At 37.5% G+C, this 72,089-nt stretch overlaps 1 protein-coding gene across 1 annotated transcript; it reads right to left on the bottom strand.

The window, feature by feature from the left end:
- Window positions 1–12,204: 12,204 nt before the first annotated feature.
- rspo1 (R-spondin 1) lies at window positions 12,205–29,933 on the bottom strand. Its single transcript, XM_081388247.1, has 5 exons — window positions 29,361–29,933; window positions 23,975–24,166; window positions 20,989–21,129; window positions 19,467–19,676; window positions 12,205–14,245 (listed from the first exon to the last, which is right to left on the bottom strand). Exons 1-5 carry the CDS (start codon window positions 29,455–29,457, stop codon window positions 14,100–14,102), a joined length of 786 nt encoding a protein of 261 aa, XP_081244373.1. The 5' UTR covers window positions 29,458–29,933; the 3' UTR covers window positions 12,205–14,099.
- Window positions 29,934–72,089: the final 42,156 nt, after the last annotated feature.

Genomic DNA, 72,089 nt, shown 5'->3' with positions numbered 1-72,089 from the left:
TGCGTGTCTTAAAGGGTTAGTTCACCCAAAAATAAAAATTCTGTCAGTAATTACTCACCCTCATGTTGTTCCAACCGCGTAAGACCTTCGTTCATCTTCGGAACACAAATTAAGATATTTTTGATGAAATCTGAGCTATGTCTCACTCCTCCATAGGCTGCTATGTGACCGAAACTTGCTGGCCCAGAAAAGTCATTAAAGAGATCGTTAATATAGTCCAAGTGACTCCAGTGGCTCAATCTTAAGTATATCAAGCGACGAGAATTTTTTTTGTGCGCACAAACAAACAAAAATAACGACTTTATTCCACTTTTCATTTCCTTCTCTCTGGGCCTCTAGTTGGTTCGCGTAGTCTTTTTGCGCAGCGCGTCTGTGTTACACGTCACCACGTAGGCTCACTATTGGCCGACGCCGGTCATGTGTGTGATGCGTGATGACGTGCAACACAGACGCACAGCGCAAAAACACTACGAGGCCCAGAGAGAAGGAAATGAAAAGTGGAATAAAGTCGTTATTTTTGTTTGTTTTTGCGCACAAAAAGTATTCTCGTCGCTTGATATACTTAAGATTGAGCCACTGGAGTCACTTGGACTATATTAACGATCTCTTTAATACTTTTCTGGGCCAGCAAGTTTCGGTCACATAGCAGCCTATGGAGGAGTGAGACATAGCTCTGATTTCATCAAAAATATCTTAATTTGTGTTCCGAAGATGAACGAAGGTCTTACGCGGTTGGAACAACACGAGGGTGAGTAATTACTGACAGAATTTTCATTTTTGGGTGAACTAACCCTTTAACCACTGGTCACGGTTAAATCTAAATGAATAAATAAAATGATTATAGCCTACCCTCAAAATAATTATCGGAATTTTTAATTGTTAGCATGACTGTTGCTCCAAATTTCTTTGCCCTAAATTGTATAGTTGTTCCAATGAATTATGTGAGAACCTACAGTAAAATAGGCTAAATAGCCTACATTTGGAAAATACCTTGGAAAACAATCGATGGTTCCATGGCGGTTTGAATTTAATTTTAGTGTAGCCTACATCTGAATTTGGTTCCCGTAAAGTTCACATAAATAATCACATTGACATGTTCTAATAGGTTTGACTGAAACTGTCCAAGTAATTTTAAATATATGTTTTGTAGCCTATTATTTCTGAATAGCCTATGTCTATTTATTTAGAATATTAAAAAACTAGCACTCTTCTTCTTTTTGTGTTTTGCTTGAAAAGTGTGCTTGTGCTGTCTTTCTTTTAAGTAAATGCTGGAGCCACTGTATTATAGGCTACACACATTCTAAATGTTAATCTTTTTGCTATCTGTAAGGCATTATATTTATTATGTATTGTTTAGAATGTAGATTCAATCTCATAACCTTAGAAAATTATATAGCCAACAAAATTACTCAAGTAATTATATAACAAACCATATTAAATGAGAACGTCTTGTACACAAAGACCCTCAGATGAGGAGTGCTGGAGCACAACAACCACTAAGTGGCAGCACTTTCCTGTTACTGTCAAAACTCAAGACACTTTTACATTCATATACTACAAAAGATACTCTTGGGCCTTTTTAAATGAAATCGCAAGGTAAACTAGCCATTGTTAGAATACTTTTTTTTTTTTTACTTTTTTTACAAAGCAATGAAAAAGTTAGGATGCAAAAGATCAGATTCTTTGGTAACCTAAATGATGTAATGTGTAAATGATAATCTATTACAGTTAACATGAAATTTTTTTAAGGAATATTGCAGTAGGCTATTTATTTTAAATGATTTATCCGTGTACATTATTGTTTTTTTTTTTATTCTTGTGCCCTCATAATCTTTCATCAAAATAAATTCCCCTCACTTCTAGGGACATCTCTTCTCTTTGATGACGTGTTCACTGGCGCGAGGGCGGGAAAACCTGTCACTAACATGAAATCACAGCAATAGCAAACCTGTCAGGGATCAGCCAGGCTCCACCACCACACAGTCACAGAGATCGCTGTCACCTGAGTACTAATCACCCACACATGCACATCATCTGATCATCAGCACAGTCAACACAAAAGCACTCACCTCGTCACATTGTCTGGTCTTGTTTGAATAAGGACTCACTTTCCTGTTGCTCTTACCTTCCTACGATTGATGTTTAGTGTGATCGTCTACCGTCCTGTTTCTCCTAAGTCTTCCCGGTTTCTGTCATCACTCAGCTACACACCTCTCTCCGTTCCACTGTGTGTACTCCAGCGATCTCTCACCACAGCATCCACGACCTCCTTCATCATCTGCAAAAGAACCACAGACTGTCAGTATATCTCACCATCATTATTCAAAGATATTCTCCATTATCATCACCCATTGGTGCTCACCACTACTTGTTTCAGTAAACCTGTTTCTTACAGTATCATTTTGTCTTGAGTCTCTGTTCCAAAACAGAAGACCAGACCAACACAGTTTGAGAATGAGTTCCCCGGATCCTTTCCAGGGGGTTGTGGTTGTGGATGCCCTCACTTTCCTCTACCACTTCCTTATCACCCATCACCACTTCTCCTTCACCACCAGTGGCCTCTAGTCCCGTGGCCAATCCAGCGCCCTACTCTGGCTTGGCGGAGGATTGCGACGGATTTCTGGTACAGTGTTCGTTGGCCCTGGAGATGCAGTCGCCTCGTTTCCCCACCGAACGAGCGAAGGTAGCCTTCATCATTTCCCTGCTGACGGGGCGAGCACTCCACTGGGCCCAAACCATCTGGAATCAGAATATGACCATTACGCAAACACTGAGCAATTTCATCTCTCACTTCCGCGAGGTCTTTGGGATTCCTGATGGTGATTCCTCTGTGGGTGAGCAGTTATATCATCTCAATCAAGATAAAGATTCCGTTTCTGATTATACCCTCAAGTTCCGGACCCTCACGGTGGCTAGTAGGTGGAACAAGCGCTCACTCCTCACCACCTATGAGCAGGGATTAAATCCTAAAGACTGCATCTCGCTGCATACGCGCTGCCATGGGTCTCGAACGATTCATTCATCTCGCCATCCGAACCAATCGTCATATGCATCCCTGCTTGGAAGACCTACAGGGCCAGCCTTCACCTTCTCCACCTTGCCAGCCAGAGTTTACCAGCTCTCCAGAACCAGTCCCCATGCAACTGGAGAACACTCCTCTTTCTTATACTGAGCGCCAGAGGAGGCTGACCCATGGAGGATGGATGAGGAGAATGTCTGTACTGTGGCGATGGTGGCCACATCATTTCTGCCTGTCCCATCCGTCCACCATGACCAATGTGGAGTGTCATCCATTCCTCATCAGTAAATATGAAACCGCTTTCTACTGAAGTCATCCTTACTGCCTCACATGTCTCTTTTCCAGTACACGCCCTCCTCGACTCTGGGTCAGCCGGGAACTTCACCTCTGATTCCCTCTGCCGCCAGCTCAACCTCCAGAAGAGGTCCAACAAGGTCCATTATCAAGTCCACTCGATTATTGGCAAACATCTCAACAAGAGCAATGTGCATTTCACCGTGGGACCTATCCAGTTGCAAGTGGGACAGTTACACACTGAATCCATCTCCTTCCTGGTTCTGGAGAATTCCACCACTGGTATAATTCTAGGGTGCCCATGGCTAGTGAAACACAACCTGGATCTCTCCTGGACCACCGGAGAAGTCCTGAAGTGGGACGATAGCTTTTTTCCACATCTGCCTCAACCTGTAATTCCTCTACCAGTCCATTCATCCTCCATCGAGAGCCCTGTGGAACAACAGTCCATCGAGATTCCAGCCTGCTACGCCCCCTTCTGTGACCTTTTTTGCCCCAAACAGGCATCGTCATTGGCATCACACTGGCCATGGGACTGCGCCATCGATCCCCTTTCCGGATGAGCCAGTGCCCCACCCAGTGCTCTCCAACAGGGTTACATCCGCCCTTCCACTTCCCCTGCTGCTTCGGGTTTTTTCTTCATGGCAAAGAAGGGCGGGGGCTTGCAGCCCTGCATAGACAATCGAGCACTCAACAACATCACTGTAAAGTTCCGGTACTCACTTCCTCTCATCCCATCAGCCCTGGAACAACTTTGTGGAGCAGCCGTGTTCACTAAGTTGGACCTCCACAGCGCGTATAACCTCGACCGGATATGTGAGGGGGACGAATGGAAGACGGCCTTTGTGACCGCCACTGGACACTACGAGTACCTGGTCATGCCGCATGGTCTGGTAAATGCCCCCTCCGTATTCCAAGACTTTATGCATAGGTGCTCCGGGAATTCCTTCATCATACCGTGATTGTCTACATCAGGGTTTCTCAAACTCGGTCCTGGAGGGCCACTGTCTTGCACAGTTTAGCTCCAACCCTGATCAAACACACCTAGCTGTGAGTTTCTAGTGATTCTGAAGACATTGATTAGCTTGCTCATGTGTGTTTGATCAGGGTTAGAGCTAAACTGTGCAGGACAGTGGCCCTCCAGGACCGAGTTTAAGAAACCCTTGTCTACATCGATGATATCCTGATCTATTCCCGGAGCCTGGCCAAACATCGCCATCACGTTGCGGAAGTCCTCCAATGCCTCAGAGAACATCACCTCTTCCTCAAGGCTGAGAAATGCTCCTTCCATCAACCAACCGTCCAGTTTTTTGGCAATAACATCAGTGAACACGGCATCCAGATGGACGAAGGGAAGGTGAATGCGGTACGGAACTGGCCCACACCTACCACCATCAAAGAGCTCCAGTGTTTCCTCTGATTTTCTAATTTCTATCGCCGGTTCATCCATTACTACAGTTCCATCACCTCCCCGTTGACCAACCTCCTTCAGAAAAAGCCCAAGTCTCTGTCCTGGACACCAGATGCCAACCAGGCTTTCCAGAGCCTTAAAGACTCGTTCACAAGTGTACTGCTCCTAATCCACCCAGACCCCAATAAGCCGTTTATCGTCAAGGTCGATGCCTCCACTACAGGGGTAGGAGTGGTGCTATCGCAGCAGCAGGGGAATCCAGCACGTCTCCATCCATGCACCTTCTTCTCTAAGAAACTATCCCCGGCGGAGATTAATTACAGCATTTGTAACCGAGAACTACTGGCCATCAAGCTCGCCTTGGAGGAGTGGAGACACTGGCTGGAGGGTGCTAAGGAGAGATTGACAGTTCTCACCGATCACAAAAATCTTCAATATCTCCAAGATGCTAAACGCCTCAACCCCAGACAGACAAGATGGGCTTTGTTTTTCACCCGCTTCCATTTCACCATCTCCTATCGTCCCGGTACAAAGAATCTCAAGGCTGATGCTCTATCCCATCTCCATAACTCTGAAGAGAAAACCGAAGACCAGGAGCCCATCTTGCCTCAAAAGATCATCCTGATCTGGCTTTCCACACGGGACATCAAGCTGCGCCTGCCCTACAAGAAGCTGAGTCCCAGATTCGTTGGCCCCTTCACCATCACCCGACAGATCAACCCAGTCACCTACCAGCTGCAGTTACCTTCACATTACAGGATTCCCTCCACCTTTCATGTCACTCCTCAAGCCCTATCACTCACCTGTTTCTGTTCCCTCCACAGAGTCTGGCCCGACAGAGGAACCCCCCCTTCCATTAATACTGGAGGATGGAACAGTCTACACCAGGGGTTTTCAAAGTCTAAGACGGTGGGATTATGATGATTATGACAATGGGGTTAAAAAAACACACACACATAGCAATGTCAGACTCTTAACTTCTCACTTTTATCATTGTTTGTGTTAACATGAAAAGTGCTGAAAAGTGCAGTTAGGCCTCGTTTACACTCTCAGTGAAATGTGACCCAATTGTTTGCTCATATGTGACACAGATCGGATGTGTCCGTGTAAACAGGAAAAAAACGCGTGCATTCATATATTTTGAGATTGGTTTAAGGCCTCATTCATATGTGGAAATAAATCAGATATGTGCCAATGCGACTGTCATGTAAACAGGCAGATTGGATTTTCTGAGGCATTAGGCAACGTCTCCACGGTTTAATGACAAGAGAAACCCCATTAAACGCGTGAATCGGGCATCTGCAAAGGGACAGATGGCCCGACGAAACGCAGTGTCATCGTAGGAGAGGAATGTGAAAACACATTGACACAACATATCAAAGGTTGGCTTGCTCATCCTAAAATTTCGGACCCACTGCTCCTCGTTAAAGCCAATATTTAAACACAATATGCTCCAACCAGTCCTGAGATCTCCCTCGCACACACAGTAACTGAAGCGTATGCGCAGGCTGCAATGATGGCACTTTTCGTCCTCCACCTCAAAATCATGGCGATGTTTGGGTGTGGTACTATCAGGGATAAGCCAGGCTTCACCACCACACAATCACAGAGATCGTTGTCACCTGAGTACTAATCACCCGCATGTCATCTGATCATCAGCAGAATCAGCACAAAAGCACTCCCCTCACATAGTCACATTGTCTGGTCTTGTTTAAGGACTCAATTCCCTGTTACTCTTACCTTCCTACGATTGCTGTTTAGTGTGATTATCTACCGTCCTGTTTCTCCAAAGTCTCCATCGTCTTCCTGGTTCCTGTCATCACTTAGCTACTTGCTATCTCTCACCACAGCATCCACAACCTCCATCATCTGCAAATGAACCACAGACTGTCAGTATATCCCCTCTACTTGTTTCAATAAACCTGTTTCTTACCAGTATCAATCTGTCTTGAGTCTCTGTTCCAAAACAAAACCACAATGATCCAATCAATTCCGATTGGACAAAATCAAGTCCCGCCTTACTTTTTTTTTTTCTCTTGATTGAGAAGCCATTTCACTCAGATATAGGCCTACGTCACAATAGGGAAGAAAAGAATATTCTTAAGTTTCTCATTATAAGTTTCAATTTTATGCCGACTTCAATGAAAAAACAAATGTACCTTGGCCATTATTTGTGCCCGTGTCATTTCAATGTAATAGAAGCAGAGTATAATAATTTTACAACCAAAAAAGCTGACCATGCAGCCTAGGCTGTATCAGACTAAAAAAAAACTTGATTTAGAAAACCTGACAAGAACAATTCTTCAACTAATACGAGCAAATAAGAAAGTGCCTAAACTGTGAATCAAACGCTGCTCTCCGATGGGTGAAAGCAGATGTTTGTGGAGTTCCCAGGCAAGTCAAGCACAGTTCTTGGCTCCAGCGGTCTCATCCTGACACGCACAGGAGTTTTATACCCTGTCTGCACCTGCTGAGGAGGGCTGTTTCTGGTAGCATGGATGCCCGTCATCTCACAAGCTCGCATGAATCGCCAGCCAGTGATTGTAAAAAAAAAGGTTCCGTAGTTGTTTTCATGCTTCCCTTTGAAATAATGCTGTGCAGTTATGTTTAGCCTGCATGTTTGCATCTCTTAAAAACCTCTGGAGTTCCAGTGGGTGAGAGATACCTCCTGCACTGGCATGACGCCTCACTAGTAGACACCACACACACGGTGCCAGCGAATAAATCCCACCACCCACACACTCCATCACGCTCTGCTCCAGAGGCACCCCTTTAGAAACATCCCTTTTTGGCCCCCATTTTCCCTCGCCTCAGATCTCGATCCATACGAGAGAGGCTGTTGTGTTTCAGAGCAGGAGAGATGAAAACCGTGGAGCAGTTTTCTCTCTGGGGAAGCCCTGAGTTCATGTGAGGAGAGCTGGATTCGGTTATGATTTGAAAGAAAGACAGAAATTGGGTAATTGGTAATAACAGTGGGAAAGGCTTATATGCAAAGAGTATATGACATGCAAGAGACTTGTGGCCTCATTTGCCCTGGTGAAGTCCATGACCTGAGAAGGAGGACGGGGGACATTTTGAGTTCTGTGACTAAGCAAAAATGCTCGGCCCTCATGAGGTGAAATATTCAGATGAGGGCATATTTGTGATGTTTTTCAAATATTTAATTTTTTCATTCTACTTTCACTCTATATAGAACCTTAAAGGAGAACTCCGTAAATAAAAAAATTTACATTTTTTTGTAAATTTGGAGTGCTGTCAATACAGAGAACAACGACAAAAATCGATGTTGCCTACACCGTGTTATCCTCTTTTTAAAATTTGCACCCTATTGACTTCAATGGGGCATATTTTAAACCTGCTTTTAGCCTCTTAAAATCCTTGATGTGTCATTACAAGTGCCCAGCCAATGTGAGTGATTCCTTTAGAGTTAACACGGGTGAATCTGACTGCAGTAGATGTGAAAGATATGAATAAAAATGAAGTTAATTCGGCCAGCGCTCATACCTGTATTTACATCCTGTTTTCGGTTGAAGTCCAAAGTAGTCGATTGTCGAGTTCACGCGCGTGATCATAGGTAACTAAACATATGCGCGTGAACTCGACAATCGACTACTTTGGACTTCAACCGAAAACAGGATGTAAATACAGGTATGAGCGCTGGCCGAATTAACTTCATTTTTATTCATATCTTTCTCATCTACTGCAGTCAGATTCACCCGTGTTAACTCTAAAGGAATCACTCACATGACCTGTGCACTTGTAATGACACATCAAGGATGTTAAGAAGGTGAAAGCAGGTTTAAAATATGCCCCATTGAAGTCAACAGGGTGCAAATTTTAAAAAGAGGATAACACGGTGTAGGCAACACCGATTTTTGTCGTTGTTCTCTGTATTGACAGCACTCCAAATTTACAAAAAAATGAGCTCAGTGTTAAAATTGACCGGAGTTCTCCTTTAAAGGGTTCTGTCAGGCACTTCATAATTGGATCCTTTCAGGGGTTCCAATCATCTGATCATTTTATGGATTTAGTTTTAATTAATTAATTATTTTAGTTTTCATTCAGTTTTAATTCTAATTAAATTGTATTAATTAAACAGCTTGTAAACATACTTTATCACTATAAAAAAAAAGGTAAATAACCTGTTACACATGAAAGTATTATGCAATCATCTAAGATATTTTAAGAACTCTTTAAAACTGAGACAAGAAGCCAATTGAACCTTTTTCCTAAGAGTATACAGGTTTGTCAATATTTGAAGCCCCTAAAAGTTGAGGAAAAATAATAAAAATAAAAAAATTATATAAAAATTATATTTTATTTATTTGTGTTCTGCCAAAAGACGTAAAACTTTTGTGATAGAAATAATTTGAGGAAGGAGGGAAAACAATATGTATCGCAGGCCTGGCGATATGAAAGGGTGAAAAGATTTGATTTGTGCCCCCTCAGTTTCAATTATAACCCCCCCCCCCCCCCCCCCCCCACAACTCCATAAATTTTAACTGAGGGTGAACACCCCTAATCTCAGCCTCAGACGTCATTGGCTGAACATCTGATGCATATGGCACACAAAATTGGAAACTTCAGAATTTTCGAAGTCGTCATCTGATTGGCTGAATTCTACAGGATGTCCGGGAGACTTGTGTCAGATGGCCTCGGCTGTCCTTGGCCAATGAAAGCTGCTATGGGGTCCAGACCTTCTGTTGTCAGTCTACAGGAGAAGTGGGATCCCCGGACTGCTACAATTTAGTATCTTAAAACCCACCAGCCACCACTGAGTTGCAATAGTCTTTTCTTCCCTGTGATGTATATCAGAGTGTAACAGCTTCTTGAAGAGGAAACAAGTAATAAAATCTCAGTGAGTGTTTTAGCGCAATTTTCTCACGTCATGGGATCACAACACTAAGAGATAGTAAATCTTTTCCTGGATTTTTTTTTGTGCGTTCTTGAGATTAGACCTTCCTTAACATAATGGCGAAAACCCGAAGTCTCTAGGTGGTCTGGTTGAGGAGTAGATAGAAGTGCAAGATTGGTGCGCACAGACAGAACAGAAATCATGAGTTAACAATCGCAATTTTGTCCGGTGGAAAATTGCGCTAAAAAATGCAAAACAGGACATGATTTTGTTCATCAGAAATTGATTGGAAAATTAGATTGTTGTCATGTGCGTTTGCTGTGATCTCATGTGAATTACAGGTTGCCCCTCCCTCACGTCAGTAAACACGTCATCAGAGCAGAGATGCGCAGATCTGTGTATGACATCAAAGTACCGCGAGAGCGATTAGAGAGCAGACAGTTTTCGAATCGCTCTCACGGTACTTTGATGTCATACACCGGTCGGTCTGCGCACCACATCAAGTCGAACACACTTGTTGCTGCAAGTGGGAGGGGAAGTTATTTTGATTAAAGATTATGAGGGTACATGATGAATTAAAAACGAGGTGCACAGAAAAATCATTTATAGTAATTGCTGCAATATTCCACAAAAAAAAAAAAAAAAAGAATTGTCTATTTTGATTTTATGGTGACTTTAATCATAGTATTAAACATGGATATGGGCAGAGAGGGGAACCGAAGGTTAGGCCGCGGGAGGGGTATGCTACGAGAGATGAAACGAGGGAGAGGGATGAGAGAGGGTGAACGAGAGGGAGAGCTCCGACCCATGGAGCCGGCGCAAGAATTTATGGTCAGGAAGGGGGATGAAAGTGTAATTTACGGTCCACTCTTTACCGTTCTTCTGCCCTCCCCTCTGTAATGAGAAACGGCTGTTGCAGTTGGAGGGTGCGATCCTGTTTAAGCTCCTCCCCCTGGCGATGACACATCATTAGTTTTTATTTCTGTCGCAAGTTTTACTGCCCATGCCTGGGCACTAACTACCGCCACACATTCTGAACCACAATTGCTATGCTGTTCTAACACGAATCACGCACGTACAAACACAAACACCTTCCTGCCCAAATGGGGATTACCATATAGCCTACTGATCGAGGACTTATTTTCCCTTTCAATATTTAAACAATCACTTCATGTTTGTTGACCATTTAGAATCTGAATTAGTGATACCAGATTCGCTAATGAATAGCTTTTGATCCAGTTGGCCAAACAGGTTTGCAAAAAGGTCTTAAATTGATTCAGTTTGAATCATTGTACCGCAGGTAAAGACAATTCGTGTCCATACCTATAGGCTAATATTTAAAAAGTAATGATAATAAAATAAAATATTTAAAAGTCTCTAAAAATAGCATTTTTGTGAGATGGGTGCTAGTCACACTTTTTACTTCAGTGAATATATCTAGGTTCATCTTTGTATTAACACCTTAAATGCATGGCCACTAAAATATGTTTTCAATATTACGAGCTAGGAAAAAAGAAAAAAATCCAGTTGATTGAACCCACCTTTTACATTATGTGTTGACACACAGCCTAATAGAGGTTTTCAGCTAAATGTAACCATTAAAACAATTATTAAATGGAAAATAATTCATAAAACAGCAAAAAAGGTAATGTACAAAAATCTCAAAACTTAGTTTACACTCTCAGAAAAAAAGGTACAAAAGCTGTCACTGTGGCGGTATACCTTTTCAAAAGGTACACATTTGTACCTAAAGAGTGCATTTTAGTCCCTCAAAGGTACATATTGGTACCAAAAGTGTACATAATAGTACCTAAATGGTACATATTAGAGCCCTTTTGAAGGGTACTGTCCCAGTGACAGCTTTTGTACCTTTTTTTCTGAGAGTGTAGGCTGATTCATTTTGTAATACTTTGTGTAAGTTCATAACATAAAAAAACACATGACAACTTGCTCCCAACTTGACATTAATTAAAAAAATATATATTGTCTTGGAAACAGTTACACTTTATTTTAAGGCGTCCTTGTTACAGTGTAATTATACATTTAAGTACTGAGTAATAATAATTAACAACATGTACTATATGGTTAGGATTAAGATTAGTATTTAGTTCATGGTTAGTTGCTTGTAATTATGCATAATTTACAGTTATTATTATAGCAAGTAAATGTAATGTGTAACAAGGACACTGTAAAATAGTGTAACCACACAAACTAACCTTTCAGTTAAATAATATTGATATTATAATGTGGAGAAGGATATTCACACACACACACACACACACACACAAAACTGTAATTTAAGAGGGTTTTGAATAGGTGATTGAAACCCTAATATCTAGTAAAATCACTGTTACACTTTATTTTAGTTGCATGTAATTATGCATAATTTACTGTTATTTCTATGGTAAGTATGTGACATATGTAACAAGGACAAAATAAAGTGTTACCAAAATCACTGATAGAGAAAACATTTGTGTGACAATTGCATTGTTAAGAGAAATCACCCTTATAATTTCCCCATGTGACAACTAGCCCCGACACCCCCTACACATATACATAAATATACATAAGACAGAAGAAATTTCTTCATACAAATAACTGCATCCAAACATTTTTTTAAGAGTTTATTTGCCTTGTAGATTTTTACAGAAATAGATATATAATAACAATATGTATATTGCATCAAGATAAACAGAAGCTGACATTTTCAGTGTTATAATTCTCATTAGGGGTGTATATTGTAAATACCCACTGCATTTCCCAAAAGCATAATAAGCCTATGGTAGAAACCATTAGCACCACAGGTCTCAACAATCTACTTATGCTTACAATGTTTTTGGGAAAATGCAGCCCAGGTCAAGATGCTGTGGAAAGCAAACAGACTAAGTGAGACTGGATGCTACATTTAAAATAACTGTATGATGTACAGCATTCCTTCCTCTGATACTGATACTAAATGTTGCAAAGCATTATGAATGATGTGATATATTGAACCTGTTGCAAATATGATAACTGAGCAATGAAAAACCTATAAAGCATATAATCAATGCTGCTTAAACATTGTGCTGGTTTAGTTCCAAACTGGCTTGGTCACAAGAAATGTACTGTTGACCTCTCTCTTCTCCTCGCTTTACAACATAAAGGTGCACACAAGAACACAGATTCAAAAACACAATCTGACACACGCACACAATCACTTTCATCTTTCATACACATACTTAAACACTGTACATTCCTCATATGTGACCCTGGACCACAAAACATGGGTCACATGGGTCAATTTTAATGACATTGAGATTTATACATCACCTGAAAGCTGAATAAATAAGCTTTCCATTGATGTATGGTTTGTGAGGATAAAACAATATTTGGCCGAGATACTACTGTTTGAAAATCTGGAATCTGAGGCTGCAAAAAAATCGAAACATTGAGAATATTGTCCATTTATGTTCGCGATTGTGCTGCATTCACTCACAAAAATAAATGTTTAATATATTTACGGTAGGAAATTTACAAAATATCTTCATGGACCATGATCTTTACTTAATATCCTAATGATTTTTGGCATAAAAGAAAAATCAATCATTTTGACCCATACAATGTATTTTTGGCCATTGCCACAAATATACCCGTGCTACTTGTGACTGGTTTTGTGATCCAGGGTCACATATTATCGCTGCCTTCTTCTGTGCAGAAAATATTGTATTTATTTTTCCCCTAAACTAAAGACTTTTTATTTTACATAGACCACTAAAACAAGTAAAACCGCTCTACCGGTTGTAAGTTATAAGTGCGTTTCTTCATGTTTGGATAGTTTCATCATCATTTAAGTTCTTCTTTCACCACATTCTCTCTGTAAACCACAATATCAGTTCCAGTGCCTTCTTTTGTTATAAACAACAGAAAGAAAAAAAAAAAAACAAAAAAAAAACAAAGCACTTAAAAAAAATACTTTTCACTCTGAGACAGACTCGCAGACAGACTCAAGACTATTTGCTACCTGTCACAAACATATGGAGATCCAACTCTGGATAAAAAGAATGTGATTACAGCTGGATTAGGTGAATCACAAGAGATTCTAATGTATTTTAGATGTACTTTTTGGACGGCGGGCCTCATTTGCAGTGTCTTCTATAGTTCAGAAACCTTTCTGATAGGTCTAAAGAGAAACATATGGAACATTTTGCCAACCACAAACAATGTTGTTTCCTGTGGGAAGGCTTACAAAAAGACGACCCTGCACACGCACAGTCTTTCTGGGTGCTTCCAAATAGCATGAGACTAATCAACCCAGCTCCTTTGTTCCCTCAAGCTTTACTCAGTTTACACAGTTCATTATTTAGTACAGCAATCCTCCAGTTCTCATTGAGCATGTTTTACGTGTAGCAGCGTTATTCCTTTTTTTTTTTCTTTTTTTTTTTGCATAATTTTGATGTCACAATCAAATACTGTTTGTCTTCAGCCAACAAAGGTGGGCCAGGCCTTCTCCTTTCTCAGGCTCACCTGACACTATGATAAGGTTAGGTCACCATGCTCGTTGTAATGCTGGGGACAGTGGTGGACCGGTTCGGGGTCTTTTTTTTCTTTTTGCCACTTTCCTTGGAGTCTCGTCCACGGTTCTTGCCATTTTTCTCTCCACGGTTCTGTGGGTTCTTCTTAGTTTCCCCTAAATAAAAGAAAGTTGCGATCAGTGTTGGGGAAAGTTACTTTTAAAAGTAATGTCACAATACAATATTGTGTTACTTCCTAAAAAAGTAACTAATTGGAAAGTAATGCACTGCGTTACTTTTGCGTTACTTTTTCTCACCTGGGCTAGATTTAGGTTTTTTTTTAGTTTTTTTGATTTCAGAATAAACCTCACTAAATCTTTTTCAATTTATACTTAAAGAAAAAAATATCCAAGACATACAATTAAGATAATACTTATGAAATTTTGCATTTTAAGCTAATTAAAAATGAAATTCAAACACAATTTTTTTTAATTAATATTATTGCCAATTTACATTTATGTTTTTTATATATTGTTGAGAAGTGGTTAGCTTTAGGGAGATAAAAAGTATATAAAATATATAGTAAAATGTATACATTATATATATAATATATGAATACAAATTATTCTTATAAAAAAAAACATTTCTAAAGCTGTGCATATGGAAGCGTATATCCAAATGTGTATAGTACTGTCCTAAAACCGTACTGAAAAACAGGCTGGTTTGTTTCCCATCAGCCTCACTTGCACTACTATAAGAGGGGAGTCAGGGCCTCCGGACTGACTGATATTTGTTATGAAGTTAGTGTTGTGAGTCTCAGTGTTCCCTGGAAACCAAAGTCAACACTCATTTGGTGCTGGAGAGCATTCACTCTGCACTTGATAACATGAGCCACACACACAGCCACTCTGCGGCTCCTGAAATTGGCTCTCTGCTCATCTCAATGCCCTGATGTTCTTCCACAAACTGTTGCATTTGCTTCTATATAAAATGCATGATTAAAAATAGAACGGAAAGAGCGCAAACAAACATTTTTTTAATTAAACCTTTGGATGTTAATAAAAGTTATATAAAAAGCAGTTTCACTTTTACAGATTTTTGACTTGAAATGGCATCATCGTAAACACACAAAAAACAACTTTCTTTGGCAAACATTTAAGAGTTTAATGGACTTAGCAAGCAATAATTAGAATTCCCTCAATTTATTTAACAAACCTGCCAAATGTCTATAAAGGACAAACAGCAGTTATTTCAGCTATATATGTCAGAGATGTAATGTTAATATAATGTTCTTAATATCACAAGAGAAAGAGTGCTGTTGTACTGTTATTCGGCTGCAGGTAATCACAAGCACTATTCAGAGCAGCTCTATTCGTACATGACACAATATGGCCATGTACTTCATTTGTTTTGCTCTACTAGCGAAGATAGCTCCAAATGAAGCCACAGGAGAGCCGGTGCACGTCTCGGAGAAACACACTGTAGTGGTGTTTCATTTCTGAATGAATGTTTTTAAGCAAATCGTTGGATTGAATGACTCAATTAAGACACTCACTTGTTTGTCATTTGTTCCTGAACAAATTAGTAGTGTGTTTTGAACAAATCAGTTGAATGAATGATTCAATGACTCACTCACTCACTCATAAAGACAGTGGCTGCATCTGGAATTGCATACTTCCCTAATATATAGTAGGTGAAAAACAGAATGTAAACAGAGAATTGTCTGAATTCACAGTCATTCATAAAACAATATGTGGTACCATGGTACCACATTCAACACACATTCAGACTACATAGAATGTACTTTTTAGCAGTCAAAGTAATTAATTATCCGAAAGAAGTACCTATGCGATTTCGGACGCAGCCAGTCACTTGTTTGGTTCCTAAATTAAAGGAATAGTTCACTTAAAAATGACATTTTTTGAAAAATGAAATTTGAAAATTTCTTTCTTCTGCTGGGAAATCGACTAGTGTTAATCTGCATCACTATTTGTACTTGTTGTGAATACGCAGGCCACAAGAAGTAATTAGGTGGGTTTTTTTTTTTTATATATCACTTTTACTCAGGACATGCTAGCTGGCAACAAAGGATTCCATTCATTATGCTAAGCTAAGCTAGCGCCGACCCTGTCAAACTAAAACAATGCATGCACAATGCAGACAAAAATGCATTTGCCCACCTATCTAAATGTAGGAAAGAAAGTGAATAAGCCCTATTTCAAAAAACAGTGGAGTGTTCCTTTAAGACATAACTGACAATGTTTATGAGGATACCATTTTGACATATTTTTGTTTGAATATGTCTGTTCAAGAGCAAGAAGACATGAAAGAGAGCTCCATTCGGTATTCGCGTGCTGTCTGAGATGTGGATTTCTGGGCATGCGAGAAACTATTTGAGTTCCCTTTCCAGTCTTCTTGCACTTTCGTGACAAAGCCAAACTGGCCTGTTATCTGTCCTGAGCGTTGTTCACGTTTATTCACATTCTCACAATATTGCAACATTGTTAGAATTCTTAAAATATTAACGGCCAACTGGCGATTGACGCCGTTTCATATACTCGCCAACGCCAATTTTTACTCGCATTTGGCACTTGGTGAGTGTTAATTTTTGGCCTTGGTTGTATGTATTGTATAAAAACAATTAATCATTTTATAGTTTTATCAGTGACAAGATTCCGGAAGATTTCCAAAAACAAAACAAAAGATTAAATTAAATTGTTTAGTATCCACTGCTTTGAGAAGAGCAGTCTTGTTCATGTGAGGAATTCAAAGGCATTAAGTTCACAAAATGTGAAAAAAAGCTCAACTCAAGTGTCAGTTAATCACGATTTAAAAACCGAGGTGAAATGAAAAAAAAAACATGGAAGGAAATGGAGCCTTTGGATCCACATGGAGGAGACTTGTTAGCTTTGATAAAGCGGTAAGAGCGCTTGGGGAGGATCCATTCATTTATGACAGCAATAATTACAGCGCTGCTCAATCCAACCTAAACACCATCGCCTGACAAAGGCAATCACGCATTTAGTGTATTCGGTTTTCGTGCAAAGACATTTATTAAGCTACAGGAAGGGGAAGAGAAAGGGGGGAGCTTGGCATAATCAACACAAAGCGTGAGATCTGCAGACCAGTAAATCACCGGTGTTATACAAGCACTGCCCCCTGTGATTTTTACAGCAGCCCTGTCAGCCAATTCCTGCAGATGTATTCACAGCCTTGCTAATTTAGCACGAGGTGAACATTTACGCACTTAGAAAAAAAGAGGGCGTTTGGGTCATGCAACCCCATAACCTGTGCTTTCTTTGACACCTGAGTTGCATTAATTCTTTTCGGCTGGGTGGTGCCGCTTTGCTTTTGTGGCGAAAACATGTTTTGACTCCAGCCGGCAGAACACTTCTCTTACTGATCATATCTTAACATAGTTAGGACAAGCATGATATTATGAGATTGAACTACAAACAAATGACTTTACATGTGTCCAGACCTATTAGTTCACCATAGCTCTCTCTCTCTCTCCGCGAAAGCTTTTACGACAAGTGGACTCTCTAAGTTTAGAAATTTGGCAGGGGATATAGCACTTTTATGGGGCAGTTTATAATATTTCACTGTTAATTATTCTTATGGACCCCGGGTGAAAATTCTTTCCACAATACGGGCGTCATGCAGAGTAAATTTGCCTCTCATTTCTCAAATGGCGCTGTCACACCTAGTCCAGCAAAGCATGGAGCCCACTTCTCCCGACAGAAGAACAACGAGCACTTGATCTTGTGAGGCTGTTCGCATGAATAATTTCCAGGAACACACCGTTTCTCAACAATTTGATGAAAACTAAGAGCTCTAAAAGGTATATTTATGGTGTTTATTTTAAGAACCACTCAATGGGTGGCATTACAATTAGCTTCGCATTTAGACTGAGTCATGAGTCATGCATTTTCCTAAACTGATAAGAATCGCTTGAATATGGTATCTAGGTATGCTTGCACCTTAATGTTAACAACATGTGATTATATTTAAGAGACCTCAGTTTTTGAGAGATATCTACTGGTAGACAAAAGAGAAAGCAAAAACAGCCTACGAGTGAAAGCAGTCGCAATCACGTCAACACTTTTTATTAGCGTGGCTTGATTTTTTTGTATTGTCGGTGACATGTTGCAAGATCTTCTGTAAGCTAGTCTATTGCCAATTTTAGCATTCATTAAAAAAATGTATCATATGTTCTTGAATGCATGCTAGATTCGAATTAAGGGAGCAGAAGATTACCTGATTGTACAAATTGTATTGACTAGCCTACTTTTATTGTACTTTTATGTGCTTTTTAAGCTTGACGGTTGCAATAACCATCTTCCTATCCTTGTTTTTCACAGATGAAAATGTAATTATTCGGGTTTAAAGCAGAACAAGGGTTCTTTATTTTGGGCAATCGATTCCTTTAAAAAAAAACACATTCTTTTGCAGACCGTATACTGAAAATAAAACAAAGTTAATTCATCTTAACTTGAATAATGAAAAGTTAAACTTTTTTTAATCATCTGAAAATAATTACGCTAAAAAATGCAGAAAGGTAATGTTTTTTTCAATGCAAGTTAGCAATTGTTGGTAATAATTTTGAATAGTTTTTGAAAGAAGTCTCATGCTCACTGAGGCTCAATTTATTCAATGAAAATACAGTAAAAACAGTAATATTGTCAAATACTATTACAATTTAAAATAACTATTTTCAATATTCTATAATTTATTGATGACAAAGCTGAAATTTCAGCAGCCATTACTCCAGTCTTCAGTGTCGCATGATATTGCAGAAATAATTTTAATATGCTGATTTGTCACTCAAGAGAAATTTACGGTAGTGTAACAGCTGATATAGTCGAAAGCTTTTTTGTACACTTATACCATAAACTGCCTTTTTCCTAAATGTAAACTCCTATAGGCTGAAATCTATCCAGGCGAGTGCAACTGCAGAAAGAAACAACATGTACATCCAACAGGTCCGCTACAGGTCCACTAACGTTCCTTTTCCGCTCGAGAGCCAAAGAAGCATTTTAACCTCACTTTCCAGTAAGTTAAAGCAACTAACAAAAGGCTGCCTTCAGATCCGCAGCCAGCAACGAAAAGATTACAAACCAGCTGGGCTTCTGTTTATTTACTGGGAACACTCAAGGATTTATTTACACCGTATTATGTCAAAAACCGTAAATAAATGAAATCAAATTAGTTTCAGGAGACTGTTTACATGTTTTTCCGAGTGGCCAAAAAAGATAAATGATCGATAAATCAACAAATCTGTAATTTGCAAACATGCGTATTGAAGTTGGATAGCAGATTTCACGCATTCCTTTTGGCGCAAGTATTTCCTATCCACCCTCTTTCCAACATTTTTCTGTTAATCTTTCTCTGATTTACCTTTGCAAGGGATCTTTTTCTGCACGGTACAACTCTGGGTCTGTGTCTCTGGGACGCAGCCCGAGGGTGGCGCGGCCCCTGTGGAAGTGGCAGGACTTGGAATCTGTACGGGCTCTCTGGTACGGGTCTGGTTACCCTTTTTAAAGCCACATGTTTTGTTCTTCTTCATGCAAGGGCCCCATGGACTCCACTCGCTTAGATCACACTGGACTGCAACAGAGAACAAAAAAAATGTTTTTTAGAATGAATCTAGTATGTACCAATTAGACACATTTAATATTTTCAGACATTAGAGAAAAGACTAAATTGTTTGGGGTTTGAACATTTTGTTCCTCTGGGTGGGGTTACTCCAGACAAAAGTTGAAGAAACTGCATTAGGAAAACCCAAAGAATCCACAGTGGACTCAGACTGCTAAAACCCAGCATCACTCACTATTTCCAATTACTTTTTTCTAAAGAGTAGAGCATGTGTTATGATTGTATGAGGTAGGCTCCATTTTTATTCAACGTAATGACAAGCTGTCAAGCTCCAGACTTTCAATTGGACTGAGCTGTTTTCAAACACAAGGTCTTTTCTGAGCATCCAATTTTTTGGTCTAATGTGTATGGGGGCAGGAAGGTCAAAGGAAACTCATCCATGCCAAAAACAATCCACATTACAATACACATTACAAAGTGGTGGACTGACTCATTGACGCAGGTGAGGCATCTTAAGCTTTGGCGCAATGTCACACTGGAAGTCGAGTCTCTGCTTTTAAAGGCCAAGCAGCCTGGAGGGGCCAGCACCACCATTGAGAGTTATGCTATCAGTGCTGTGTTTGCTTGCTTCTGACAGAAACATTTTCAAAAGAAATCAATAAACCCTTATCATCCAACAGGCCTTTTGCCAACGTTCCTCTCAACAGCGATTGAGAAACCACAGAAAAAGAGAATTTGAAGAAATACAAAAAACATAAGGTATCCAAGAACTTTCCAGTTTCATCATTCCAGCAGCATAAATGATTTGCAGCGACAGAAGTACAGTACCATGTGCCCATAAAAACTGATGACATGCACAAAACAAAAAGCTTAAATACACAGGCTGCATATCAAATAAAAAGCTTAAACATATGGATTTTTGTACATTACTGTTATTATGAAATATTATATTAATTAAATATCATTGTGTGTATCTTTACACAGTAACATTTTAAATACTAAATGTTTCTTAAAAACTGCATTAACCACAAAACTTGGCGTGTGAACTGTAATTGTAAATGACACAGTGATCTAGGTTTAGTTTTCAAAGTTTTTACGTTTGAAAGTTGTATTTTCATTTAACACTCACAATTAGTTTTTCATGTTTGACAAAGTTCATCAAGCATAGCAGGTGTTAAAATGCTGTTCATTAGCACTTGAAGACATACTTTTTCTGGTAAAATGTATCAAATCTAAGTTATATATCAGGCACTCATTTATCATAGAAAGAATTGTATAAAAAAGACACGTAAGCAAAACATAAGAAACAATGCTGCTCACTCACCTACACACTCCATGGTGCCATTGACGGCGAATCCTTCAGGACAGCTAGAGAAACACCTCCCTCTGTGTGAGTACAGGCCCTCCTTACATTTTGTGCAAAAGTTGCGGCTAAAACATGCCTCACAGTTTTCTATTTTACATTCTAAAATGAAGAAAGACATAAAAAGTTAAATAATCATTTTATCAAGATCAATGGACCACCATCTGGTTGTTGTGGCTCTTACAGTTTCTTATCCAAAAAGTAGTCCATTCAAGAATGTTAAGACTCTTAAATGGCTTCATCACACCTCTGTCTCATTACAAGCCTGCCGTCTTTGATCAAACATACAAACTGCCTCAAATTGGAGGGAAATTGTGGATTTTGGCAGAATGAAAACCATGAAACAGAATCTATTTCCCCACTCATAATCCCATTACTATTATCCTCATTATCTCATTATGATAAATAGGGGATCCAGTTCTTAAATATCATTCTCAATCTTTTCCTTTGATGCTGTAAAAACTGCTCTAAAACTCATGTTGAGAATGATTTCAAAGTCCTTCAATGGTAGCAGAAGTCCAACTGGTAAACGCTCCTCATTTTAGGAAAGTTCCCTAAGTAATACAAAATGTAAAATCCTAAAACCGATTATTTTCTGCTTTAAATCGGATTATAAATCCCTTTTTCCCCCCAACAGTCTTCTGACTGACACAGACTTTCTGAATTTTGAATCAAGAAGGACTGCTAATAATTTTGCAAAACAGATTTAATCGTTAAACTACCGTGACATATGCGAAAATGTGCAAATTTAAGGTTCTTAAATTTCCGTTCGAATACCTGGGACTTTCTCAGAGCAGCAGCACACGGATATCTCGGATATCTCGGAGTCCCGGCCAAAAGCAGAAGAGGGCCCAACAACATACTTGAGCCGTGTTTTTTGTTATTACCTCTGCTCTCAATTACTACTTAAAATGCCTGACAACTAAATTAGTAATGTTTGGAGCAAATTCTTTTCCACTCAAGCATTTACAAATGCACCCTTAATGCAAGACAAATGTTGTTAACAAGACATCATGGGGATTTGGAGACAAATCAAATGCACACAGCTGATTGAATAATTGCAGCGGGGAAGCCACTCAGAGGCCTGCATGAAGGAGGGGTTCGCATGCACAGCCGTCTTTCAAAACACGACAAAAACACTCCAAGTGAGAAATAAACAAATACGTCGAGGGGAAATGTTGACAATAAGAGGTCTGGTGACGTTCTGAGCGATTTGGAGTCGACACCTGTGGATACAACACATTTCCGTCTCAATGTGTTGGTCATAAAAATACTTAGGCTAACTAGCGGACAGCTGCATGTGGTATTTCAAAGCAAGTGTAAAGTATACAGTCAAGAAATGATGAATTAAAGGCTCCAGAGGGTTGTGAAATAAAAACAGTGCTCTGCTAATTTCTCACTTCCCTTGATGCTAACATTTAAATTTAAGGTTATCTAGAATGAAAGTTTAAATCAGAACCATCTGAGAGGTATTAGGCGGAGTGATGCAAGAGTGTATCTTGGTAACAAAAGTATTTTCTTCCTATAACAAAATATAATGACTCCAAGCTGTGGTTCACACTAATTGGCTATCAAAACACGCTTGAAGAGGGAGCAAGACATTCAATTTACAACTGGAAAATCTTTGGTAGGTTGAAGTTAGAAAGGGCTCAAATAAAGCTATTAATTTCCTCCCACAACAGGAGTAAAGAGGTACCACCAATCAATTTACGAGAGGTATTTCCTTGTTTATCTCCCCTGCTTTGCCTTTATCACAGTAAAAATGCTCACGCACATGATGGGAACAGGCCGCCGAGTCTCCGGCTGAAACCTAGAGAGCGCACTGTTGAAACAAAGAGGCTGTTTAAAGGTAAGCCCTCGTTCTGCTTTTTGCGTAGGGTTTGCGTAGAAAGAATGAAAAAAATATGGCCAGAGTTGAACTCTCATGACCTCTGCATTTACAGCCTACAATAATAACACAGACTTCCTAGGAGAAACAGACAAACAGCAGCGTATTATCCATGTTTTGCTTTGTATTTCATCCCCCAACCCTTTTTTTTACCCGCAGAGTAAGAGAAAACAGATCGCTGCCTCAACATTTGGCATTCACAGGTCAGATGCGCAAGTTTAATGTCATTGGTGGATTACAGTACTAATGAATGTGGTGAACAATGTGATTGTTTTATAATTGCATCATTTGTGCCATCTTCTTTCCAATAATGTTAAACACTGCATAACTGACGTTAAAGCTCATGCAAACAGGAAAGAAAGGTCATTTTATGACGCTGTGTTGATCACACAATTCATCTTCATTTTTCAAGAGGGGAGAGGGGGTAAGATGTGTCAGTGGACAAGCTGAGTTACTCCTCAACCTAGCAAATTGCAATTCTTGTCATTTGATATTATATAAGCTTTATCTGCCTATGACTGACAGATGGAAAATAGCAATGAATTTAATTTACGCTACTTTATGAAGATACATCTAAAGTGTATATGTATTACAGATTTAGTTAAATATTTTTGTCTCTTATGTTCACCAAGAATGCAAAAAGTTTGTATAATATTGTGAAATGAATACATATACAGTGGTCAACATTTGAAAAAGTCAAAAAAAGTTCATCAAAGTTGTCCTAAGACAAGAACGGGTATTGTTCAAAATCCACGTATAACTTTGATGAAACTAAGGTTTTGATCCACTTCAAATGTTGACTACTGTATATATATATATATATATATATATATATATATATATATATATATATATATATATATATATATATATATATATATATATATATTAAATGTCATTTATTCCTGTGACCAGTCTTCAGCCATCCAATCCTTAATGTCACATGATTCTTCAGAAATCATTCTGATATGCCGATATCACAGCTTACCTCTTTCTCCCCGTATACTTATTTACAGTTTTGATATTATAAAAATATTCCAGCAGAGCTTTAAGACTCACGTGTGCATTTGTTCATATCCCGATTTCGAATACCATAATATCCAACAGGACAGGCAGCGAGGCAAATGCCAATCTGACGGATGTCATTCCGCTCCAGTAGGATGAAGAGTCGGGGTCGACATTTAAGACAGCCGTTGTACTCTGAGCAGTGTTCGCAGCCATTTGAGCATGATGGTGGTACTTCAGTGCTTACTGATGAAAGAAAGACAGAAAAATAGGAGTGAGCGTGATATTTGGCAGTGTTTTCTTACAGTGTAGAACACCCTTTGTAATTCAAAGTGCTTACGATGACTAGTTCCCAAGTAGTTAAGTGCCTTGCACAGGAGTAGACAGCTGGATTACAATGTCAGATATACTCTTCAGCCACCCCTACCTGGATTTGAACCTGCAGCCTTTGAATGAACAACCAAGGTCCTCTACTACGAGTTTACCATCACCCCTAAATATCAAGATAAATAAACGTATTATATTATATATAGAAGGATTGACAGATGGACAGACGGACGGATAGATATCAGACAGACAGACAGACAGACAGACAGACAGACAGACAGACGGATAGATCCAAAATACAACATGTGACAAGCTATGCTAGTCATTTGAGCAAAACTGTGTATGATAATACAAACTCGGTAGGTGTAATATAATTCATTTGAGAGAGCACTGTGAGAACAGGCGATTCATTACAACACATCAGCATGAGGATTTCTAAACAGCACTTCAGACTGCAGGGCTGTAAACATGGCACTGGTTTATCTTATTACACACAGTGTTCTGTATTTACAGCTCATTTATGCCAAGTACCCTTGTTCGTTTCACGCTGTTCATTTGCAACATTCATGTGGAAATCTTTCATTGGATGATGTTGCAGTATTTTTGAATTATATGGTCAAAATTTGGGGACATCACGCACAGATTTGTGATGGGTCAACTAGGGACAAAGGGGCCTGAAACTTCAATCTTTTCTCGTTCTTTTCAGGTGCCCCAAAGTGCTGACACATGATGAAATAAAATCAGCTACAGATATCTAAGAAAGCTCACTCATCCCTTGTGACTTTCATGCCTTGCTTTTAACGTCCAAAAATTTCTGTGTTTAAGGCCAAGAAGAAATAAACGATTACACTGAAAGCATGTCAGAGTGCACATCCTGTTCCCGGTAGTCAAAACCGCGGTCATCTGCTTTAATTTATGGGTCTATGTGTGTAGCATCAGCTTTAAATATACATACTCAAAAGGCAATCAATCTCTATGCTGTTAAAATAACCGTCTAGCTGTAAATAAGCTGCACGTACAGTAAGTGATGGAACCTAATGGATGAATAAATCCATAAAATTGATCTTATTTTAAGGATGTTTACAAATGTTTTTTACTGGAAAACATGACAAAAATACTTAGATCATATAATCTCATCCCATCAAGCAAAAAAAAAAAAAAAAACATTAATATTAAAATTATTTACTATTAATATTCAGTAGCAAGGACTCCCTGGTGGGTTCAGCTGAACAAGGACCACTAACCACCCAAAAAAGTCCATAAAAAGTTGCTTAGAAGTGAATCATTTTCAGGCATATGGGTGTCCTTTATCCGATCGCTGCATTCCTCTCCACAGCTGAAATAAATGAAAAGGCCTCTCAGCAGGAACAACAAATATGAAACTAGCATTATAAATGATGAACGTGAAAAATTGTTTTGCACGGGTCTATTGAGCGGCAGTTAGCCCGGACAAATATGCAGGAAGGTTGGTTAGGTTGCATGTACTACACACAAACCTTGCACACACTAAAAAAAAGACAGCCTTTGCACTTCTAGACCGTGTTCTAATATGATGACTAGAAGGTCTCCTTTGGATTCAAGCGAAAGATTACAAAAAGTGCAAGGAATAAATAAGACCTTTTTATGCCCAAACTCACAATGAGATCATCATTCAACCTAAAATACCCTGAAATATCTCATTTCCGAACTCTAAAGGCAATTTACTAGCAGAGAATCTAAAATTTCCTTGAAATTGCGGAACATCACTAAACAAGCATTTTTTCATACATAATGGACTAATCCATGTGAAGTCACACACTGACTATGAATAGAATTGCAAAATTCTGCCTGCATTCTTATCAATGGTCATTCACAACTACTTTAGCTGAACTTGACAATAAACAACAACACAGTCAGTGAATACAAATTAAGAGTTCTGCACCTTTCAGTTGACTCTCGGACAACTGAATGTGGCCAGTTCAAGTCAAAGATATTGCTTTATTTATTGTTTATGCATTGGCATCATGTTAATCTCTGGTTTGTATCTTAAAAAGAATGCACCTCTGTTTTTTTTTTTTTAGATTCTGGGCTAGAATGATTTCTTCATTTGAACCATTTAAAATATGTCTTAAAACATACATGGAAATATATCAAACAGTAAGAAATTGTATGAAAGTAATCACAATATTATTACTAATTATTTTGCACAATCTTTACCCAGAATACATAGCCGTATTCATTTCAAAATTGTCAGATGTCACATGTATCCCCCTTGAAACCATAAAATGAGTGATTTTATCCAGCTGAATAACATTTCTCCCCTTTCATTATCCCTGAAATATCATTAGGTGGACTGTTTATATAAGCTGTTGGTGATGAGCTGTACTGTATTAAAGTTTTCCACTTTGAACATGTTCATGTGAAAAAGGCTTTAACCCTACAAGATGTGGCACAACATTGGTTCACAATGACCTAAAATTCAGAGAGGGGCCAAACAGAAACAGACAAATAGAATATTTCTTGGAAAGCAGAAATCATCATCAGTGTATTGAGGAACTACAATTCAATACACAGGATATCATACACATAAATTGATTTCAAATTTAGCTGGCAAGCTGTTTAAAAATATTGAAATATTTTCAATAAAATTAATTGCGTCAGACTTCCTTTCTTTAAGAGAATATATCCTGATTTCAATTTATTTTGCTTATTCCACTGGAAAATATTTTCTCTTGTTCAAAGCATTAGTCTAGCTAAATTTAGTGAGGTTAATGCTTTAAGCAAGAAAAAAAAGCTAATATAGGGTAAGAAAAAAAAACTTAAGTCAAGATATATTCCCTGAAAACAAATCTTATTGCTTACACAATTTTAAAAATGTTTTAAAATGAATGATTATTAATGAATGTTTAGACATTTTTCACTGGAAAACAGGGCAAAAATACTGAGAAAAATTACAGAGTAGGCAGAATAGCTGGATTAATGCACAGAGCGATATCATAAATTAAAATAGTTTATAACTAACAAAAATAAACTCTTAGACGAAATGAAATATTAGTTGTGTTGCTAGTATGGTTTGGATATATTTAGAGCGAGAGAGAAAAAGCAGGAAAGTACCAACATGCACTAAAGTGTGACTGCTGATCAATCACTTATAATAACAGCTGTCAGAGGTGTTTGCTTTCATTTTGTTGATAGAACGCTAAAAAACTCCACTATCAAGAAGCACTGGTCAGATTAGTTTACAGTGAGGTCAAGAAGTCTTAACAGATAGTGAAGCATCCGCTGATTTATTCGACCAAGTTACACACTGTTTATTTCTCCACAGATAGCTCTGCATTCTCATCGGTGATGTGTTTTGATTAGCACTTCTTAGTGCAACGCAGAGGTGGGTAGTAACGAAGTACATATCGTTACATTTAGGCCTACTTGAGTATTTATTTTTTTATTTATTTTTGAAAAATTTTAATTTTAAGAGTAGATTTAAATGTGGGTAGGCCTACTTTTACTGTAAAAGTAGTACTGTACTTTTACTTCGTTACGTTGGACGACGTTCCTCTCTCGTTACTTTATTTTAATGCAATATGTTTTTATGCGTAGTTTTTTTTTTTTTTTTTTTTTTCAAGCGCCGTATCTTTATCTGGGGCATAAAGATGCTCAATTTTGAGTCGATTCTGTTAAAAGAATTCATCAAACAAGTTGGCAGATATGTCTAAATTGGTTCGCAAATCAGTTTGAATGGTTTGTTCAGTTTCCTTCACGCACTGAATTATCTGAAGCGGTTTCACACTCGCTGTCGTAAACAGGAAGGTTTAAGAACATCAAGAGCGTTGAAGTGGCCGTGGACCAACAGTCAAGTGAAAGCAAATCTGCAAATGCATCATATTGTTTGCCAGCGATGATGATCTTTATTAGTTTAACATCTTCGTAATCGTTTGCTGTCTGTGAATGAATGATTCACGAGATAGCCTTCATTCGATTTCATTTCAGTAAGGTAGGTAGCCTAATAGCCTACATTTTACGACCAAAAGGTTATTACGCCAAGATAGCACTACCACCAAGTATGACATTACCAGTTTTTTGGACATGTAGGCTGCCCTACCTTTAATTTATACATTAAACTGCCACTGTTCATAGTTTATGAAATGAACACCCGCCATCCCGCGGTAATTTGTGTGTGAATTGCGCGCGCAGTGACGTGCGAAATCGTCTTGAAAACGAATGCCATTACTTGCCGTAGTAGACACAGTTAACCAGTTTAAACATGCTTGCAGAAATATATATTTGATAACATTTTGAAGAACAGACGGAAGAAGATCCGTCAATGTGCATTTGTTCGTTGTTTGTGTTCAGATGTTCAGCATTGTGTACAGTCACTGTGAATGTCTCTGCATTACCTACAACTCCCTCTAGAGGAGGCTGTACACTCCTCAACACTGCAAGCAGTGGTCAATCTCACCCCTTCATTTAAAAGTCACATTATGATTAGAAACTGGTCTGATTGTCAGGTTGCTTTTTTTTTACATTATACCAAAGCTCAGAAGTACTTATTTGTTAGCAATATACTACACAAAAAGATAAGCCACTACTTTTTATAAACATAAATGTTCATTAAAATATGAAACACTAATCCTACATCAGTGCTCTTACTAGACGACATGCACACACGTGAGAGAACTTATGTAATATTTCAAAGTGAGCTCTGCTGCAATGTGCAGGTTGATTTTTCATTATTCTAAAGCCCCAAATCATTTACTAATTGAGTATTTGACAGCATTATACTACACAAAAAAAAAAAAAAAAAATACGCCACTTAAATGTCACTTTCCGTAAACATAAAGTGTTCATTAAAATATGAAACAAAACATATTGCAATATTAGTTCTGCTGAAATGTGTGGGTTTCAAAGCTAACTTTTCCATAAAAGAAATAAATCATGAAAAAAGTCATAAAAAGGTTAGAGTTGCTCTGCTCTTGAATCCAGGCAAAAACCTCTAATCGGTCAAATTTGACCACGCTTTGGAACATGACATGCTCATTTGCAATTTGCCTTTAAAAGAAAAGTTGCTATTAAAAGCAGCAGCTATTTAACCCGAGCTACCTAATGATGAGAGAAAAAGACAGACATCAACACTCACTCCGTCTCTGTCTTCTTGCTTTGGAGGCCTTGAGGTTATCGCCGTGACCCATGGAACTGAGGAAGACCACTGCCAGCACCACCAGTCCCAAATGCATAGTCCCTGCTGCCCAGTCACGCTGGGTCCCGCCTTCAGGCAGACAGATCACAGCTGAGGGCGCCCCTTTCACGCTGTGGCAGGTGGAACAGAGTCGACTACAGCCGGTCGCGGAGCCCTTGGCTGGAGGCCTCTGCAAGTCCGAACATGTTTGGAGAACAAACCATGGCACTCAACACGATGAAGATGAGAATGATGAAGTCTGGGTGCGGAGAGCCGGGGTGAGATTAGATCTTGTGGACAACGCAAACTGCCCTTCAACCCATGAAGCCTGGGGCGAAACCGAGAAAAGAGAGAGAAGCTTGTGGCGGGAGCTTGCCAGGAGATCCTAACGTGAGTGAGCAACACAGCCCAGGAGCATGTGTCTTATTAGGGATGCTGGGAGGAGGAGGGTGAGTGCTGAAAAAAAAAAAACAGAGATGGAGAAAGGTTCTGGACTCCTACGCGTGACAACGCATCCGTCAGTGCCAAGATCTGCTGCGGAGAGACAGAGAAAAGGGGGCGAGCGAGGGAAGGAGGGAGTTGGATGTGGAGAGGAGTGGGTGAATGGGGGGAGAAAAAGCACAATGAGACATGTATATAAAACCGTACTTTAAGTCAGCGTGTCAAAAGAAAGTCCAAATATTTTGCCATGGGGAAGAGATGCAAGTTTTTTAAAACTTCAAAAAACTACTTTTGCATTTTCTGTAAACTGTCATGAACTATTTTTTGGAATCGAGGAAAAAGCGACGGAAAGAAAATAGCCTTACGGAGGGCTTACATAACTGCACTCTTTCATCTCTATCACTGCTCTTTCTCAACGAAGTTCAGCATTTCTGCGCTCTAAATTTGTTAAATTGATTCATGGATGTCTGGTCTGGAACTACAAATGCGGACACAATAGTTTGTGAAACATAAGCTGAAACTGGTATTTTGTCCGTTTTAACCACACATTCCAGCCATGCTTATTTTTTCCTTTGCCAGATAGAGTCATGAGCCGGGAAAGCAAACAAAATGCTTCATTTTAACTGTAATTTCCCATTAAGACTGAAAAGAGCTGTAGAGTCCGGCCACTGATTTGATCAGAAATAGGTCACCGTGAAACAAATACCACAATAGTCGATGCACTTCCAAAAGTGAGGAATGGAGGGGGGGAAAAAAACATGTTTACCCCATCTGTCAGAAAACAATAGGCAGAATTTTTTTTTTATCTCAAGCTAAGAAAGCGGTCACATTACGCCTCTCACTATGACAGATAGTTATGTTTATAGAATGATTCTTAATCACATTCCAGCAGAAATGGATGAGCGTTCTGGATTTACGCAAGAGAGACATCATGCCTAGAAGTTTCAGGAAAGCAGGGCCATATTTGGCCACAGGTCCTCTGGATCTTGTATCATGTTATTTGTTAATTCTTAGCATACCAAAAAGTGCTTTTAAATGCCAACAAAAACTCGACAGATATCTATATTTCATTTGAGCTCCTGAAATATGAAAAGCTGAAATTGAAATTTATGAACTAACATGCAAGACAAACATGATTTTTCCTCTGTTTGCTTTGAATTTGACTTCCAAAAGCAACGGTGAAAATGCCGCGGGTGGAAAAGCCACTTTGTGCAAATATGTCATGCAAATATAAAACATTATTAATAAGAAGTTATAGCACGATATACATCATAAGTAACAAGAAACATTTCTTTCTCTTTGTTGAAGGGTTGTTAACAGGATCCTTTGGTTACAGCGATGTGGTAAAACTAAGCGACAGCAAAAATGTATAAACCACATATACAGATGTGTTTAGTGGACATGATTTAAATGAGGAGGGGGGAAAGGAATATTTATCTTGCACATCAAGCATTAAACGATGATCTCTAGTCTGAAGGAATAAGAAGAAATCTTCTTACAACCTCCTCTCTCTCCACCAAAATTTTGAGGACATCTTCTTTTCCCAAAGTTTATTTATATTAGGCAATGAATAATATTCCAATGTCTTTGACACTTTCTCCGTATTTATAACCCAGAGCCAAAACCTCCTGTTGCCTGCTGTTCGTAGCGCTCGTCAGCAGTATTCATTTGGAGAGATATGTCAAGTCTGACGCACAGATATGCCATCGCCCTGGGAGCAGAAAGGGCATTCCTCCAGAAAATAAAAGATAGATGATGTTCGAGTTTACATTTTTAGAATTCAGGTGAAATAAAAAAAGGGAACATTTCTGGATTTGGTTTAGATCTAAATCAAAAAGAGAAATCTAATCAAAAACTGTGTGTAAATCCTTCCTCTTCGAATCCAAGCAAATACTGTCATTTCCCAAATAAGCTTCTGAGTGCAGCATGAGGGGCATCCCCACCATCTGACCAATTATGCCTTTGAGCTTTTCTTAGGACACTGTGACAGCTTTTCATGTCTTTGCTCTCTCATTCACAAACAACAGATCCTGTTCTTCTGTTGTGCTCATTCAGCTTAATAACAAACCAAAACTCTGTCTCATTTATAGTAAGAAGATTCAATTGTCTGTGTAATTTCTCCTGATGTATGTATCAAATGCAAAGTGCAGCAATTAACTCTACAGTATATAGAATATATTGAATCCCAAACTTTTTCAGGTGGCAAAAAAATTTTGAATTTCATTCAAGGTCGGCCACTGATCCATAATTTTGCTAGACTGCAATTTTGCTTTTATTTCAATGAAATTACTAATCTAGACTAAATTATCTGAGAAGTTGGACTGAACTTTTATGGACACTTTCTGTACATAAAATGAATCATTTAAAAATAATGAATCAACTAATTCATTGAGTATAAATTAGTCACTTAATTCAAAGTTAGTGTAATATATACAGAACTGGCCAAAAGTTTGGAAACATAACTATTTTAACATTACATCATATTAGAAGACTAAAAGGATCATGTGACACTGAAGACTGGAGTAATGATGCTGAAAATTCAGCTTTACATCACAGAAATAAATTATATTTCAGAGTATATTCAAATAAAACAAACCGTTATTTTAAATTGTAATAATATTTCACAATACTACTGTTATTTTCTGCATTTTTGATATATAAATCTTATTTCAATTTAATATATAAAATATTTTTCTATCAGCTAATCAACTAGTAGGCCACCTAATCCCTCAAGGACCACCGGTGGTCTCAGCTCTAGTCCATTTCAGTATATCAACAACTGTTTTTCTTTGTTTCTTTAAACTGCCTTTTTCTATCTTGTATGACGAAGGCCAACAGCCCAGTCTATTCCACAGAACATGTGTTCAGGCAGTTGTATTAGGCAGCAAGTTCAGGCAGAACCATGAAAAAGGTCAGAGCAGTAAACAGGCCATAAACAGAGTCTGTAATAAAGCAGAGCAAAAACAGAGTGGATGTCTGTCTGGCCTGTTCTGGAACCATGGCCCAAACCCCTTGGAAATCCTCCGCTCAAGAAACCCCACAGAAATGAGGAAAGAAAGTTAAACGTTCAACATCCATCCCAAATGGCTAACAATAAAAGCCTATGGACTAGACTCAAAACCAGAAACTGTGATGACCTGACAAAGAATTAGTGCTGTGTTTAAAATGGTTGATCGGTGTGTGTATTTGGCACATAAAGTACTTTTTGGAACATTGTTTCAGTAAATACGGCAGCCAAACATACAGTAAAACCAATATGCAATAACTATGAGTAAAGTATACAATAAATCTGATGTATTCAGTCAGCACAACAATCCATGTGATTCAGCACACTAATGGGTGACCCTCTCTTTGCCCTCAACATCACACTCTCTCTTCATCCGAAGTGGATCTACGCCAGCACCCATGAGTCAGGACCACAGCAGTTTCATTGAAATATCTGTCTAAGGCAGTAAATGACGCTGTTAAATCTGTTTACTGGCACCAGGCGTGCAGCTGTCAGACTGCACCTGTCTTTATCTCTATACCTTCATCTCTCCCTCTGGACTGGTCCTCTCAACAACACTTAATGGTTTTACTGCAGAATGCTGGTGCCAGATTGCCTAACACTGGGCAAGAGACAGAACAAGGGATGTTTAAAAACCATAAGATCTGGATTTTAGTAACTGGCAGGTCAAAACTTGGATATCCCTGATGAACGGTGTCTTGATTCTCAACCTTATTTGGCCCTCAATAATAAATCAAAGACAAAGACCAGAACATTCGGTAACTCAAAATTCTAAATTGTGAGCTTTTTTTTTTTCGGTCTAGAAACCTGTAATAATAATATTTTTCAATATTTGATTGTATGTTATTTAATAATAATACGAAGACATTTCAATATTTATAATTTGTTATTATTATTGTTAATAATAGTATAAGAAATAAAAGTTATAGAAATAAATGGTAGCCTAATAATTAACTGATCAAATAAAATGATAATGATTAAAAACTTAAGTGTCAATACATAGACACCGTCATCATATAATCAAATTAGGCTAAACATTTCGGCAGATAATCTAAAATAAAATAAAAATATTAGGTTAGTTCATAAAAATGTCAAGCTCTGCGTGGTATAGCCTAATGAAACTGGATTTTATTCCGTGGCGATCTCTCAGACGTAAATGAATGTTTTGATACACTAGAAATAATGAAGTAAGCCGATCGTATAACCTACCTACTATGTATCGCGAGCGTCATATTGATCCACTGAGCGCGAGGCTCTTATGTGTCTGTAATATGGGCTTCTCCTCGCGCTGCTAGCAGACACCAGCGGCTGAGCAACAGATTGTCAACTATGATTATTATGGGACATGCGCTTCTTGACTTGCTTTGACATCGATTAAAATGTCATGACAGTTTACATCAGTGTCCCCGTGCGTAATCTGAGCAATACTGGGCATGGGAGAATGGAAAAGAAACAAAAATAACTTTAAATAGAAAATCCCAAAGATAAATCTCCTAATTCCACTGAACTGCGCTTTTAATGGAGCCCATAGAGGCCTGGTTTATTTTGCGGTTCTCTGCCGTAATTCTGAAACAAGTCCCACATAAATCCAGTTTTAAACTCCGGACAGCATCCAAGTCATTGCGGAGAGCCTCTACCTCACGAAGTTTTCATCCAACTCCATCTAGAGCGGTTTCGGCGTGCTGAAGGTTCATCTGGCCCCACCCCTCAAAAACACACATTGAGAGACAAAAAACCTGTGATGGAATTGGGTTGGAATGTTGTTTATTTAGATCTTCACCTTATTGACAAACATCCCTCCATCCATCCATCCATCCATCCATCTATCTATATGTAACTACAAAATAAAAAAATAAAATAAAAACATCTGTAGAGACCTTCAAAGACCACTTTTATTCTATGACTGTTTGTTAATTATGATATTATTCATATTTAAAAGATAGATAAAATTGCAACAAGGAATGCTCCCAAACTTTTATTTAAAACTAGTTAATTCTTGGGTAATATGAATAATCATGTTTTTTATTTGTAACAAAAAAAAAAAACACAATATATAACTTTTTTGCTTTAAAAATAGCAAAAATCACTATATGTTATATATACTTTTTAGTTGTGTACTTACATTATCCCGACTGTTTCCAACAACTTTCAAACCAGGAGAAATTTGTAATTTAATTCGAGAAACGTCCTGTTTCTTTATTTCCGTTTTGTCGCCGCCAATGCCGTCATATCCGCGTTGTCCCTGGTTTCCGCTCGTGCTGCCATGGCAACCAGAGCTGTGAACCAGAGCCGTCTGATAGTAACCAAAGCGACAGACATGGCCAACTTTGTAGTTCGCAATGTCTATTTGCACGCTGTTGTTATTTCGTTCAAACATTATGGACCATGGCAAGCAGACTTTGGATAAAAAAATGAGAACTAACGTTAAAACGAGAATCAATATCAGCGCGGTGTTTTCGAGATGCTGAGAGCTTCCATAGACAGTATATAAACGAGAGCTCCACGTCCGAGACTTCGACCGCTCCTACATGTACTTATTAAACAGGTGAGCACATTTACATAAAACTAATCAATGTTTTATAGTTCAACAATGATAAAATGTCAGAATATGATCTGTATGTTATTCTAATGTTGATCTAGCTTACTGCTAGTCTCATACAGACAGACTAACACATACTTTTCAACACATTCAAATGCAGTTTATTGTGTTAGTGTAATGTTAGACCAAGTGAAACAGCGCTGCGTTGCCTCACAAGTTTAATTTGTCTAATAAACTGACCTGTGAGTAGTAATTCTGCTCTTGCGTGTAGTTCGGTAGAATGAAATGTCCATATTCCTTTTATATCCGCGGGACTCGCGTCGAGTGTGGAGCTGATAGCTGTCTCTTAGCAATCCCGAACTGCTTCATATCACAGTCATGATAAAAACATCGATGTATTCAGTCATTCATAAACATTATTAGATCGGTCGGCTTGACGTTGACGACAAGATCCATAATTCTTAGCAAATGTTGCGTCATCAATCTACGCCTTTGTTATTGTAAATAGGTTAGCGACCCCTAGTGGCGAAAAATGCCATACTGTACGTTTAAACCTTGCCATTGATAATGTTTTCATGAGAATCTATAAACCACAGACACTGAGCTAAATATTTTCCAGTGTTTTGCTGTACATTTTCTACCTCAAGCGGCAGCAAAAATGTGCCTTCTATGCTGCTTTAGATGCAGCCTCGCACCACCCATGTTTTTGAACAGGCTGTGTTCATTTATGAAAAATGATGGTCAGGATGTAACTAATCCAGAGGGTGGACCTGGATTGCAGTCCAGTAATTGGTGACCTCTATCTTCAAAGCAGGTAACAGGCAAGAAAACAAGTACAAATGTAGGACATGAGTCCCTTGGTTTAACTCATTAGAAAAAGTTAAGAAAAGACTTGTTTCTTAAAGTTAGTATAAAACGTTGTGATAGACTTTTCTTCCCTATTGTGACATATATCCGAGTGAAAACAGCTTCTCAAATAGAAAAAAAAATTGTAGGGTGGGACTTGATTTTGTCCATTGGGAATTAATTGGATCGTTGTTTTGGTTTGCTGTTGCTGTGAGTGAAAGGTTGTCATGTCATCAGAGAAGAGATGTTGCTGCAAGTACGTGGAAGATGATGTTATTTTGATTAAAGATTACGAGGACACATGAATAACAATTTTTTTTTAAAAGATGTGGACAGATAAATCATTTTAATAATGTTCTAAAATGTATGTTAGATGGATCCTGGACTTTGGCACAAGAGGCCATATACTTTTACTTGGTTATGATTTATCCTCCTTTACAGATACATATTGCATCTGAATGGTAAAGGGATAGTTCACCCAAAAATGAAAAAATATGTCATTAATTACTCACCCTTATGTTGTTCCAAACCCTTTATATGAGCTTTAGGTCTATATGATGAACAGGTTTAATGTAGGTTTTTATTCGCATATAAACATTCATCAACTCACACATCAGTTATGGTAAATGGAAGCTCAAGCATGTTTGCATGATGTGCGAAAACCAATGAGGTTCATTCTCCTGTGCTACACAGCACGTTTGAGCTTCCGCAAGAGGATTGTTCTTGTGCGTCAAGCAGATTCAGTTGAGCTTCTGTTTATGTTCGCTGATACATTTTTAAACTTTTTTCTCTTTATGAACTTTTTGAAGAGTCAAAGTGGTAGTTGCGTAGCTGTCAATGGAAGGACAGAAAGTCTTATGAACGAAAGTCTTACAGGTTTGGAACGACATGAGGGTGAGTAATGACAGAGTTTTCATTTTTGGATGAACTATCAATTTTAAAGCATTAAATAACATCTTTATTTAAAATCTAGCCAAAGTTATTATATTTTGCACATTAGAAACATAAAATTTTAATTTTGATCATCCCCATGGCACTCTGTTTATAATGTAAACAAATAGCGCTGATGTATCCAACACAGTCACATTCTAGCTGCTTGTATGAGTAGCTGCGTGGCACCTGATGATGGTTCTATGCCAGGACACATGGACAGCATCCAGAACAACACATTAAACAGCCACTCAGAATGTTACAAGGCTGACATTATAAACTCTGTCAAATCATTTAGCAAATAAAGGAACTTTATACCTGCCAGTGAGCTATTAGCCTGCATGTGCTTACCACTGCGAAGTCACGCTAACATAAACAAAGTTTCAAAGAAGATTCTTTACAATATTCTTTCAGAAATACCACACCCAAACACATGCTTTAAGAACCACATCATAATAAGTATAACATGTTTAAATGGCCTACTGTTTGGAAAATCAGTAGCAAAATTTAACAAAATTATATTAAATACAATAAAACAATTACATTTACATAAAGTCGCAAAAAGCGACTCTTAGCAAAAAACACTTTGTTCTTTCGAAATGATATGTGCTCATTAATGTGTAATTACTTCTACCAACTAATCAAGTATTCTCATAAGCGTAGAATCTGCCATTTAGAATACATACGAGCGAGTCGCTCAAATGGCGGCAGCCATGTTGCACCTCCATCTTGAAAATACATTAGCCAAAGAGGGACATACCTGGAAATTCAAGCTTCGCCTTTCGTGTTTTGACACTCAGTGGCACCGTGACGAATGCGAGGGGGAGATTACTCGCGACTGCCATCAGATTTGAAATAATACGGCCACCGTAGGAGTTAAAAAGCCCTCGGAATGGGAGGGGCTAGAAAGTAATATTCAGTTGGTAGTCATAAACAATTTCACCGCTAGATGGGAGAAAATCCTACACAGTGTAGCTTTAAAGGGGCTATATGCAACTTTTTCCCCAAAATAAACGTAACAATAGCCTTTTTATTTGACCATGTATGACTCAAACATCTCCTGATGAGCATACTGACACCTTGTCAGCTCACAGTGGGTGCACCTATAAGCCTGTATCCTATTTTTCCTATTTTCTGTCGGGTCGGATTTTTCGCGCGCCATCTGCGGATGTGACGTCAAGCGCGTTCATGTTAAACGTTTCAGATCACTCTGCCACCACCGCTTGTCAGCAAACAAACTTAGTTTCTCAAACAATATATGTATTTGACTGTTCTTACCTCTGTAAACATAATGTTGACTTCTTTGCAGCGGATGACTAGTGAAGTGTGCACGTACGAGAGCGAGCAGAAAGGAAGAGCAGTTCCGTTTTTTGGCCACAGGTGTCAGTCGCGAGTTTAAATTTCAGAAAAAAGCATATAGCCCCTTTAATCTGTTAATTTACGTGAACCATCCGAACAAACCGATTCACTATAATGAATCGGCCTTTCCAAAGCTAGAGTGCCATTTAGGATGAACCGATGCAGGATGAACCGATTGAATAGAATGAATCCAACTTTCCTAAAAGAGAGTTGACCATTTTAGGTTTTTAGATTTTTATTTATTGATTGATTGATTGATTTAACCATTTTTTCTAGAATTTATGACGATTTATGATAAATCGGCAAACGCTACATAACAGAACCATTTCGGCGGGCACATTTGATCATGAGACAGAAAACAAAGCGATGTAGCATTTGGTTGCTGCTTGTTGGTAGATGTAGCTTGTTACTGAACTTTGAAAACAGCTGAACTTCTAATTGCACTCCTGAAAAATGTATTTACTTAAGGTGAAATAAGTTAGTTACTCACCAGCACTGGTGTCTGACAAAATGCGTGGAGGAGAGCCACAGATTGTTTTAGTAAAACCGGGCAGATCAGGATCGTTTTGCTAATCTATATAGTGTCAACTGTGGCTAGAAAAAACTAGCAGATGCAGATGCAAGACTGTCTTCTGTAAGTGGCCACCACTGTACTCGTAGGCCTATGGTTAATCCAGTCATAATGAATGATCGATTGTACAAATTTGACAACCAATTTGGTTGGTATGGTTACGAAATGCCATGGGCAATAACATAGTTACGAATTGCCATGAGTGTACTGTGTGTTCCTGGCCCACCCCAGCTTGAGACTGAGCCTGCAATTTTTGTGCCAGCAAGCTATGATTTTTTTTTTTCCACCAACTCATATCATGATGATCTCTAAGTCATCTAGATTTCCTCCATTGTTTTAGCTTGTTTACTCCTTGACCAATCCTTGGATTGCTTGTCTGTTGTTAGGACAAAGTTGAGAGTGCGTGCCGTAGTCTAATAAAGAGCAGGAGAGTTTTCTTATGAGTTTTGGCTGAGCTACCAATATAAAAGAAAATATGTATTGTTTACACCAGGTCTGGCCTCATATAAACCAATCTTGCATGACATGGAATCATACTAAAAGTTTTTCCTAGTTCAAGGATAAAAGATTTATCAAAAGTTTCCACTGAACAGTTAACCCACAGTGCAGCTTCTCTCTTTTCTCTCATTCTGTGAGTTTAAATGAGGGTTAGGTGTTGCCATTTTAATTGAGATAATTGGGAGTCATTTCCTGTCTTTTTATTGTTTGCTGAGAGGGATCAGTATATAAAGGAAAGGATTTATAATGAGCTTCTCTGGATATTTAACAGTCTGCACTGGTAATCAGGAGGTTCAGAATAGTTATTTGTATTAGGTAATTTTGTCCGACATATTAAATTAAAGGATTTCCCTTTTTTATTTCAGTTTTAATCTTTTAATGTAATGTTCATTGATAGAAATAAGTCTGAGAAAGTGTGTGCTGTACAATTCTGAGATCAGCATTTAGTATTGTATGGTCCATTCACAGCTAAGTGTTGACCTGACCTGACTGCATATGAAGCTGACATCAATCATAAGGCATTTTCCATTTCCTCACAATCCAACAGGGGGCCATAAACATCAGTTCCTGCAGATACCATGAAAACGTTGAACCATCTACAGATGACATTTACAGTAGTCTAAAATCTGCTTACAAGTAAGTTTAATGTCAAGTATTTTGGGTTGCCTTGATCTGTTGCAACCTTGCAATTTCCTTAAAATGTGGAGTGTTTTTGTGTTTCCTGTGTATCACAGTGAAATCCATGAAGACGGTGAATGCAATTAATTAATCTCAAGTTTAATTAAATTTAATCCTATTAATTAATTAATCAAACCTATTAAAGTGCAAACAGATTTCTACAAATTTGTCAATATTTATTCCAAGGCCTGCTGGAGGGAAGCATCCCAACAGCATGGTACTGCCAGGACCATGACAACCTCCCATGAAGCTGAAAACAGTAAAGCATTCGGCAGCAGTCGTTGTATGCACATCTCTCTAATCTCAGCCATTCTTCAGAGCTGTCATTTTCTACGTGATAATGCAAACCACATAAAAAGACAGTTTGCATAAGATGTCCATGTTACTGATGTGAGAAAGTGTGTGGTTATGAAAGTGAGAGAGTTAATTTTATCTATCAGCAAGCTAAAGCTAAAGCTTTCAAAACCTGTCAATCGACTACTTTGATGATTTAGATCATTTTAAACTGACTTAAAAGAGTCAAACAAAACATTTACATTACCGTTTAGAGTAAGATTTGATCAAAAATACAATAAAAACAGTAATATTGTGAAATATTATTACAATTTAAAATAACCTCTTTTCTATTTTAATATATATTCAAATGTAATTTATTCCTGTGAGAGCAAAGCTGAATTTCCAGCATCATTACTCCAGTCTTCAGTGTCACATGATCCTTCTAATATGCTTTGGTGCTGAAGAAACATTATTATTATCAAAGTTGAAAACCATTGTGCTGGTTAATATTTTTTGTGGAAACCATGGATTCAAGATTCTTTGATGAATAGAAAGTTTAAAAAAAAAAAGCATTTATTTAAAATATAAATCTTTTCTCACCTTTGATAATATTAAAGGTCCCGTATTATGCCCCTTTTCACAAGATGTAAAATAAGTCTCTGATGTCCCCAGAGTGTGTATGTGAAGTTTCAGCTCAAAATACCCAACAGATAATTTTTTACAGCATGTTTAAATTGTCATTGTTTAGAGCTCAGAAAAACGCGCTGTTTTAGTGTGTGCCCTTTAAATGCAAATAAGCTGCTGCTGGACGACCCAGGGGGCGGAGCTTCATGAGCTCGCGCTCAGTCTCTCAGGACAATTTTGGAATGATGATAATATCAGAAACTCTCAGTAACGGTGTTCAGTTCGAGTCAGACAATAATGCATACAGAGTCAGAGTGCTGTATAGAAATGAAACAGGTATAGTTTAGTAGTTTAATTACGGTTATTATAACGTATTTGTCATCTGCTTGTATGTATCCATTATTTATTAATAGCCTACAAGTCTGCTGTCTGAATGATGATCAAACATATACTGATGAGTTTAATAAAGTTTATTGTACATCACACAAAAGATGAAGCGTCAGTTTTACTTCAGAAAATCACCGTAAGAGCTGAGTAAACACAGTAAGTTATAAGAAGTGCGCAAGTACATAAACGAATTTCGGTAGAGATGAGGGAGCATCCCTGTGGGCGGAGGTTAGTCAAAAAACGGTTCTAGTGACGTCATTAAAGAAGGAAGTAGAGGGATGTAGTCCAAACGGGCCGTTCGCTGTAGGCGTCTTCTGTTAAATAAAATATCTCGCTTGGCATTGAACTTTGAGCTTTATAATTTTACAGATATTATTTATGCTCTAACAGCAACATTACACACTAACTAAAGTTTGAAACATGGGATCACGAAGAACGGGACCTTTAAGGCATCCATGCTGAATAAAAATAGTATTTTATTGAAAAAATGACAAACCCCAAACTTTTGAATAGCAATGTAAAACATACATAAAAGCAACGCTACTACTTCGATGTGAATACCAAGATATACTGTATTTGCTTCTTTTAGCAATGCTACTGTCTATCAATGGCTAGCGGATGATTGCTTGGTTGTCTAGGGGATTTTTTTGCTGATTTTATCATCTTCCAGGCCAGGCGAGTCCAGTCGCTTAGAAAAGTACACTCAGAAACTTGCATTGTTTGAGGTATCATTAATATTTTTAAAGGGGTGGTATAATGCCCTTTTCACAAGATGTAGCCTAAAATAAGTCTTTGATGTACCCAGAGTGTGTATGTGAAGTTTTAGCTCAAAATACCCCACTGATATTTTTATATAGTATGTTAAAATTTTCACTTTTTTGTGGGTGAGCAAAAACGCACCGTTTTTGTGTGTGTCCCTTTAAATGCAAATGAGCTGCTGCTCCCGGGACAGAAGGCGGAGCTTCAACAGCTTGTGTCCTTAGCAAGCTTTGATTACCTCACACAGACATGTATTGAAAATTTTTAAAAACGTTTCGCCTTTTATGTTCAAACCGGAGTCAGACAATGATGGAGAGACTAAAGAGGAAGTGACTACACGTAGAATGCAACAGGACATTTCTGAATGGTTAGTTGATGAATTTATGTAGCTTATGTGTAGTTATCTTCTAGTCATTGATTAGCATTCTGTCATGATAATCTATAAATCGCGTACCCGGGGGAGGGGTTTATGTAAATTTTAGGGTTTGTGATGTCACTAACCCAAGAGGAAGCTTGTGTAGTCCCTATCAGCCGTTTGTTAGTCCTTAAAAAGCGAGAGAAAATATCTCACTTTGCTTTGAACTTTAAGCGTTGTAACTTTGCAGATGTTATTTATGCTCAAACAGCAACATTACACACTAACTAAAGTTAGAAAAGTGAAATCATAATCAACCACCCCTTTAATATATGTTTAGGGCTTTTGAAAAGCTTTGAAATGGACTGCAGCTTTGTTTCTGATGAATTATGTTTGCAGTGGAGTTGTGGATTTTTCAATAAATATACAGGCATCCAACATACTAGCTTCTCATCCTTAAGTATACATGCTTTATGATATTACCTGGATGACATACAGTATGTTAACATTGGCAATAGGTTGTATTACTGTAAATAATTCCACTTTCAATATATAGCACTCCTTTTTTTTGTGTTAACGTTTTGTCCCGATATGGGCAGAATCGCTGCTTGATTAATCTACAAGTTTGTAATTCCTCTGCTCTGAATTGCTTATGAAGTATTATCTTTAAACCGGATCTTTAAGCCTTTGTTCTCAGGGGAACTTGAAAAGCTTTAAGTAAAGGTATTATTGATCATCTTAAAAATGTATACTCAGATGTAGCGATGATTTACACTGTTTTTAAAAGTATCAGATACACAACATCTGTTTCTTTTCACTGGCGCTGTGTAAAGTAACACACGGCAATGAATTTTGCAGACACCAGGAGATGAAGGAGTTCTATTGTCCTGCTCTTTTTCTCACAGATCATACTGTACCTTTGAGGTCTGTAGAAATTAATAAACGGTTATTGCCATAATCCACCCCCCAGGATTTTAATCCAGCGCTCCCCATGAAGACAGAGGCGAAAGAAAAGCAGTGGTGGTCTCGCTTATATAGAAGAGTATAATACGTGTCTTCAAGAAGGGTGAAGAATTCACAGTGGTTGCGAGACATAAAAGAAAGCATCGGGTTTTAAGAAATGGTGGGAAAAGGATTTTCTGGAGTGGGGTCTCATTCAAAGGAATAAATCCTGTCTGAGAGCTACTTTATAGAAGATACAATACCACATGGGGAAGATGTCACAAGAGATATACCTAAGTACTTTAAGGTTTGGTCAGTAATTTTGAAGTACAGTAAAACCATACATTTACGTTCCACCTAAAGTATATGATGAAGGTAAATTGTCAAATATATTTTAAATGTTATACATTTAATTTGTTCATAAAAATAAAAGTTTAATATATTTTTTTTTTTAAATGGGTGAGCACATCCAAATGCCAGTATTAGGCCCACATGCCATAAATATTGTTATCATCTGATGAACTGTTCTGTTTTCATAATTGTTTTACTCTTAATTTTTGAAGAAAAATGTGACAACATGCCCTGCGTTGGTTATCGTGTATTTAATAATTAAGTGTATCTTTTTACCTGAGCAATGTCCATGTAAACTTTTTGTGACTATACATTTTTAATGACTAGAGAAATTGACTTTCAAAAATAAACCAACACTAAGAAGTATTCACTGGACTTCAAACTGACAACTATAGCCTCGTTCTCCCCTAACAATTACGGACCATTTCTGGATGTCAGTTCAATCTTGTAATATTTTGACGAGTGATTTTATAACAGCACATACGTCCATTACTGAGATGAGATTTATGACCTTTGGTTTTCATTTGGGAAGGACTTGTGAAGTTTATGGCCAAGCATCTGCTTGCTATCCCTTCAGACACCCCTCTTTATTAGTAGGGAACAGAAAGCAAGTCTCTAAAATGGTCAAAGCAACTATCATGTGTCTTATACAATTTGTCATTCTCACATGGAATAATTTAGTATTGACTCTTAATCTTAATACCAAATTTATTCTACCAAAAAAGTATTAGAGGATCTTTTTTGGCATTTACCATTTCTTCTTATTTTATTTTTTAACAGTGGTTCAATATAAAGAGTCCACTGTATCATTAATGTCATATATTATTTCCTTGAAAAATGTTATTCACTTTAAATCTCAACAAAATCAACTGTTTTTTTTTTTTATATTGTTTTTTTTTTATGCTGTGAACTGAAATTGTGTTGTTAACCTGTGGTGCAAGTATCAGCAGGATTCTTTACACTTTCCATGCCAAATCAAGCCAGCTCCCACCATCATTGCTATTAAAAGTTAAATACCCATAAACAGTGTTCTTGGACATTGAATTTTACTAGCTTTGCTATGATCGTTAATTACATTTACAACACGGTTCTTAAATTTGGTGATTGCAGACGCCTCCAGCTGTATTTGGTCTCTGGAGGTCTCCAGCATGAGGTGACGTTGCAGTATTATTTTCATATTTCCAGCTAAAAGGGTAGAGAGAGTGTGGTGGAGAAGGCAAGGATATAGAAGGCAATGACATGGACTTTAACCTAAAATGCAATGAGATGACTTGGAACAGAGTTAAAAGCCCATATTTACTCAAACGGCATCACTGCGGTCCCTCTCCAAATGGGAGTGCCACACATCACTTATCCTGCCAAGAAACTTCCCCGAGGGAGCACTTAAAATGAGACAGACAGCCTTTGCAGTGTCAGATATAAGATGCTTGTGCATGCAAATATTATAAAATAGACTTTATTAAGGTAATAATTTTTGCTGAAGTCTATCAGCCAATGGTAGTTAAGATTGCTGTAATACCTCCAGGGTAGACTGCAGAATGGCCGGTTTAAGGAGGGACCTGGGGATTAATTATGTTTAATGATTGCTTTATGACTCCAGCATCAGGATGTAAATGTCAAAATAAAACATGGATACATCACAGCAAAAAAAAAAAAGGGAAAAAAAATACCATCATAATCATTTTGTTAGATCATGAGATAGAAATGAATAATAGGCCGGAGTAAGAAATGAAATAAAGTACAATGCCATGTTGTCATGGGTTAATAATGGTTTAAACATTTCAAGTTTGTCCAGGGAGTAAAAGAACCATGTGAAATGTTGTGATAATGTCTGTTGAGACAGACCATCAGTCTGTCATGAATCTGTGATGTGATTCTGTACTCATAATCATACATGGGATGTGCAGATTTACTTCTTGCTTCTTAAAATTACGGTAGTGCATATAGATCATTTTTGTTTTTTCTTTCACATTAGGCAATTGATTTCAAATAATGCCATAAACAGTGTCACACGATCCTTCAGAAATCGTTCATGCTGATTTGGTGCTTAAGTAACCTTTCTTATTAAACCATGATACATTTTTTTTTTTTTTTTCAGGATACTTTGATGAATAGAAAGTTCAAAAGAGCAGCATTTATATAGCATTTTTCTATAATACAGCTTTTTGGGTGAAGTGATAAATCTTCTTCTGTCTTCATTAATGCCAAAATGGTAACATCCTTTCTGTCTTTTCGTGAGGATATTCAGTGCATGATTGCTTTCTGTCCACACCACTGTACTTTTCTTTTGTTCTTATAAAGCTTGTGTCATCCATCTATTATGTTTCACTGCACAACTCGAACAAATTGTGAAGTGACACTTCAGTTCCTCGGTGCATGTGCGATGTGCTTTCTGAAGTTGTGCCTGTATGGTTTTCTTCATATGGTAGTCATTGACACAAACTCTTTGTACATGTGTTACTGATGAAAGACAGAATCATTTATATTATAAGCAGGCATTAATTTGTTTGGTTTTCTTTTTCTCGTCATCTCCATATGAGATCTTTTCATCACTGCAATACATCAGAGCAAACAAACCACAATGATGAAAAAAGAAATGCAATAAACTTAGGAATTCCTGAACTCAGTTTTCATACTTTTATCAATTTACATTTACCAATAAATCTGGTTTATATGTGTTGATTGACTTTCTTACTGTGTTAAAATAGTATCGTCGAAATATAAAATAGAAATAAAAGCCCATCCATCCTCCTCTCCTTTCAAACTAAGAAACCAATAATAGTAACAGCGTGAAGTGTATATGAGAGACGTGCCGTCTGAAAGTCAAATCAAATCAGCTTTGAAATCAAACCAAAGTGGCCTTTTAAGGCTGCACAATGTGATACAGCCTGGCAACAGGAGTTTGACCTGATCCTACAGCTCTCTTATGGCTGGGCAACATTCCATTTTGACTGATTTGACATTTCTGCAACCTTAGTGTGAAAGGCAGGGTGGTACAAACAGGGTGTCATGCAGACACCCTAATCCCTCCACAGCTCATACATTGTCTGCCATCGGGTTAGTCGCTCACTAGGGGTCTGCAGCATTTGCAGAAATGTTAATCCCCTCCCAAAAAGAACATGGCCATCATCTAATGCTGAAGTGTGGGAATCCACGGGAAAATCACTTTTTCTCTGTTTAATAGCAGCCACTTTGACATGTCTCTGGTTTTTGTGTTAGGCAAGCAATATATATTCATATTTACTAATTATGTTTAATATAGTGCTGTCAAATCGATTAATCGCATCTAACAAAAGTTTGTGTTTATATAATATAAGTGTGTGTGTATATATATATATATATATATATATATATATATATATATATATATATATATATATATATATATATATATATATATATATATATATATATATATATATATACAGTATATATTGTTATGGGATTTACAGTTAAAGACCCAAAGACCAGATATGATTAGAGACCAGGAGTTAAAAGTGCAGTCAATTCAGGACAAGAGTCAGAATTATAATAAATTTAAGAAAATTTTACTGAAGATAGTTTACAGTTTCATCAGGCAGAGGTCAGTTTCAAGACTCACAAGGAGTTCGTAGGCCGTCCAGCTTACAGTTACAAAGATCACAGCAATTATACCCTTCACCAAGGTCTAAGCTACGTCGTTGCTTCAGATTGAATGATTCTGATTGGCTAAGAAATAGAAAAAAATAGTAATTTTTCACACATGGACAGATAGGCAGTAGCACGTCTCCATAGTCTGTACTGCTGCCACCAGGACCCTGAGTTAGGTACGAGTGGTCCTCCGAAGTCACAAGACTGTCCCATCATGTCGAAGAAAACAAGTCAGTCAATCTCCAATGATGCCACTTGTTCCTTAACCTGTAACCAAGAATACTAACACACACACCGACACACAGCTTCTTCAAGGTCGGATTTGGTCGGGCTCTAGCGATAAACAGGAGACTCTTCTCAAAACATCAAGATAACATGTTCTTTCTTCTTAATGAGATGACACTTTAATCTAACAATAAAGTAAAGACTTTAACTATGAAATGGTCACTCAAACTATTGGTTCCAATGACCCTTGCGACCTATAGTCGTCAGGGTACCCTAGAAAAGCAGATATTGACACATTTAAACAAGTCCACATTTCATTTCTGGAAGCCGGGCTAAATGAGCAAGCACTGTTACTGCATTCCTGACATGGACCAGACCCTTCAGTCAACTCTAAGATATTTCATACAGATGTTTAAAGAATACATGAAAAGAACATTTTCGATAATCACACTGGTAACTTCTATGACAGTAAAATCTCACAAGCTTAGAGAAGTCATTCAACTCATTTGATATTTAATGTTTAACATTAATATTGATTAATACCTTGATTATAATCAACCGTTACATTGGCTAAACATTGAAGCAGCAGTGGATTCCATAATCCACCCCTTCAATATATATGTGTGTGTGTGTGTACATATACTCACACAGACACACACACATATATACAGTATATACTGTATAATATATATATATATATATATATATATATATATATATATATATATATATATATATATATATATATATATGTAACATGCAGAAAGAAAAATTGCACAGATTGGCTGTCTGTCTGGAATGTGCAAGCATATATATATATATATATATATATATATGTTTGCACATTCCAGACAGACAGCCAATCTGCACAATTTTTCTTTCTGCATGTTACATCATTACGCCAGTAGGTGGCAACTAGAGACTGTCTTTATGAGTGAGTCATTGAACCATTTATTCAAACAAATCTTTAAAAAAAATAGTGATACATTTTAGAAAACCCACTACTGTGTGTTGTTTGGAGACAAGATAATTCTTAATTGCACTCAAGTCCAGTAAGTATGGAAGACAATGACTGTTTTATTGCAAATTATCCTTTTGCTACAATTCATCTTACTGTTCAAAAGTCATCCAAAATCTGTACTGAGAACATTCAAACAAAATCTTTCCTTGCCATGCAAGTAAATGTGGAACTCAAGAATGTTATGGTAAGTATTTGCTTTGAATCCTTTCCCACAGCTTCAAGATGAGAATTGATCATGCTGGAAACAATGTGCCCAGAACTGCCAACATGTGCTGGCCATATTATGACTCATGAACGGTCAAGAATAGCACTGGCTACAAGTAGCACTTACACACGTCTCAGCAGGTGGTATCACCTTTAGCCAACAACCAAATGAAACATATCATTATAATTATTTACAATTTGTTTAACACATATTTTTAAATCTTTACATTTTTCTATAATTATACTCTCAAAACAATGCATTATATTGTGATATGTAAAGCATTATTTCAATATTCATTATTGCAAAATTGTGATCTTCGGCTATTTTAGCCATTTGCACAGCCACAGTCATTTGCCTTGGCTTTCCGTTAAGAATAATGTGGCCTATCTTTCAGCATACCTTTATGTGACAGAAATCTATTGAATTAGTCAAGTAAAAGACAACATTAATATCCAATGAATTTTCATAAGTTTCTGAAAATAGCATTGATTGACCTACTGACCTTTATTTTATTTAGTTTTACCACTTTCAACATAAAATACTCCACCCCACACTTTGTGTGCGTGCGTGTGCGTGCGTGCGTGCATGTGTGTGTGTGTGTGTGTGTGTGAAAAGACATTTAGTCAGGTCATGATACATGACAGCAAAGAAAGAAGAGAGAAGCTGCAAAATATGGATTGAACATTTTTAGGGGGAAATCAAATAAAAGTGTTTGTTTTGGTTAAGATAAATGTCATCAGCTGGGGCCTCATTTATAACCGTTGCGTACGCACAAAACAGGCCTTGAAAGAGGCGTACGCCACTTCCGACGCATAAGTTGTGATTTATAAAAACAAACTTGACGGGAAAATTTGCGCACCTGCACGCAAACTCTGACCCATGCGTACGAACGTTTTGGAGATGGAGCAGTTTGGCGACACCGATGGTGAGCTGGAGTTAAGTGTCTTTTTGGTCACTTTTAGACAGAAAATCTAAAGAAAGTTAAACATATACAAAAAGATAATACAAATATACTTTCACTCAGCCTATCACTTGAAGCAAATATCCATCCCATCTTAAATGTCCGCGCCAGCGAGCGCGTTGGGCCGTTTAGTGAAACTGACGCAAATACCAGTTTAAATAAATAAAATAATGATTTAAACTATGTTTTACTTCTGATATAAACATTTATATTAAATATGCCATATAAAAATTAATGGAGTTAAACACTTAAACATGAAATCATTACTGAGAAGTTACAACATTTTTTATATTCAAATTCAATCAATAGAAATATTTGTTGTGGATGCAATGTTTTTGAACACTTTTCCTGTGGCGTGCTGTGTTTAAATGTTTTAACCACAGAGATAATTGCTTATCATGATAATACCAGACTGTCTGAGAAAATAGTTTCGTGCAAATAATGCCCAAGCCTATCTGCTTCAATTAAAAATACAATTCGGCCAGTGGGAAAGAGTGAAAAAAACTTTCTCTGAAATGTATTTTATACACTATTTGATTTATGTATTCAAAAACAAGGCAAGGATAGGCAATGATTTTTATTAATGTAGCCTAATGTGTCTTGTACCGTTAAACGTTATCACGTGGATGAATAATATGCAAATGATATGCAGATGAGGATCTGCATAGTAAAACTAGGCGTTGTAAGCTCCATATATGGTTATTTCGGGGAGGAGACGCATGTGCGCACAATCATCTGGGATTTACAAAGTGAATTCTGCGCAGGTTCTGGCGTACGAACGGTTTTAAGTCTCAATATTTTTTTGCGTACGCCTTTTTTGGCTTTCGGGCACACGTACACTTTTAGTAAGGTTCCTACGCACAGTTTTATAAATGAGACCCCTGATCTGGTGCTGTTCTGTAAATGCGTGCTCATGGTGATTGGTTCTTTTTGATCATGCAAAAACATTTCATTTAGGGATACAAAGCAAAGAATAATTTAAGATTCCTTTAGAAACAGGAACACGTTCCTGTGTGATGTCTAATAAAGAACATAAGGGCCTTTCTGTAATCGTGCTGACCTTGTGATGATCCATTCCACAAATGATTCGGCACTGTCTCTCAAAAGACACTAGAAACTTTTCATGTGCTACTCTCAAGGTGATTTGAAACAGGTGCGAGTGATGTGCTCTCAAGTTTCAAAAGAACAACATGAAACATTCTCAAGTTTAATCTTGCATCAGTGCAGATGCATCTTTCAGATGGTGATCTAAAAGATTCAAATTGAATTATGGAACATTTTATTTTGCTGGTTCTTGGGCCAAATAATAGTAGCCTAAGAAATTATGTAGCAAAGGTATTCCATCATGAAAAGCAAGTTTGCACATGTTTGAATCTTCAGACTTCAGTTAAGCCTATAGCACCATCATCTTCTGCATTTTTAATCAAACTTATTACTATGACCAAAGTCATAACTTGATTTTCTGGTGGAAAGACAGACTTCTCTCTGCATGGTGACATTTGTGGGTCTTTTCCAATCATTTATTCTGCATAAACCCGCCCCTTTCTTACAATCAACTGCTAGCTCAACAACTGATGATAGAACCAAGGCCCAGAAAAGTTTAGTGTTTGTAAGATTTTTATATATTTTTAGAAATGTATACAGCTAGGACATATTACATTGATCAGTAAATACCTTTACTGTATAATGTTACAAATGCTGTTCTTTTGATCTTTCTATTCATCAAAGAATCCTGATAAAAAAGATATCATGGTTTCCACAAAAATATTAAGCAGCACAGCTGTTTTCAACATTGAAAATGATAAGAACTGTTTCTTGAGTACCAAATCAGCATATTAAAATGATATCTGATCATGGGATCAAGACTGTCACTGGAGTAATGATGCAGAAAATTCAGCTTTGTATTCACAGGAATACATTAGCCTACATTTAATAAAAATATTAAAATAGACTTCTTTCTTTTTCAAGATTAAAAAAATATTACTGACCCCATGTCACAATATGGAAGAAAAGTCTATTACTGTTTTTGTGTGTGTCCCTTTAAATGCAAATGAGCTGCTCCCCGCCTCCGTTCAATAGACGGCCGATCCTTTACACGAGCTTCGATACTCCGGCAATAACAAAACACCCAAATAATGTCACCCATCCAAAATCTCAAAAATAACCAGTAGCGGAGTAGTGCAGCCTTACGGAGAGACTCAGGAAGAGGTTGCAACTTTTAGACTGCACCTGGACGTTTCTGAATGGTTAGTGGATACGTTAATGTAGTTGTTGTGGAGTTACATTGATTCATCTCATCGACTTGCATGTACCATCAAGTTGAACTTTTACAAAAGTTGACACAGTTCCCTGAGGTCTTTATAAACCAGCTGTGACATTTTTTGGTCAAATAGTGTTCTGTGCTCGTCTGTGCAGCCAACGGCAGAACAGTTTTGCCATTGCATTAGAACTGGTTACACTGTTGTCGCTTGAGAAAACCAAATGGTGGCGCCATGGGTGGAAACGTGCAGATTAAGTGGCAGTAATATTATAATAAGATCCCCTTCCTACATCAGAAGGGGAGGGAAATCTGATTGGCTTATTTTTTCACATGCTTGCAGAGAAAGGCTTACCAAAATGAAGTTACTGGGTTGTCACTTTTCACGTTTTCTGGGTTGGTAGATGCACTGGGGACCCGATTATAGCACTTAAAGACGGAAAAAGTCAGATTTTCATGATATGTCCCCTTTAAAGCACAAATATACAACATCTTTTACTAGAGGGACTGAACAACTGGATCGTATTTAGCACAGAAAACTCATACACTTCAGTGAAGCTTTGAGAAAACTCCAGGTCATCTCTCTCAGAGACTGATGGTAGTTCAGTCATTAGCTTTTGCTCTCTCTGTTCTTGTCTTCAGTCAGATACACAGACATTTTCTACAGAGCCATAACAAGCAGAGCAATTTATGTCCTGTGGTATGAACTCTTTGGGCTTGAACTCAAAGGCTGTGCCCTTATTTGACCGGCACTACTCATCTCCGGGAGGCAAAGGCAGCCTGAGGTGAAGGTAAGGCCCTGAATATCGAAGCCATAAAGCTGAGGAATTGCCTGGCTTTTGTGCAAAAGGATGATCTATACTGGCTAGTGGAGCATAAAACAATAGCTAAGGTTACTGTTTGCCAACCTGATGTAGGCGTAGACAACAATCCAGTATCAGCGAGACTCCATTGATCATAAACAGAGACATGCAAAGGGGTGGTGAACTAACAATTTGGACAAAACAGAAATTCTTCTAAAGATTCTTTGTTTCTCCAGCAGGCCAAAAAAATCTTTTTTCAAACTTTTTTCAACTTACCTGAAGGAGGAGGAAAAGACCGTTGTCCAATGCCATGTTTTATGGGTTTATTTATCTTACCACATGTTCGACCATGTCATCCTTCCAAGGTAAAAATAAAGTTGTTGAAAACAATCTAATCTCTTTAAAAAGGACATTTCAACCAGGTGTAATGCCCAAGTCTGACCAGGATTTCAACATTGAACTTGTTTGCTTTGTTTATTTGTCTAACCCCTTGCAGAAATACATTACAAATGATTTTATAATGCAATTCCCAGTAAGAGACCTCACAGGGTTTCTTTTCTGGGATGATTAGGTTGAGAATCTTTACACTTGTCAGGTGTATCTGAAGACGACTCTGAGCTGATATTAATAGAGTAAAGCAAATATAGCATCAAACGCCAAAAAGAAAAGCTCCTGTGGTGCAAGCATGAATTTTCAAATTAATTTCTTGACAGCTAGCCCACATTCAGCCAGAAAGCGGTTTGTTTCTATTATGCACTTTCCTCGAGACCTGGGCACTTAAGAAAGGAAACCTAGCCTTTGACTGGCATAAGTGTATCTGAAAAATTATACTGAAGTGATTCATGGTCATACCTTAATGTTCTTGGCTCTCAAACTCCTGCAAGATGATGGTCGGCCAAGCTAATGTAGGCAATACGCAGTAGCCTTAAATGGGTTTTACTTGTACCAGACAGATTTAAGACATATCTTTGGTACCCCATGTTCAAATGTTGTAGAGTTTAAGCAACAACATTACTAAATTATCAACACTTTATGAAACCTTACCTAATATATGCATAACCCATATCAAACAAAATGGTGTCCAAATCACATACACTACATTTCCATTGCAACTGACCGTTCGCAAAGACCCGCCCCCTTTAGTTACTGTTGCTATGTCCAACACAAGCCAAGCCACACAGGAAACAGTAAAATATACATCTCGAAGCAGTAAGGACACTGACAACGCGCTGACAGACAGGACAGAGCAGGTGACTTTTGATATGTAACAAAGTCTCAACTTTCAAATTTGGTAATTTTTTTTAAGAAATTGAAACAATAAATACCGTTTTGTGGCTCTTTAATGTGTCGTGACAGATCGCTGTGTAGAGCCTCTTAAAGTTACCCATCATCTCCTCCTTCTAGTTAATTGATAGCATCAAATAAACATGAAAGAACATAAGAAGGAATGTTGTTATAACTGCGGAAAGACATAAGTACACTCCGTTTTTCAAGCTCAAATTCTCCAACGTTAATCTATTAACTCCCCTGACTGCTTTGTCGGACTATAGAGCTGGTAAGTCCCGCCCCTTCCGCAAAACCCCGCTGGACCTCAAAGTTGAAAAACCGTCAATGCAAGTGAATGGGGGAAAATAATTATTTTCTGGTCCCGTTTGAATTGTGCCATGAATGTGAACATATGTTGTCTGTGAATTTTTTATATAATCTTTCGTGTGAAGAATGATACAATTTAGCGGGTAGAAGTTTGATACGGTTAGACTTTGTGTGAGAGCACTTTGTGGACTACAACTCTCGACGCGTTTGAAACGTCAACACCACTAGCACACGGACTAGCTCACGGATAAACATGGCTGTCTTTGGTGCACTTCACCGCCTTCTTTCAGGGAGAGAACAAAAAAATCGTTGAAGTTGGTGAAAACCACGGGTAAGTCAACTTTATGGGGTGACGTCACATAGGCGACATGTAATCTTTCTCGTTATGTCTTTTCCACAACTGCTAGCTGAAGAATCATACCATATACTGTCAAACTTGTAACATGGAGAGTTATATAAAAAATTCACAGACAACATATGTTCACATTCATGGGACAATTCAAACGGGACCAGAAAATAATTATTTTCTCCCATTCACTTGCATTGACGGTTTTTCAACTCTGAGGTCCAGCGAGGTTTTGCGGAAGGGGCGGGACTTACCAGCTCTATAATGGCGGATGACGGATTATGATTGGTCAGATCGCCTGTCAATCAAACTCCATGCGAAGGGTCAATTGGGTTGGACTGAATAGAGTAATAAGAGTAAAAATGTAGGAAAGCTCTTATTTGTCTTGTAATATCACTATTATCTTTCGGTTCATCTTTCCTTTTGTTTCTTTTTTATGTGCATTTTATTTGAGTGAAATATAGACAACATCAAATAAGCACTTCTCTAATGTTCCCTAATTTTGTTCTTTGTACTGTATATCATGTTTCCACTGCTTTGGACAAAATCAAAGAAAACCAGGCTAATATTTCCTAAATGTGTTTTGCTTGGAACGGACTGCACTGCAATCTCTGAGTTATATTTAATGCTTCCAAATGTGTAGTTGTTAACAGAATACAATCTCCCTTCTCAAGCCCTTTGAAAAGTGGAACAACGTACAAGGCTTTGATCATTTCAAATGATATAAGTGATATTGCAAAGGAAAAACTGGACATCTTTTCTTGCTGGGTAGTACATCAAATGTCCTGGCGTCTGGTGGAGCAGTGGAGAAGGATTTTCTGTGAAAGGAAAAATAAAAAAATAAAAAATTGTGGTCACTTTGAATAGATTTTAGGACGGCATGCTGTGTTAGTTTTTGTTATTGTCATTTAGCCTTTTTCCTGATCACAAGTGTATATTGAAAACCATGGAGACGTCTTGTGTCAGTATGGTCAATTATTTTATTTTTTTCAACTGATTATTTTGCCACTGTTCTTTTCATACAGAACATTATGCAATACCTGCTCTCCAAAGCATTATTTATTGCTCCAAGGAGATGCATTAAATGTTAAATCTCACAACTACCGCAATTTCCCTGCCCAGCATCTACAAGCTCCATGTATTACCCAATAAAACTCTGACTAATAATATATTTTTTTAATATTATTATAAATTTATTGTTATTATCTTTACTTTATACCTCTCCACAGATGTCTGGGAACAGTTAAAGGTGTTAATCAATGGAAATGTCCTCTTTTTCACTCTATCCAGTGTACGCGTCCTGCCAGTATCAACTCTTATGCTTTTTACATTACAAGGGTAATGAGTTCATTGACATCAAATGGAAGTGATTGCGAGAAACGTTCTGCTTTAGCTCTTTGAGCATTTGGTTGCATGCATTTGACAATAGTTTTTCTTCTCAGCTAATTTCTTTCTTCATTCTGAGTAAAAAATTCAGTCCTGTAAACTCGAATTCAATAGAAAATGTAATAACAAAGCTGCTCTAAGAATTTCAACAATTTTTTTTACCTTACAAATTTCATTCACATCACAACCTTTTACTGGCCACTCTTTCATCTGCTTTTTTTAGATATTTTAGTCAACTCTGGTTGTTTTTGGAGCTCTTTATAAAATATAGGCCTAGGCCTATAGATCAAATCTAGTTAGATTTACTTTTATGCATTTGGCAGACGCTTTTATCCAAAGTGACTTACATTGCATTTCAAGGTACACATTTTACATTCTCAGTTCTTGCTTTCCCTGGGAAACGAACCCATGACCTTGGCGTTGCAAGCGCTAACGCTCTACTATTTGAGCTGCAGGAAGATCACACTGCTGATATAGAAAGAATGGTTCAGAAAACGTTTCATTGTGTGCCAGCAATGCTGAACAAATACCCGTAGATACATCATACTGGTCGATGTCTTTATTTGCTTTCATTTCATGCTTTTTGCATTATCTTCTCACAATGTTGCTTCAGGTTATGCATTTGTTGTTTTACTAGAAAATAATATAGCTTTAACACAGAACTCCTGCCTGCTTAACTGAATGTTTCTTAGCGATTGAGCATGATAAACCATTATTTCATCGTTTACATCAAGATACATTTTAAAAGTTATTTGTGTAATGATCACAATGGAGATTTTGATGTTCAAAATATATAAATGAATAATGAAAAGAAGGCACAAGCTCTTGTTGATCAATGTATTTGATTTGTGCCAGTCAACTGAAAATGAAGTCCTTTGTCCGCACTGAAGACTCAGCATCTGAAAATACACAAATACATCTGGACATATTTGACAAGTTGTTAGGACTGGAGAGGCTGATGCAAACGTAATCCAAAATAAACATTTTTTTGTATGTTAAGCATTTGTTTTACTGTCTGAAGCAGGAACAGATGTATGGTCCAGCTGATGAATTGAAACCATCTGAAACAACTCTTACAATCTTGCTCCATAAATATACCTTTCAACATTTAGTGTGAGATCAAGAAAAAAAACAATAATAAGAAGAAGCAACATGTTTGCCAGCCTTGTCTCATGGCGAGGAAGTGCTGCACCTGACAGTTTTATTATACCACTTTTGTTTGTTTATTGAACAAATAAATACTTTCTTATGAGCTTTAAAGTATGTATGGACAAAAACATCTGAATGATTGCATGATTTAACTTTAATTTGACAGAATTAAAATGTGTTTTATTCTAAACCCTCTGGGTCATGGAACCAAATTGAACCTGTTTAAAAACAGACATTCTTAAAGTTAACAAAAAAAATGCAGTTTGGGGAAACATTGGCCATTTAGGTCTTACTTTTTACTCAAAGCAAGATTGGGTGTACTGATACAATCATAGATATTGCTTATGACCAAAATACAAGCAGAAGATACATACTAAATTACAGATGGAGTCATTACAATAAAAGTGGAACAATTTTATCTAAAATGGATTAATTCATCAAAAATGGTACAGTCGGTAAAGACAGTAATCCCCAAAATTCAATAAATAAAATTAACATGCATTAGCAAAGAGAGAGAACAAATAAAATGCAACCAATAAAACAATTTAGAAATGGAAAGGGCAAGTTCAACACTTTCTCAATGTTCAAATAAACATTTTCAAACTTTCAAATATACACTTTCACACTTTTCAAACAAACACTTTCAACACTTTCAAATAAACACTTCCATGGTTTCATTTGCTTTTGTCAAAAAAATAAATAAATAAAAAAAAATAAAAGATTCAGGTCACTTAGGTCAAGGCATAAGTCTAACAATATTCTTTCAAAATTCTCCAGAGCTCCTTACAGTAAAATTCTATGAAATCTAGCTGCTCTAAACTTTCAGACTTAAGTGATATTGGAGTGTCTGTTACATGGAACGGATCACAGAATTCACGGTTCGGATCATTTACGGTTTTTGAGCCACGGATCGGATAATTTTTCGAATCAGCAAAAAACAAAAATAATAATAATAATATATATAATCGGGGGGTAATTTGTGTAATACACAAATTACAAGCAGAGATGAATACTAAATAACAAAGTTACAAAGTCTAACAGTATTCAGGTAGGCTACAGAAATGAATAATTAAGCGTAAAATAACACTATTTGTTCACTGTAGAAATTAAATATAGAAATTAAAAATATTTGTTAAAGCTGTATTTTGTTGTTTTATTAATATTATTGACACAGACAACTGTAGGATAAGGTTTGTGCTGTCACTTTAAGACCGACTGCAAGGACCGAAAAAACCGGACAAACATCCGTTCTCAATTTTGTTTCTCTTTTATTTACTTATGACATAAACGAGAGAATACTTGCCGAGACAAGCCTTTAGACGGGTATTTTGACATAATTTTGTGTTTATGTGTCCATTCAAGCCAAGGGGCAAGGACACGCAAAACAGGAATCAATTCGGTGTTCGAGCGCTGTCTGAAACCCCCCAAAACAGATGATTTATGAATGTACAAAGTGTCTCTCTTTATCATGATATATAGATATAGTCCACTGCTCCATTGGCGTGTCATTGTAATGCTTTTCTGAGTGCATCTGTTAAGTTTCCAGAAAAACGAGAAAGCTAAAAATGTATCTGCTACATCAATCAGACGATATGAATGCTGTAACTTGTTAATAAAGATGCTGAAATAATAATGTTGCGCTTATACATGCAGTGTGAAACAGCCGAACTCCATCATAAAATAATATATTATGTTAGTTAAGTTGTTTTATCATTATCAGAATACCCAGCCAAGAAATACGATCCCTTATTATGGAGAAACAGTAAAATTCAGGTCATAATTTAACGTTTCCTATATGACACATTAATGTAGCTTGTTTTTCCATCTTAATTACTGCCAAATTTCCTTGTCTGAAATACGTAAATCTTAAGTGTTTTAAGATTGTTTTAAAGGTGGTTTTATTTGCTTGAAATAAAGCAAATAAATTTCTCAGGGAAGATATACACGCTCACGCTTACATTCACATAGCTGTAATCTTTGGGAGTTTAGATGAGCTCATCTCTTGGCAAGTAGCTCTCAGTAAAAACACTGAGTTCACCACTGATTGGCCCTCTGTAATCCTCTCTTAACACAAATTATGTCATTTGCTTGACTAAATTTTTTTTGAATATTGTCACAGTGGCTTTGATTGGTGACATTAATCTGGAAACTGGAGCTACATAATCACTGGGTTGTCATAATTATACATTAAAAACTTTAGCTTTGGTTGAAGTTAATTTAATATTTGGTTTAATGTTATACAGACACTACTGTTCAAAAGATTTGGGTCAGTAAGCCTTTGTTCAGACTGCAGGAAAAGTCTGAATGTCTTTTTTTTTTCTCAAATCAGAACTTTTCAGGCATACTGTCCGCAATAACAGACATGTACCATAAGCCACAAACCTTCCATGCTGCACATGTGTCTGGACGTGTGGGCAGTTTCCACATACAGGCCATATACATTGAATGCCACTAGGGATTTCCTACGTTTTCTCTTTTCATGCTGTGTGATGAAGTGACAAGGGGAAGTTTGCAGGCAACCATATGGAACTGCTGTCTCATTAATACATCAAAAACACTTCTCTTGTGAACCTATAAACTAACTGAACTGTATGTTTTTGTTCTCCTAATTGTTCTACTAAAATACAGCCCTTGTGCTTTCAGCACACACGCAAATTCTGCCAGTGTGTCTAAATGAGCAATTGGTCGCCAAATTAAAAAAACTGCAATGACAAACATTTCATATGATGAAGAGGCCTCTTGGTGAAAGAGCTTTATAATATGAAGATTGAATGACCTGTGTTATATGGCTTTTCTTTGTGCATCCCTCTTATGTCTGCTTGAAATCAAGCCTCTGCACCAGATGCTCTCACAACCTGCATTTGTACAGCAGGAGTGTGAGTTCACACATCCTATCAGCTGGCTCAATTTAAATATTTTGCTGTTTAAACTGCTTCTTAATTTTTTTTTCAGCCTTCTCACCTGATCCATTCCAGATGTGTGAGCCACAGGCTAAGTGAGGTGGCAGTAAATTGCACACTTATGTTCTCATCACACACCGGCTGTGTGTGAAGAACACACAGTACAGTAAATAAACACAATAGTAAATATATCTTATTCTATGGAGAAGTCATAACATTGCTGTACCAGATGGGCTCTGCCCTCATAAAGCCAGACGTCAAATAGTTGATTATGAAGTTATGGCTTATTTTGTTCTGCCCCACCCAAGACAGAACCATGGAAGAACTTTAAAATTCCCCTCATCCTTGAAGGGATAGTTCACCCTAAAATGAGCATTCTGCCATCATTTACTCACCCACATGTCATTCCGAACTCTGCTTACTTAGTAGATGAACACAAGGACATGTGCTGAGGAATGCTGCTTTTTTCTGGGTCTGAACTTGCAAGCAAAATTCCATAAAGGTACTGTAAACTTTGTGCATGACTCGTGCAGAATATTTCAATTTGAAACACCCACCTCGGGAACTCCGGTATCAAAATGATCCCCAAACTTCCAAGTGGTAAAAACCACTTGAGAGGGCGTGCATGTCCAATTTTTAACTAGGAAACTTGTATTTACGATGATTCCAATGCTGCTTTCATGTCTTACACCTCATGCTGCGCATGTGCTGTGGTGTCTCCGTGGCGATTTTGTGGAGGAGGTGGGATTCACTTGCCTGTGCCTCTCGAGCGAGAGCCAACATTGCTCCTTCTCGCCTGACCTCTGAAGGGGCAATCCTTCTCGGGGAACTTGGGTATCAAAATTATCCCCAAACTTCCAAGTGGGAAACACAACTTGAGAGGGTGTCCAGTTTTTAAATAGGAAACTTGTACTTATGATAATTCTGATATAACATGTGAAGGCAGCATTAGTCCTCCTGAGAAGTTCCAATTTGGGAAGTCGTGTTTACAATGTCAGGTGCCTTCAGTCACTTCCATCGGTGCAAGATGGCATGTTCAGCAAGGTTTTTAAACTCTACTTCTAATGAAAAACAAAGAATGTGCATCAGGTGTGTTTTGCTTTTTTATGTTTTTAATTCATTTATGAAGCCACTGTAAACATTATTGTTACATATTATACTGTTATATTACAATTCTATTTTATTTTGTGCAGGAAAATAGCTTATTACTGCTAAATCAGAATCGCCAAGTATGTCTTTATAAGAAGCTTAGTAAAATAAAAATAAAGAATAAAGATATGTGAATAAGATACACATACACACACACACAGTATATATATATGATGATATATATATATGTGTGTGTGTGTCTACATCTGCACAGGCTGTAAGTGGAAGGTGCAGGACGAAGTAAATAATGCCATCTCCAGCCTGAAGCATAAAGAGAGGTCATGGAGTTGGTCCAGACTGAGCGGGCTGGCTTAGGCTGGGGAACACCACAACAGTTCTGGTCGAAAGCCTCCAAGATGCAGCGGAAGTTCATGGTGGTGGAAGAAATCACCAGGGTTGAGGAGCGCTTCCACATTAAGGCAGTGTCCCTGGGTCAACAAGGTGCCTGGACCCAATGGGATGCTACGGTGAATAATATTACAGTAGCTGGGCAGACATCTGAAGATCTCCGTAAGCAAGACTCAGCTTTCAGATAAGGGCAGTTTACGATACCCTCCCACGCCCTTTAAACCTCACTCAGTGGTTTGGGGATGAGGTCGGCTGTTCCCTTTGTGGTAACATCAAGGCAAGCCTGCAGCACATCCTCTCAGGATGAAAGGTTGTGCTGACACAGGTACGATTTAGGTGGCGTCACAATCAAGTCCTCACTAAGCTGGCTGAATTCTTGGAGAAGAGTAGGATAGCAGCAAATTACACGCCTGAGACGCCAAAGTTTACACTATTATCCTTTGTCAGACCAGGTAACATCTACCGGGTATCGGCACAAGAAAGAAATACCTTCCTCAAACCTGGGAGTGGCAAATGTTGGTGGACCTCAAAAAGCAGCTGGTCTTCCCAAGAGAGATAACAATAACCACTTCCTTCCAGACATCATCATGTGGTCAGCTGAGGATAAGATAGTCATCATCATTGAACTTACCATCCCATGGGAAGGAAACTCTACAGCAACCCATGAACGGAAACATCTAAAGTGTTCCGAGATGGCAGCGGATTGCCAGGAGGCAGGCTGGAATGCCAATGTTTACCCCGTGGAGGTCGGATGCCGGGGCTTTGTCAGCAAAGCAATGGAGCAACTACTCCATGAGTCTGGCATGACGGGGTAAACCTGCGGAAGATGGTGAAGGAGCTTGAGGAGGAGGCAGAGAAAGCCAGCTTTTGGCTGTGGCTCCGGAGGAAGGAGAAATGCTGAAGACTAACGCCCCAATACAGGCAGCTGCAGGGGGTGGCAGGGAGACTTTTAATTTGATGGGCAGGTGTTGTTTGCTCAAAAAGTGTTGTTTGCCCAACTGTTCAAATGAATTTATCAGGCACTTCGAAGTAATGAGTGCTGTGTCTCTGTCAAGGGCTGTTTTTGTGCCACTTGTTTTGCTTTCTTCTGAGTGAACATTTAGAAGTGCAGGGCTGAAAAAGAAGAAAAATATTTAGTTGGAATGTAAGGAAAATGTAATGAAGATGAGCAGATGAGCAGATCACTTTGTTGATGTCATATGTTTTCTCTACAATATTGTGGAGATTTTAGATGAACTTGCTGAAAAATTCAATCAGGAAAAAAAAATGTTTTAAATATGCAATTGACCACATTCTACTAAGGCAATTGTTGGTACAAATATTGGCATGCATTCTGAATAAAGACGAGTCACAGGGAAGTACAGACAAGACTAATTCATACCAGAGATCATTTGGAGCTGTGTTCCAAATGATATCCTTGGGCTGTTGGTTATGTGCTGGTAAAAGCCCCATTCACTCAACACACAAAATAGTACAGGCTCAGTAATGAGGTGTAAGACATGAATTTCTGTCAGAACTCAGTTAAATTTTATATCACTTCATTGGAAGTGTACAAAACTGTTGAAATAAAGAGCATGGACACATCTATTTGTCAGGGTTGACTTTTCCACGGGTGATGCAACTTATCTTCCCCTTTTTGCCTGTATGTTAGCGTGAACTTCTTTTCTTTCACTTGACATGAAGCCTGGACACACAGAAATGGTGTGACCTCGGTTTCAGCAAATTTATGGAAGGAAGTGTATTAAGACAGTTTTGGCAGTGCAAGTGCCTGCGCAGATGCCTTCCCGGCTAGAGAACACCATTATATCTGGCAAGACTCATTCATCAGAGGAGCATGGGGGACCTTACTCTAATTTACAGGTCCTGGAGCATGCATCAGATTGAATGTTATATTTGGCCAAAAACGTCATCTCTACTGAGAGCTGGCTGCAAATTAAGAACATTTTCTCATACTGCTGAATGTCTGTACCCTCCATTAATACTGGAGGTCATCTTGACCCATCTGAAAGTTTAAAGGGATTGTTCACCCAAAATTTTAAAATATGTCATCATCTATATGTCGTTATAAACCTGTATGGCTGTAAAATCAGAAATGTCTGACATTTTGTATATTATCAGTGAAAATATTTTTTCTTCGTATATATAGTTTTATTTGAATTTGTTTTATGGTGACTTTTTGTAATTATTCCAGCTTTACCGGTTCAGCCCCCGTTCCCTTTCATCAAATGGTTAAAAAGCAGCATAAACAGGCGTCAAAACACCCTTTTTATGTTCCACAAAGGAAAGTCAAATGGGTTTGGAACAAATTATATTGAGTAAATAATATGCGTATATTTTGGGTGACCTAGCTTTTTTAATATTCTGGAAAAAATATGTATCACATAAAGCATTTCTTGTAATTTCTTCATTTAACAATTGTACATATTTTTGTTTTGTGCATATCTTTGGCATCAACATTATAGATACCATTCAATCTTCTAACTAGTCTTTTGTGAAGTTTCTGTGCAAACAGAAGTTCATTGTGCTTCTTTTGATCAAAGTCAATACATCTTGACTTGATTTCTTTGGCACCTTTATTTAATACAAAATAAACATAAGTGTTTCATTTCATTTTATTTAAAAGTGTTTAACTTTGAACATGATGCTGATCATGAGAACCCACAAATCATTGTTGGTAAAAGAAGAAAAAAGACAGAAACAGAAATAAACAAAGTTTCGAGATTCAGTAACATTTTAAACAAAGAAACATTTGAATGTAAGATGAATAAGAAATATTGTCAGATTCACATTTCAAGCCAGTTAAATTGTTTTTTTATGACCACCTTGGCAGAGATCATTAAATTATTTGAAAGCAGTGGAACAGAATGTTGTTTTGCTGGATTGTGCTGGGTAAACATGTCATGTGTGTTAATTGTTAAAACAAATTTCTGGCCTCTTGTTTTGACTGTGGTTAATTCAGGTTAGACATTATGAACTGTGTATGGAGAGGTAGCATGAAAACACACAACAGAGAGTGAATGTGCAACCAGCAATCCATTGCTGGATTGTGGTTACAAAGTGCCCATGCCTGGGTATCAACATACTGTATCTAAAATGCATCCATAACTCATGTAAATTTACATCCCAGGAGAACATTGAGTGTGATGGATTGATGAACCATGTCATATAGGTCAGCCGAATGAAGAAGATTCCAAACATCATAGAACAAGGCTAATTCCATTGGGTATGTATAGGCTACGCAAGTTTGAGGGCACACAAACAACATGCCTACCCTGTAACACTGCCCCAGAATGAGTGCGTAATGATATTTTCACCTTGCAAATGCCACTGCCTGGTTTTAAACAAATCCATGATGTAGAGCCAGAAAAGCATTTAAAGGTGGGATTGAGGCTGACATATGACAAGTCATAGACCCCTATTTACTGAAACCACATAATTCTCTTGGAAACAGCTGATGAAAAGTCAAGGTTTCTGACAAAAAAAAAAAAAAAAAAAAAATTCTGAATAAACATCATCAGCCCCAAACACTAATCATCTCTGGCCAGTTTGATGTCAAACAGACATGGGCCTGAGTAAAGAGCAGGGAAGAGAAACAGGAAAAGTCATTCAATTTCTCGGTCAAAGGAGGCAAGGAATCCAAGAATAGTTGGCTAACTGCTCTAAAATTTGAAGAAATAACTTTTTCTGAACAAATTTCCTGAAAAATAACAACTGTTTGCTGACACTCAAAGGTGATATTTAAATGAGCGTGCTTTTTGGCCTGTTTTGATAAACTCATTTGTATTTGCGTATAGGGGAAATAGAAGCACCAACAACACTTCTCTGACAATGTGCAGCCTTTGACAAGATACATGAAAAAATATTCACCTGGTTAGATATAGAGATTGCAGACCAAGATATACTTTTGACCCACAGAAAATCGGCAAAATGTCATGAAATGACTGAGACTGCATGGTCAAATAATTTGTTTTCTTCTAGATTGTGCAATGCAGTAAAAACCCTTTGTAATGTCCAACCAAAAGGATGGGGATCTTACGACCTCTTGAAGAATGGGAATCATATTAGAATGGGGAATTGCATGATTTTGGTTCAGATTCTCAGAATATTTTAGCCAACAATTCTTCCATGACCAATTCAATTTAGAGATGTTATATATTATGTGGTTCTTCTGTAACACAGTTACACAGCTAACATTTACTTCTTAACAATTAAACGAGATTATACAACTTTTCCGTAATTTAGTGGTTCTTTTCAACCTGCTCTTTCTCGGCCAGACTGGAGGAGTGCCAGTGATCAGAACTGACCACAGATGTGTTCCTTTGGGAACCTTTAAAACATTGGTTTATAATTCACAAAGTTCTGACATTTTGAACATTATGCACTCAATCAACATCCAGCAAAGTCTTTTTTTCTAAAGTTCTGGTGTGAGCTGATTTTTTCCCTCTAACCCCTAAGTGAAAGGGTGGAAACTGGATGTTTTCCAGGAGATAGAACGGATTATAGTAGTGTGCCCTCTTTTAATCTTTACTTCCTCTGGAGAGATGGGTCTGAGTCTTTACAGTCTAGGTAGTGAACAAAGAACAGAAGCCTAAGTCAGAAAGAACATTTCTGAGAGCTAAATGGCATGCACTGTTGTCCTATCTATGTTAAAGGGCAAAAGATAACCACTGGAGTCAGAGGCTCCCGGGTTGCCCTGTGATGTAAGCTTTTTATGAGAAATTTAAAGAAATAAATTCACTTATGATTCCACAGCTAATGATTCTTCATTGAATCTAAAAGATGCATTTCAGTGATGCAAAGAGAGACTAGAAGTTCATGACAGCTTGTCTGACTTTTTCGAGATGGAAGAGCTTGTTTTTTTTGGCTAGACTTAAAACAGACTTGGTCTGGCAGGACTAGAGGTTCGTGAAATTGAGATTATGGGTGGAGAGCCACACTTTAGATTAACACAAGTCTTGAAGGAAACCAGCGTGTAGATATTTTTCTCAACATTAGTTGTGCCATATAAGACACTACAAAGTCACTTTACGAACAGACTATCCATTACCGAGCATACCAGGCAAAATGGTACTGCATGTTAAAATGGAATAGCTTATTTACTTGCCTTCTACAATGTGTTTTAGTTAATTCACTGGTTTTAGACAAACATAGAAGCTGAGAAAGAGGGTCAAATTACATCTTCACACCACTGGCACGACTGCACACACAGCAAACACGTCCATCCACGTTCAACCTGTCACTCACATGAGATCACAGCTATTGCAAACCACAACGATCCCAATGATCCAATCAATTCCCGATTCTCAATTCAAGTCCTGCCCTGCATTTTTTCTTTTTCGACATGCAGTTTCACTAAGAAATACATCACAATAGGGAAGAAAACTTCCTGCAATTTCCATTTCATGCAACTTAAACTTCCATTTTACAAATTGAATGTGATGAAATACAAAATTCTATCATGAAACTCCAGATGGCGTAGGCTGATCGGTCCATAACTGCTTCCTTATCTGCTTGCAATCACATCATTCTCTATAAGGCACAGCTGATTGGTTCCTGCTGTATCAGTAGCCAATGAGCTCGCTGCTCAACCTTCAAATACTTGGTATGACATTTGCTGTAGCAGTTGCAACGCACTTTCAGAAAACCCTCCACCTTCCCCAGCTCCACCTGTATAGATCTGCTACAGGTAATTCATGTATGTTATATTGTACAGCAGCAGCGTGTCTTACTTGTTTACAGCAGTGTGTCATGTTTGCAGTAGCAATTCCCGTACTTGTTTAGTATCAATAACAACAGCAGCGTAGCAGATCTATTCTGCCAAGACCAACCATATCAACATTGTCATATCCATTACCATGCCAAACACTCAGAGAGCTGTCGTGACAGAAATTAAATTATGATAAAATGTTCAAGAAGTGTGTTAATTTAGCTCATTTTAATTAAGTAAATTGAAATCTTGTTTTTTTTTTTAGTAATGTAAACCATTACATTTACATGTTTAGTGATGTAAAAGTAACTCCATAAATATTCATAAGCCAAGCTTTAATTCCTGCTAAGCTTATAATAAATGTAGTATATAAGCTATAATAAAAGCTAGAATGTATAATAAATAAATTATTGTATAATATAATGTATAATAATAAAAGCTATAATGTGCATTCCCACACTTTTCAGATGGCTCTTATGCTCCTGGCTAGTTGGTTTATAGATAAATGTTTTCCTGTCTCTTGCTGTGAAACAAGTAGAAGAGCTTCTGGCTGATTTTTTTTTTAAAACAGACACAGTGCTGACACACAGTATAAAGAGGCCCACCGAGAGGGCCAAAAAAGAGTACGGCAAAGTTCATTGGGTTCGTCGCGCATTATTTTAGGATCAAAATATTAACCATATTATTTCCTTGTCTACAGCTATGGTGAATTACATAGGAGAGGGGTCCTTATAAACACTGGTGGTTTAAGGAGCGTGTTCCTGGCACTATCTCCATCAGCTGCAGCCAGCAGATAATGCTGCCCTGTGATTTATGTGGTGCGAAAACTGAGGCTCCAGGGAGCGAAGAGCTAAACAAGTGGAAGCTTAAGGAGTAACTTAACAGAGGATAAACACATTAGAGGATTAATGTAACACCACACACACAAAAAGAACAAAGCACACAAACACACACACAAGTCCTGGCTCAGATGTGCCTATTTGCATTGAGCAGTGTGTATTCACTTGCTCCTTAAATTGTTTTCATTTTTTTATGCACATAAAGACCCCCAAATATGATGGGCTGCATGTGAGGGACTGCCCACTGTAAATAATAATAATAATAATAATAATAAATACATAAATAAACATCCTGGTAGCTGTGGTTGCCAGAATAATTCTGTAAAAACAAAAAAATACAGTAAAAATGTAACATTGTAACAGATGTAACAGAACAACCTGTAAATTTTACAGTATAAAACTGTAATTTACAACAGGAAAATGTGCAGCTTAAGGCTACTCACTGCTACTAAAATCTATGTTGTACATTTACGCTACTATGCAAGTGGTAAAAGAGGAAGCCACATGATGAATCATGAAGAAGTTCAGTTTTCCACTAGCTGAATTATACTATTGTGACGAGCAGGACGAGGCATAGGGCCGTGGGAGAACGGTGCGAGGCTGGTGGCGTGATTGCTAATGAGCGACACCTGTAAGACACACCGGTCTTGTATCCAGCGGAAGCATAAAAGGAGCAGCGACGACAGTGGAGATCGAGAGAGGCCAGGCCTGGATTCATGTTGTGTTTCGTTTTATTATGTGTGGCGGCAGTCGACCGTGAGGGACCGCCATCTTTACTTTAATTTTGTATTTGTTTATTTATTTCATTAAAATTAGTTTGAATGTTCGCCGGTTCCCACCTCCTTCTTCCCATAACATCTAACCTTGTTACGCCTATATAGAAGGTGCACAAGAGTCTTTCATGCAAACACAAAACACCATCATGGTAAAACATGACACTTAAACAATGCAATAATCATTCATCAAACAACAGAGATGTAACATAAAACCCAAATGTGCATAACTGATACACAATTATATTTGCAAAGAAATGATTTGAACAAAATACCTTGAAATATGAAGTGTCACACAGAGAATGCTGGGAATGTCAGTTTACAGTTTTTCACTGTAAATTATAAAATCTATATTTTACTGTAAAATTACATGAAATGTACGGTTAGATCTTTTACGTTTTTTTATGGTAATACTGTTAACAGTTTATTCCCATAGCCTTTTTACAATATTTTAGTTAAAATTACAGTGTAAAGGCAGTCATTTTTTATATATAAAGTACAACAATAATGTTCAATGAAATACTAAATTTACTAATACTAAATTAATTTGGCCTTTTTAATGTCATTATGCTAAAGCAATAAAAAAAAAATCTTAACTTCTTAACTTTATTAACAAACACCTTTCTTCTTTCATTGTATAATTGGCAAAGGTTATAGACATGAAGAAAGCATTTGTTTTTAAAAAAATGGCTGTGCTGACAACATAAAGTATTTTAAGCCTGCAGTGCTTCATGCTAACCGTACATTGCTGTCCGATAAAGATGAGTAACATGTCCTCCTGAAATATTATCCAGAGTTGCACATATGAAATCATAAGACACAGCAATTCAACTCGACTTGACCGTGCAGTGTAATGGAATATCTGTCATGAGGCATGTTTTGATTATCCAGTGGCGTGGTTTCGATTTGAAAGAGACGTACCTTTTAATAGCATCTTCTGTATCTGGAATGTGTCTAGTGACAAAGTGAGAGCTGAAATGTTTTAGTAAAAAAAAAAAAAAATGTTTATGATTTCTGCCACAGCATATTATGGTCTGACCAATGACCTGTGTTTATAAAAGATTGTGAATTTGGGATTCTTTTTGTTTAACCAGAAGCATGTTTACATTTATAAACCCGGAGAAAAAATCCTGTTCGGTCTTGTATCACTACTTATGTTTTTATGTGTTTGTCATAGTTTTTACACTCAGAAACATGTTAATCAGGTAAAAGTCATATTTACATAAAGTAATGTTTGGACTTTTTAGTGACACTTTACTATAAGGTTTCATTTGTTACCATTATATTAACTAACATGAACTTACCATAAGCAGTACATTTGTTACTGTATTTGTTAATCTGTGTTAATACAAAAACAGTTGTTCATTGTTTACAGTGCATTTACTAATGTTAACAAATACAACTTTTGATTATGTATTAGTCATTTTGAAATGAACTTTAACAAAGATTATTAAATGTTGTAGAAGTGCAGTTCATTATTAATTCATGTTAATAATGTACTTAGCCAATGTTAACAAATGAAACCTTATTGTAAAAAACTGTTCTTATGAAGCTGTTAATATAACTACTATCCAGCAAAAGTTTTATAGCATTGCTAACTCTGTTAAACAAGTAATGTGAAGTAAAGCCTCCATGATTGTCAGGAATGAATTGTGACGTCAATTGTTGATATACAGATGACGGTCGTATTGCATTTCCACATGTCTGCCAATAACATTAACCACTCTGATAGAAAAAAAATATAACTCTGATATTTTTCCTTCGAAAGCTTTTTTCAATCAAACTGCTGAATGTCTTTGAATGCCAGAAAAACAACTATTTTAATAAACAAAGATTTTGGCTTTTGTAATGACTTAAAATATTCACTGCCTATCACTGGTGTGAGATATGACTTCCTGTATTAAAGTACAAAGTCACGAAGTGTGCAAACAGACATTTTCATTTCCTTTGCAGGTTCTTAAAATAAATGAATAAACTGTGGATAATAAATGTGAGGTCAAACTGTGTTAATTTGCCTGCAATTGTGCCGTCATCCTTTTGCTTTTGCGTAAAAGAGCGACTGTTTTGTGTCTTGTCTGTTAGTGTTTTGCCTCTCTGTTTTGCCAGTAGTCAAGTGTTGCCAATAGGGAATTTATCTTGATGGTTAAATGACCAGTTTATCCTTAATCCTGCTTTAAGTATTGCTTCATGTACTTCCCTTTGCTGATGAGAATAATTGATTGCATTTGGTCTTTTAAAAGGACAAACTGTCTGCTTTCAATTCTTTCTTTTTTATAAACTTTAATCTTGTATAATTTACCAGTGACTCAGCTATGATTTGCTCAGTGCAAAAGGGGTGACGAGGCTGGCCATGATGACTGACTGTTGAAAGGTAACTCTGGAGCAAGAGATCCGTCTCTGCGCTACAGATGATTATGTGACACATGTAGTTGTGCTTCAGCTTTCATCTTTAGTGCATTTTCTTAATAATTCTAAATGTGCTGACATAAAAAAAAAAAGATTTCTTGATGTGTAACATGTAACCTGCATTGGCTTTGTTATGGCCATTTCTAAGAATCATCTGATTTATTGTTAAAGTTGACTTTGGAAATCAGGTTTATATGCACACATTAACACTGAATATTATTACTACAGTGGCTTGTGAAAATATTCAAACACATTTTTTGTTGCTGCCTTAAATTAAACTATTTTAAATTACTCTTTATCCATATCAATCTACACTCCACCTTAATGACAAAGCAAAACACAGATCTGTGACCACTTAGCACATTTCTTAAAACTGAAATATATGTAAAGCATATGAATTCATGAACACGATTTTAATATTCATATTAA

Source organism: Scardinius erythrophthalmus, assembly GCF_964197995.2.
Source record: "Scardinius erythrophthalmus genome assembly, chromosome: 16".
Taxonomy (NCBI): Eukaryota; Metazoa; Chordata; class Actinopteri; order Cypriniformes; family Leuciscidae; genus Scardinius; species Scardinius erythrophthalmus.
The sequence above is the reverse complement of the archived record's forward strand: the minus strand, read 5'-3'. Positions and strand labels throughout refer to the sequence as shown.

Excerpts from the sequence above, each read along its gene's own strand:
- rspo1 (XM_081388247.1), bottom strand. The coding sequence starts at position 29,457 with ATGCATTTGGGACTGGTGGTGCTGGCAGTGGTCTTCCTCAGTTCCATG. Across the intron at positions 21,130-23,974 it reads GGATATGAACAAATGCACAC|AATGTAAAATAGAAAACTGT; the intron begins GTGAGTCTTAAA and ends TCTTCATTTTAG. Across the intron at positions 14,246-19,466 it reads GAAAAAGATCCCTTGCAAAG|GGGAAACTAAGAAGAACCCA; the intron begins GTAAATCAGAGA and ends TCTTTTATTTAG.